This window comes from Brassica napus, chromosome C6 (genome assembly GCF_020379485.1).
Source record: "Brassica napus cultivar Da-Ae chromosome C6, Da-Ae, whole genome shotgun sequence".
NCBI lineage: Eukaryota > Viridiplantae > Streptophyta > Magnoliopsida > Brassicales > Brassicaceae > Brassica > Brassica napus.
Window position 1 is genome coordinate 42,883,941 of NC_063449.1, and position 70,464 is coordinate 42,954,404.

At 34.3% G+C, this 70,464-nt stretch overlaps 8 protein-coding genes and 1 long non-coding RNA gene across 12 annotated transcripts; 5 read left to right on the top strand and 4 right to left on the bottom strand.

The window, feature by feature from the left end:
* The first annotated feature begins 5,558 nt into the window (after positions 1-5,558).
* Positions 5,559-7,424, top strand: LOC125589087 (plasmodesmata-located protein 5-like). 2 transcript variants are annotated; one of them, XM_048761320.1, is made up of 3 exons: positions 5,559-6,424; positions 6,983-7,120; positions 7,198-7,424. In XM_048761320.1, exons 1-3 carry the CDS (start codon positions 5,653-5,655, stop codon positions 7,215-7,217), a joined length of 930 nt encoding a protein of 309 aa, XP_048617277.1. In that variant the 5' UTR covers positions 5,559-5,652; the 3' UTR covers positions 7,218-7,424. The 2 variants fall into 2 exon arrangements, with proteins under 2 accessions (XP_048617277.1, XP_048617276.1); XM_048761319.1 differs by having other exon boundaries at positions 5,566-6,448.
* A 295-nt stretch (positions 7,425-7,719) lies between these two features.
* Positions 7,720-10,603, top strand: LOC125589089. The gene is made up of 2 exons (XR_007325288.1): positions 7,720-8,643; positions 8,798-10,603. It is a non-coding gene; the product is annotated as an uncharacterized LOC125589089 (long non-coding RNA).
* A 7,792-nt stretch (positions 10,604-18,395) lies between these two features.
* On the top strand, positions 18,396-21,090 carry LOC125589090 (protein TIFY 7-like). The gene is made up of 7 exons (XM_048761321.1): positions 18,396-18,864; positions 19,108-19,193; positions 19,781-19,932; positions 20,077-20,161; positions 20,250-20,505; positions 20,602-20,656; positions 20,746-21,090. The coding sequence occupies exons 1-7, from the start codon at positions 18,777-18,779 to the stop codon at positions 20,822-20,824; spliced, it is 801 nt and encodes a 266-aa protein (XP_048617278.1). The 5' UTR covers positions 18,396-18,776; the 3' UTR covers positions 20,825-21,090.
* A 2,029-nt stretch (positions 21,091-23,119) lies between these two features.
* Positions 23,120-26,607, top strand: LOC106380897. Its single transcript, XM_048759948.1, has 7 exons — positions 23,120-24,451; positions 24,528-24,611; positions 24,701-25,370; positions 25,451-25,806; positions 25,969-26,201; positions 26,397-26,482; positions 26,596-26,607. The coding sequence occupies exons 5-7, from the start codon at positions 26,108-26,110 to the stop codon at positions 26,605-26,607; spliced, it is 192 nt and encodes a 63-aa protein (XP_048615905.1). The 5' UTR covers positions 23,120-24,451; positions 24,528-24,611; positions 24,701-25,370; positions 25,451-25,806; positions 25,969-26,107.
* Positions 26,608-32,518: 5,911 nt separating this feature from the next.
* On the bottom strand, positions 32,519-36,633 carry LOC125589091 (endoglucanase 8-like). The gene is made up of 7 exons (XM_048761322.1): positions 36,338-36,633; positions 35,853-36,260; positions 35,023-35,115; positions 34,760-34,921; positions 33,455-33,566; positions 33,141-33,304; positions 32,519-33,011 (listed from the first exon to the last, which is right to left on the bottom strand). Exons 1-7 carry the CDS (start codon positions 36,563-36,565, stop codon positions 32,679-32,681), a joined length of 1,500 nt encoding a protein of 499 aa, XP_048617279.1. The 5' UTR covers positions 36,566-36,633; the 3' UTR covers positions 32,519-32,678.
* Positions 36,634-42,809: 6,176 nt separating this feature from the next.
* Positions 42,810-44,955, bottom strand: LOC106406444 (cysteine-rich receptor-like protein kinase 43). The gene is made up of 6 exons (XM_013847117.3): positions 44,635-44,955; positions 44,420-44,553; positions 44,118-44,328; positions 43,799-44,033; positions 43,552-43,702; positions 42,810-43,476 (listed from the first exon to the last, which is right to left on the bottom strand). The coding sequence occupies exons 1-6, from the start codon at positions 44,732-44,734 to the stop codon at positions 43,021-43,023; spliced, it is 1,287 nt and encodes a 428-aa protein (XP_013702571.1). The 5' UTR covers positions 44,735-44,955; the 3' UTR covers positions 42,810-43,020.
* Positions 44,956-55,181: 10,226 nt separating this feature from the next.
* Positions 55,182-58,930, bottom strand: LOC106405930 (myosin-binding protein 2). Of its 3 annotated transcripts, none has more exons than XR_007325290.1 (3): positions 57,446-58,930; positions 55,953-57,338; positions 55,182-55,863 (listed from the first exon to the last, which is right to left on the bottom strand). XR_007325290.1 is itself a non-coding variant. In XM_048761323.1 (2 exons), the coding sequence occupies exons 1-2, from the start codon at positions 58,839-58,841 to the stop codon at positions 56,038-56,040; spliced, it is 2,697 nt and encodes an 898-aa protein (XP_048617280.1). In that variant the 5' UTR covers positions 58,842-58,930; the 3' UTR covers positions 55,952-56,037. The 3 variants fall into 3 exon arrangements, 1 of the variants encoding a protein (XP_048617280.1); XR_007325289.1 differs by having other exon boundaries at positions 55,182-55,868; XM_048761323.1 differs by lacking the exon at positions 55,182-55,863 and having other exon boundaries at positions 55,952-57,338.
* Positions 58,931-63,271: 4,341 nt separating this feature from the next.
* Positions 63,272-64,352, top strand: LOC106405916 (NAD(P)H-quinone oxidoreductase subunit L, chloroplastic). The gene is made up of 5 exons (XM_013846476.3): positions 63,272-63,485; positions 63,556-63,645; positions 63,710-63,817; positions 63,906-64,000; positions 64,074-64,352. Exons 1-5 carry the CDS (start codon positions 63,342-63,344, stop codon positions 64,222-64,224), a joined length of 588 nt encoding a protein of 195 aa, XP_013701930.1. The 5' UTR covers positions 63,272-63,341; the 3' UTR covers positions 64,225-64,352.
* LOC106405915 (transmembrane protein 214) lies at positions 64,291-67,097 on the bottom strand. Its single transcript, XM_013846475.3, has 9 exons — positions 66,530-67,097; positions 66,247-66,384; positions 65,977-66,171; positions 65,751-65,888; positions 65,555-65,673; positions 65,326-65,458; positions 65,094-65,223; positions 64,799-65,025; positions 64,291-64,722 (listed from the first exon to the last, which is right to left on the bottom strand). The coding sequence occupies exons 1-9, from the start codon at positions 66,998-67,000 to the stop codon at positions 64,465-64,467; spliced, it is 1,809 nt and encodes a 602-aa protein (XP_013701929.1). The 5' UTR covers positions 67,001-67,097; the 3' UTR covers positions 64,291-64,464.
* Positions 67,098-70,464: the final 3,367 nt, after the last annotated feature.

The window sequence follows — 70,464 nt, forward strand, 5'->3', positions numbered from 1 at the left end:
GTCACGCCATCGGGGAAGACAACCTTTCTCCGTTGGGCCAAATAAATGTTTAAAAGTCCATTAACATGTGAACAAACGAAACATAACTCGATTAAATGAAACGCAGAGTCTTACTTATCTGAACACGTGTCAGCTCCAGAACGCATGACTTTCTGACGTGGCATCCTAGGTGGCAGCACAGGGGAGAAGCAAACATATTTATATATATATAGATTTGAGAAGTAATTTTTTACGCTCTCATATTAATTATTAGAAAATCTAATTATAATGATATCATTAATGAATTATAAAAATTATAGCTAATATCATTATTAACATTTTCTTTTCTTTTTCTGATAATTTTTGTTATTTATTTTAGTTTCCTTTTCTTTATATTTGTTTTCAATTCACATATATAAAAAGGAAATATTTATAAAATTTTAGAATGTGGTCATCTTAATAGTTATTTTGAGGTAATTTTCCAAATTATTATAATTTTAAATTATTTTACTGTTAAATTGGTTTCCAAATCACATATATAAAAAAAATGTTAAAAACGTGATATTGTATATATAATTGATTTCATAAAAAGGAAAATCATCAAAAAAACATAATATTATAAATTAAAAATTACTAAAAATAAGTTTTCTATCAACCAATTTTTTAATAAACTAAAGACTAATTGCTTTAAAGAACTAAGACTATAATACATAATTACATAATTAAGATAACATAAGTTGAGATATTTTAATAACTAATAATACAAATACTATGTCATTATTAAAAATGATATCTTTTGCTTAATATTTTAGTTATTTTTTTAATTTTATGTTATATAGTTTTTATAAAATTGAATACATAACAAATAGTATTTACAAAATGTTGTATGTCGGTTTGATTATTCAACTCCCAACATATAAATTCTTCATCTTTTTTTCTATTTTTATTTTAAAAACAACAAATATTTGGTATACATAGATTTCAACCAACATTAATATAAGAAATTATAAAAAGATGTTAGTCTTAGTATAGTAATTAACAACACTAATCTTAGTATATTCTTAAAAACAATTGGGTTTAATTAAAAAAATCCTACAATCAAATGTTCACATAATAAAAGTAATCGAACTGACAAAATATTCTACATACAATAAATATCTAATTAAAAGTAAAATAATATAACTTAAAATATATATATATTAGAAAATAATTTAAATGTAGTTTAGGTAATTATTATAATTTATTTACTTCGTAAATATCTATACGAAAAATCACCTAGTGGCTATATTGTTTTATAAGACAGGCCCGATTCATAGATCAGTTTTTGTGGCCTGGGTACACTAAAGACATGGACAGAGACCAATGATTATGGGTTTTAGCCTGCTTTCCTGAATCCTGATAATATATCTTGTTTCCAACATGTTCATGTGAAAATAGGCAGGCTTTGAGAAGAAGAAAACTAGAAAAGTGAATTAAAAAGAAAAAAGAATGAAAACATATCGTCTTGTAATATAGCTTTTGAATTCTTGTTAATGAAATATCATTTTTGGCCCATACTATCTTTTGCATCTAGACTGAAACGAAGGTTATCCGTGCAAACAAGACGATTCTTTTTTCTTTTTCTTTTTTTTTTAAAACAAGACGATCCTAATTGTGATTATTCATGCAAACAAGACGATCCTAATTGTGATTTGTAAGCAAGGATCCTAATTGTCCTTTATGGGGTAGAGTTATATTGGATGTCTCCATTTAAATTTAATTTTAATTTTAACAGATTTCCACAAAAATTTCAAGAAACGTTTTCTTTTCTTCTTGGAATTGACGACGAGTCAACCACATTCGGTTGGTCTATATTCAAGAATTATCGACTCCACAATATAATTTTTTATTATTATTTTCAAGACCAACGACTTTTATATATATCAAGTCAAGCACGAAATTACTCACCAAAATCCCTTAATGTCTGCATCAATTTATTTTCTCCTTAATATATACCTTTTCTGTATCGAAAAGATAATGGATCTACACGCCAAGGAAAACAAAAACATTGTGTCACTGCTTTACCTCATTAGTGATTAGTAACATTCTGGTATCATAAACGTTTCCTTATATTATCTGTGTGAAACTACAACCATGTTGTATTTAATTGAAAACAACAAGGATTACAGTACTATATTACAATATAACAGTAAATTTTGTGTAGCGGGTCGTTGCAATTACTCCTGCCAATTTTTTTTTTGCGAAGCAACTATTTCAGATTCAAACACAGTGTTAAAGAGGTAAACAAAGATCTATACTATGTAATAAAAAAGAAACAATTTTAAAAAAGCAAATTTTCTCTCCTAGACACAATCTTCAAGGCACATCCCAGATCTTCTTTCTCCGGCGCCGGTGAAATGTTTTCTCGCCGGCGCTGGGCACTGTCACCGGAAACCTCAAGCTCTTTCATCTTCATGGTTTTTTCTCACTTTCTCTATTGTTTGTTACTGTATTACAACCTTTGTTCTATCGGAGGAGGGAGACCCCGACGATCGCAACGACGAAGCCGAGGACTCTTCGTCTCAGATCTACCGGCGGTCCTTTCTCCTCAGATGGTTTCTGCTCTAGCGACGAGTCGAGAGGATTCTCTCACCGCCGTTATGTTCTGGTTCTTAGGGAGAGTTCCCGATGAACCTCGCTCTAGTAGCTGTCGGACGGGTCAAGATATCGACTATGTCCTGTACTTTCACCAGCCCTTGGAGCATAGTTCTTATTTAACGAGCTCTTCCCTTCCGTCTCCGGTAAGGACTGAGCCTCTTATCATACTGTGTTTTGCTCTTTCCCAACTTTCAGGCATCAGATCTCAGATCTCCATGAGACCAGACCTTAATTTCTTAGATGTTTCTTCACTGTACTCGTCTCCTAAAGTGGTGCTCTCTGCCCTTGCGTGGATCCTCCTCAACGGTTGTACTGTTTCTCTCCGACGCATCTCCGGTGACCTCTCCTATGGCACCGTCAAACAGCCAAAATCCGACGCGTTTTGCTCCGAGCAGGTTAGGTGCAATGGGTTACCTTTCACTTATGATTGGGGTTGGCCCATTAGAGCTACACAACCTGTCAACTCAAATAGAAACAGCCCAAGTAGAAGCTTACCAAAGCCCAAACTCAAGAATGAAAAAGCGTTTCATATTATTACGGTCTTTGGTGATGGGGTTTCTTTATCAGAGATTTTCGGCGTGTTAACCTCGGTTCTCTCTCGACCATTCTCCTCTGCCGAGGAGACACTGTTACCACCTTACCTTTTTCCTATGGAAATAGGTATTTCCTCGGTCTTGGTGCCGAGTGTATGCTTCAGTTTCCTCATCGGTTTGCCATCTTGCGTAGCGGTCTCCACGGGGCCTGAAGATGCAATCGAGATTACTTTGGTAGTTCTCGTAAATGAGGTCTGGACCTCAACGTCACATTATGTGACTATTTTCCGGCTGTTCGACTTTGTCGTGAAGGCTCTCCCGACGCATTCAAGCACCGTCTCGAATTCGCTGTCATCTTCGGTTGAGGACTTATCTTACTTAGCTTATTTATGTGTTGTATGTTATGCTTATGGACAAAAAGGATGGCTAATTCCCTCTTTCTATTGTACTGAACAAGATTGATTATGAATGAAAGAAACTTTGTGTTCAAAAAAAAAAAAAAAAAAAAAATCTATATGTAACAAATATATAGCCAAAAAGAAAAGTTTTTACAATTAATTGATGGTGTTGTGTTTCCAAGAAGGCAAGAACCATACAACAGAAGGTCAACGAGTATTATTGTCTTCTCTATATGCATTAACCGGTCCCGTAACAATACTTTGACGTTGGAAGCTTTCGAAGTATTTGTTTATCTCTTTTCGTATTATATGCATGTGAAGTTGTTTTTGCGAAAGAAAGTTTAGTTAAAAAACTGATTTTTGGTGGTTAAAACATGCTTCATTTCCCTTGTCCCAAAAAAAAAAATCTCATTGCATAAAAAGAAGAAAAAGATGAAACAACCTAAGGGAAAATGCTCTATTCGCCTATGAACTAATTGTTCCCGGCTTTTTCATACACGAACTTTTAAACTATGCAAAAAACCACATGAACAATACGAAAATGGCTAATTCCCCTATGAACTAGCTTTTTTTGGTTTTTTCACACGCGAACTTTTAAATCATGCCAAAAAGCACATGAACAACTCTATTTTTAGAATTACATACACAAACTATCTATTTTAAACTAATTCCCCTAAAACTGTAATGGTGTAATTTAAACGTTAACTTGGTTTATGACATGTGGAAAACCGGTTTAATTTGGGTTGATAAAAAAAAATACTATGTCGTTCTATTATTTTTTTTTTATCAATTGCTCTTTTTTCAGAAATCGTTTTACTCTTCATAATCAGTTAGGGATACTGCGCCGATTTTATAGTTTCTTGTGGCAATACATGGAGATTGTAAGCTAGTAGTTGCTGCTTTTCTTTCTTTATGCATCATTTAAAACATTTTATTCTTCTGCGGAATAATAAATTTTATCTCTAATTGATGACGAAGAGTAAAACTATTTTCGAAAAAGAAGAACAGTTGACAAAAAAAGAGAAAAAGGATAAAACTACATAGTATTTATCAATCCAAATTAAATCGGCTCTCCACCTGTCACAAACCTAGTTAACATTTAAATAACAACATTTACTGTTTTAGGAGAACTAGTTTAAAAATCGATAGTTTGTGTATGTTATTCAAAAAATAGAGTTGTTCATGTGCTTTTTAGCATGGTTTAAAAGTTCGTGTGTCAAAAATCAGGAAAAGTAGTTCATAGGGGAATAAACCATTTTTTCGTTGTTCATGTGGTTTTTGGCATGGTTTAAAAATTCGTGTGTAAAAAAGCCGGGAATAATTAATTCACAGAGGAATATGCCATTTTCCCAACAGCATAAAGCCAGTATAACTAATTTTCATATTCTTAAATAACTTTCAGTTACCATTGTCTATCCAAATTCTATACGCTGTATATATAACTTTCGGTGTCATATTCTCATTCCGGTTTGTCTTTAACAAGATGATAGGAAGAAGCTTCCAGCATTGTGCTCTATAATCATATACTGTACATTGATATGATCATATGAATAATACCAAGTAATGAATACGTCATGAAAACGAGTTATGGTTAACCAAGTTGAGAGAGACAAATCCAAGTTGAATGCAATTTTAACAAAAAAATATATGTTAAGAAGTTAATATAAACGTATACAAACTCCACATCAGACCACCATACTATAAGAAACATCCTTAATTTATATGCCTCACCCGTTAGTAGCTTATAGTAAAGGGTAACTAATTATTTACCCCTTATTTATAACTAACAACAATATACATATATAGAAGCTAACGACTTCATTCACACAAATCATCACTACTTTCAAAGTCAATATATGAATCCAAATAATACAAATATTCTTGATTTAAAGAAAATTGTGATGGACATTAAAACAAACGCACATTGCAAAATTCCACAATGAAGCTCTAGTCAATTAAGTCTGAACGTCCACCAAAGTATAAAAAAAAAGCATGCAACATGGAAACTACGTACAAATATCCCCTTATTTACGGCAATCCACTTTAAAGGCAACCTCTTGGCTCCGCAACTTCTATTTTACTCTCCCTAAAAGACTTCACCGTTTATGTCACTATTCAGATCAAAAATGTTCAAAACAAAGATGACCATTTTCTGTTTCTTTCTCACCGCCCTCATCCTTATGGTCCCAACTTCATCCACCGCCACAGACAACCCAACTTACTCCGCCTCCACAGACACGTTCATATATGCAAATTGTTCGCAGGCCAGATTCTCTCCTGGCTCCGCATACGAGACCAACCTCAAGTCCCTTCTATCTTCCCTCGTCAACTCCACCGTCCTCAACCGCTACAACAACCTCACTGTTCCCTTCGGTAGTGGAGTAAAACCTGAACCGGACGTTACTGTATATGGTCTTTTCCAGTGCAGCGTTGACCTAGACCCAACTTCTTGCTCATCGTGCGTATCACGCGCCATCGCGCTGGTCGGAAACACGTGTCCCAACTCGTACTCCGTGTTCTTGCAGATGCAAAATTGTCTGGTCCGGTACGACAAGAGCTCCTTCTTTGGCGTTCAGGACAAAACGGTGATGCTTAAGACGTGTGGACAGCCGATGGGATTTTATGACCAGGATGCGTTGACCAGAGTCAATGACGTCATCGGTTCTTTAGGTTCTGGGAGTGAACCGGATAGGACTAGAGTGAACGGGGATGTTCGGGGTATGGCTCAGTGCACAGAGGATCTAAGTCCAGCACAGTGTCAGGATTGCTTGACCGATGCAATCGGACGGCTCAGATCTGATTGCTTAATGGCCCAGGGAGGGTACGTCTACTTGTCCAAGTGCTACGCGCGTTTCAGCTTCGGTGGTAGTCATGCACGTCAGACCCCAAACTCAAACTTTGGTCAGCTTTCTTTATTTTAATTTTAGGAAGCATTAATAAATAGTCGTAGTCACACACAACAAGAAGAATAATAAAATAACTTGTAATGTTAGCCATAGTCTATAGATGACCAGGGCCGGCTTATCACGGGGACAAGCGGTGCGATCGTCCCGGACCTAAGCTCGTGTCTTCCCGTATAATATTAATTAAGGAGTCTAATTTTTTTATAAATCTATATTTTTATATAAAAAAAATATAAATATAATAAATAAAATTGAAAAGGGTCTAAATTATTTGATATGTATATAGTTTTATTTTCATTACAAAATACTACTGATTAAATTTTAAACACTATCTACATATAAATTTTAAAGGGTAAAAAAAAAAAAAATTCCGCTCTAGGACCCTTAAGTGTTGAGCCTGCCCAGTAGATGACAACGTTTCTATAGAAGCGTTGAACTGTGAGAATTATTTGGATGATTGATTCTCCAATTAATAGTAGACTTTACGATGAAAATGTATAGTTTTTAGTGTACTATTTGGGTTATTTTGCAGGAGGAGAGAAATATGATAAGGATGATGACGACAATAATATCGGGAAAACATTGGTGATAATAATAGGAATCATCACGTTAGTCATCTTACTCGTTGTGTTACTCGCTTTTCTTGGAAAGAAACTCAGAAAATTACAAGGTATTTTCCTCTATTTAATTTAATTTTTTTTCCTTTTATTTATAAAAATCTAAATCACTATACGTATGAATTTGCAGATGATAAATGTTGTAGATGAAAGGAAATGTGAGAAATAGAACAATCAACAACTCGAGTCAAGCCACTAGCCACTAGCCACTGCTAGTTGTGTTTTTTAAATTTAAAGTTTTGTGACCTTGCATGCTTCATTAGATGTATAGATGTATTATTGTCTTAAATGAAAAATAATGGACAAAGCTTCCTCTTTTTTCTCTTTGTTAATCGAAACTTCCTTATCTTCTGTTTAGACATTACGTAGTATCTGATTTGGTATTTATAAATATCGTTTAAATCTTCTTTTATTAAGACACATTTGTGCAGTGTCTATAAACACACACACACACACATAGAGATGTGTTAAAAATAAATGTATGTGTCGAGAATAATGGAACATATATAGGAAACCGAAAATTAGGATGGCGATTTAAAACAAAATCATTTTGCTCGTAATTATATAAACTCATACTTTAACTGAAGATTTGGCCTTATGTGTGATCAGTGATTTAATCATTTAAAATGATATTAAAACTGTAAGCCGATTACCAAATGCTTAAGGAATTTGACAGATCAACTAATGTCTACGTATTTTCCATATATTTTTTAAATCTTCTAAAGTTATAGATTATTGTTTGAACAATAACAAGGTCATTGTCTTACACCTTACAAGATAACAATGTTCTCAAACAATATTTTTAGTATGATATTATTTATATAAATTTTAATTTATTATTAACAATACAATTTTGGTTTGTCAAAACTCGAAAACCTCACAAGCAAATATAACGGATCTACTGTAGTGGACAGTGTGCTTACTTATGTATGTTGGGCCTTTGATAAGCAAATGAAACTTATTACAGCCCGTTGAGAATCATCGTGGTTGCTATTGTAATCCAACGACACATCTATCTATCTATCTATAATAATAAAGTTGGTTTATCTGTCATCTCCTGCGTCCACGTCACTCTGGAGAGAGGAGCGTTTTGCGCCACGTGTCGCGACATCAGAGCTCCTGCGATTTTTGCTCCCCGGCACTCTTTGATCTATCGAATATTATCTGGGCTTTTATGACAATAGTTAGAGTAGGCACAGACATTGAGTCATATTAGAGACCCATCCAAAATTAGGTTTCGCATTCCTCTTCCTAATCCTCTTGCACGTGCAACCTCCACGATGGAATTCAGACTTTAAGCGCCGATCCGAATTTAGTAACGTCTCACTAATCCATAAATCATTTCTTTACTCCTTGAGTTTTTCGTTATTACTCCGCCCACTTGAAGCAATCAATCTATCTCTTCGTTTTCCACAGTAACCGTTGAAGCTTTGGCTATAAATATCGGTCCTTCATGTGATGATCAGTACAACTCAAACGATATCCAAAAGCGATTTTTTCGTAGCAACCCATCCGAGAATGGCTAATTCCTTCATCATTCTTGCGGAATTGAAAAACAGGGACCAGTCTCTCCAAGGTCACCCTCTCGATCACTCTCTAACTTTCGTTATCATCTCCTTGCTACTTTCGATTTCAAAATTTTAGTGTTTTGTTCTTTATTTTTTTGTTGTGGAATAGTGTTGGAGGATCAAAGGATTGATCTTTTGGTTTTAACAGGAAGTTCTGCGCAGGAAGATGACAGGCTTAGAGTATGTGATCAGTGATGCTACTGAGATTGTCCCGACAAGATTATATCGATGCTGACGTATAATATCGATGCAAACATATAACAAGTTTATATTGATGCTAACGTATAATATCGTGGACGGTACAATATACCAGGCTCCACAGCGTTGTAGTGTCGTTGCAGCTCGTGTTGTATGTTTCTTCATCCTTTCTATTTACGTTCATGTGTTGCTTGGAGGGCATAGACTAAGCGAAGGTTTTTTTGCTGCTAAAGTATTTTTTGTTTTCTTCTCTTTCTCCTTTAAGGTCGGGCTGTTATTAATATTTAGAAGGTTTCTCTGCAGCTGCATTAAAGTTGGGGACGATTAAGCAGGGTAAGATTTTGCTTTCTTTAATAAGTTGGTTCTGTCTCAGTTTCATGTGATGTAAATATTTTCTGCTACTAAGAGTTAGTTTCAAAGTTTGTTGCAAGCTCGACTAGCTATGTCCACAAAACCGGACTGAGAAGTATATGTTTTTTGTATGAACTGCATGTAGATGCAAATGTAAAAATACTTTTCATTAACTTAGGAAGCTCATATCTGAACAGATTTAATTTATCAAGTACTTTAGAATCTGTTGTTCTTTGTTGTGATTAACTTCATCGATCTTATGATATGATATCTATAGTTGTCAATTGATGCTAAAAACCAGAACAAGCCTTCTGAGACAAAGCCCCCAATGGTACATAATCTTTCACACCACTTCTCTTCCGGTAAATATCTCCAATAAAAAAAAAAAAAATTTCCTCAGTTAGGTTTTATGGGTGTGCTCTGTGACAGAGGAATTGAATTTGATGTTTTTAGATTCATCAAAGATGATGTCTTCGTAGAAATCAGGAGCAACACACCTTATATAAGAAAAAAAAAATGAATTGAACAGTATCTATGTCGAAGAAGTCAAGAGTTCTTTGAGCAACGCGTTTCTTCAGGTCGATATTGCTTTAGCAGAGGACCGCAACAGAGGCTCTTTTCTCAGGCTTTTCTTTCAGTACCTCGGCTCTTGCTGCCCTTATTTTTGGAAGGTATGTTTGTTAGCTTTGACCAAACCCATCTTCAGAATCACTAAGATTCAATTTTAAGTGAAGGTTTGTTTGCTCATGATTGTTGTTCTGTTTCTGCACCAGACACTTAATGGTTGCAAATTCAGCAGATGGCAGAGCCGTTCTCTGTAGGAATGGTGAAGCCATAGACTTGTCTCGAGACCACAAACCAATCTACTTACTGTAAAGAAGAAAGTCTAAGGAAGTGGCGGCTTCAATGATGCCAATTACTTAAATGGCATAGCGATTAGGACATGTAACTACCACGAGGGTCACGATCTCCACTCTTAGCAGAGCCAGGAGATCAAAAAGATACATTTAACAGAGGAAGACAAGTTTCTAATAATGGGATGCGACGAGATTTGGGACGTTTTGACAATTCAAAAGGTTTTTGTATCGTTAGGTGTGAATTACGTCGATCACGATGACCCAATAACGCTTGCTTTGAGGTCTTTAAGGCTAAATAAGTTTGATAACCTAACATTGGTTGTTTGATTCTTGTCGGCTGATGACATAAGAGCAATGGTCGCTCCTCCGGTGGAGGATCAATGGTGTTGTAGTTTTCTCAGAAGAGATTGAGGGCCTTATTTGATGGTTGAATGAAAAAATAATGACATTCCCTTTTGTGTTCTTGGCTGAGCTTTTTCTTGATTTTGTATATTTGGTGTCTGTATCTAACTTCGAGTGTCTATGTGCCCAAGTTTTGTGTAAGCGGTTATTTGTTCGTGCATGGATTGAAAGAATTTTTTATGTACATGCTACATTTAGTTTATATACATGGGTTCCAGTTTATGAAAACAAAATAGATTTGTATGCTTGGTTGCTAACTACATACATTTCCAATTTGTATGCTTGGTTAGTCGCTATTTTGTCCACTTTCTTAAGTAAGAAAATAGTTTTGTAATATGAACATTAACAATATACAATATTAAACACGCGAGAAACCAACACTTGTCCAACATGAAAATAGTTTTACAAATTTGTTCACTTTTTAGAAGATTATAACTACACTACATATTCCACAAATTAAAACTTTTAATTAAAACTATTTATAAATTAAAACTTTTTATCAATTTTAAGTTGAATCAATTCAAAATATGACACAAATCGATAAAATAATAAGATAATATCTTTTTAAAGATCTCATGCAAATTTATCGTCTCACTAGAGTCATATAATAATTTATATATATAAAGTTTATATAAGTATAAATAATATATTGTATTGTTTGATTTAGATTTACAATTGATTTTATTTTTATTATTATTTTATAATATCTAAAAATTTGTCTCTAAAACACATTTAAATTACATGATACATATCTCATAACACTAAAAATGAACTATAAGTTTCTGTCTATAAGTTTCTGTCTAACATGAAACGTTTCTATAAATTCCATAAAGCAATACTTTCACACTTTAAATATAATAACTGCATCCACATAAATCAGTGGAATGTCAAATTAAATAACAAATAACTACAATTATTAATATAGCTGTAACCCACCATCTAACAAAATATATATATTAGATCTTCAACAAAGAGAAAGATTCACATGAAAACATATTTTCCACTATATTCACAAAACAAAAGAAAAAACAAATAAGATGGAATCAAATATTTTCGTCAACAATTATAACTCAGACGAAAGCATTGACAACTATGACGAAAGCTCTTCAGGCACAAACACTCATGATGATAGAATCAACAAATTCAGTTAATGAAACAATGTTTGGATAATAACAATTCAGAGGCTCATTGAGGGGTTAAATCGGTATTTTTCCACCATAAACCTAGCAAATGACTCGACCATCTTCGTCATCCGCATATGAGAACTATGACAAAGGTGCATATCTTTATAGTATATTAATGTTATGTATAACCAATTTTGAAGAGGTAAATAGTTTTTGAAAAAGCTGTACTGGAAAAATAGTCAATTCAAATCCAACCAATGTGGAACATGATTAAGAATTCACCGAGGATTTGAAAACAAAGTATTTAACCAATAGAACCAAATACAAACATTTACATTTTTTCTTTATAATGCATCAATTTTACTTTATATCAAAAAATATCATTCTCTTTTAACATATATTCATCTTCATGTTTTTGAATTTCTTTTCTTTACTAAAATCATAAAATAAATTGTTAATTCATTTAAAAATAAAACATACAACTACGGAAGACCAGCAATGGCCTCTACGAAAGAGTCTTCGCCTCATTATGCATTATTGTTGTCGAATACTTTTCAAAGAGAAAAAGCAAAGTGATGTGATAAATATCAAACCGTTTCACAAGAAAAGCAACCACACATTTCACATGTGCGAGTTCACAAATAAATAGCCATGAATTCACCTCTGCTTCTTTTCTAATAAAAACAAAATGAATTAAAATCAGATCTGATGAATTTCAAATTTTCACTCCGAAACTAGGATTAAGATTTAGACTAAAATACTGAATTTTTTTTCTGAAAAATAAATAAATAAATTGATGATTTTGGTATGAAAAATTGTGTTATTGTTCTTATAAACTTATAAAATTATGATGAACGAGGGGTATAAACATACAAATGAATACGAGAGTAATTTGAGTATAGATTTTGATATTCCCCCTTTTTATAATTGTTAGGAGGAGAATCGTAATGGTGCTATGGTATCCCACAAGTAACAGCAGTTTTGAGTAGGCATGGAATTTATATCCGAGATCCGTTATCCGATCCGAGATTTATTCCGATCTGATCCGAAAAAATGGATATTCGGAAGATCCGGATCCAGATCTTGATTCTGCGGATTCGGCGGATCCGGATACGGATCCGGATAATAAAATTTTAAGCCCGGATATCCGGATTCGGATCCGAACTTACTATTACTTACTATTTATTTAAAATTTAATTATATTTATATATGTATACTATATGTAATTTCTATATAAAATAATGAATTTTTTTAATTTGATTCAATTTAAATAATTTTTCATTAAATAAATCATTTTAATTAGCTAGTTTTTAATTTATTTTTTTTTTAAAAGGGATATGAATCCGGATATCCACGGGAATTTGGATTTTAGTCCGGATATTAGAGATGTTAAGATGGTAAAACTCAACCCATTTAAACCCATCCTATTTAAGACCCACCGAATTTAGATCTCATATCCATTTACACCCATTTAAAAATAGGTTTATTAGCGGTACCCATTTAGAACCCGCGAAATTTACAGGTACTCATTTAAATTCATTTAGACCCATTTAAACTATTGTTGATTTAATTAGATTTTTTTTAACTTTATGCTCTCTTAGCAGAAATTATATGAAACAAATGAAAAAATAACTAATTTTTATTATATAAAGGGGAATTTGGAGACGTATACATAACATATTAGTAAATTAAGTTTATACTCATAACATAGTTTAGGCTATGATATTATACATATTGTTATGCAGTTTTCCAAAAATACCCTCTGATGCGCGTGCAAAATCGATATGTTGGGTTTTTTGTTCAACTTGGAAATTGAAAAGTCTTTTTTCACTTTACAAAAGAAAGAATGCGACAAAAAACATAGATTTGGAGAGTGAGAAGTTTTGTTTGTCTGCATTTGGGAAAGAAAAAAGATTACCCTGTCGTTAACGGCTGTAATGATCTTTGTAAGAGTCAAAAAAAAGTTAGGGTTACAGAAGTTGAACAAAATTGATGGCGGTGTGAGTGATTGCTGAACGCAAAGGGCATGAATCGAAGTAAGTCCGTGTGATTTATTAGCGGTATGAAAAAATATAATCTTGTTCGCAGCAGCCCCAATCTGGGTTTCCGGTAATTAAATCAGATCCGGCATATATTTTTCAGATCTGATGGAAGAGTTTAATGGTTTCTGAAGACAAAGATAATTTCTGGCGATTTTTTTAGTTAACCAGTAAGTGTGGCACTTGAGACATAAGGTTTATTGTTTCCTCCTCAAAATGGGAACTGGCCATGTATGTGTCGGTGTTTTTTGCTTTGTTTGTTGTCCCACGGACGTTTCTAAGTTTGGGTGTGAGTATAAACGTAGTAAATCTGTAAAGATATATGGTTATACTATATAAGAAACATAAATAGTATAGTAATTCAGTTGTACTTGTACTAATGAAACTGATTCAGTGTACTGTGAACTATATACATATTTACTTGCAATTATTTGATGTATGAGGTGAAGGCCATCGGTATAATATATGGAAACCTTTAGTTTTCTGACAACTGTTTGAGTTGCGGTAAAGACGTGAGTTTTAGATTTCATCAGAAAACCGGAAATTGTCGATGTTTATATTTGTGTGTTGGTTGGTATGTTGTCTTGTTTGGTCTGTTGGATTACATACAGTTCTGGATTTGGTTGGGGTGTGGAAACGTAAGTACGTGTGTTGCTGTAGGGATGATGCCAAATGTACCAGGCGAAAAATTTGGAAAATATGACTATACAACGTAAATAGTATATGATGTTATGTTGTATAGTTCACATGTTTTTGTACTATGCAACTAAATAGTATAGTGCCCCGTCTGTTTACAATTGTTTTTTATGTTTTTCTGAATAGCCCCCCCCCCTCCCCCCCCCCCTTGCATTTTGTTTTTTTTTGTTACTTGGTACAGCTTTATTTAGGTCCTGACATTGTTTATTTTCATTGGATGGGCGGACCAGGAAACACAATGTATGTGGCAGATGGCCAGCTTAATGGAGGCTTGCGACATCATGCACAACCAACGAGACAAAATTAGACAGCTCAAAGCAGTGAACAATGAATTCCTATGTGAGAGAAATTATGTTCACGAAGGCTCTAACGCTTCCGGTGACGCCCCGAGGGATTTTGATGATAATAAGAAGCTTCAATTCGAAGTTCTCAAGGCTGCTGAAAAAGAAATTTTGCTTCGACACTTTATTGCCATTTCCTGGGCATGGTTTTAATTTCTTTGCCACTGCTATCATTTTCTCCATGGTTTTGCAGTAACTCATCGAAGAATGGTCTTTCTCCGCACATGTCTTATACTCGTTTTCACTTCCTATTCGCGTAAAGTGTTTTGGCTTGCCGCAAAAACCTATTATGTTTTTCCTCTCTTATGTTTATTTTATTTGTGACTTAAATCCTCTAGCCGTGTTTGTTATAACTTTGCATTCCATTTCATTACATAGCAGTGTAGGCTTATGTATTGTATTATGATGTTTGCCTTCATGTCATCTTTAACATATTCTATCTTGCGACTAGTAGACAATGTGTGGTCCCGTTTTGCTTGCTTACCTTTAATAATTGCATTCTCTCCTGTGTGTCTATATCACCTCAATCCATGTCATAACATTAGGCCATTGCAACTTGTCTGAACGCATGTATTGAGGATCTGACTTCCTTGCCTAAACTAGAACATATATCATATAGTATAGCTTTGTTTGGGTTACTTCCTACACATGTATTGGAACATTATTCAACATCACATAGAAACGTGGAAACAAAGCGAACTTGGACGTATATGTTTTTTACCAAAATGTGGGCATACTACATTGAATATAGGGTAGTCTCGTTCCCGTGCATGGGTATATTGTATATTTTTGGTCCCCTTATGAATACACAGTTACCAATTGTTGTGACTTTGTGTATGGCAGAACTTAACTAGACTACATAGACTATAGTATAGTATTGCCTCTGCGTTTTTTCATAACCCAACATGCGGACACAAATTAAGCACATATGTTTTTAACTTCACTCCTCTCCCCACGCACACGCGCTTGCAGGGTTATTCATGGCAATATTGAGTGTAACTAGTCCCATCAGAGGCTTTCTACTGTAGAATGACTATAAGCTTAATATTAGGGTCCAATATGAATATTCACCAAATTCACCCTTATATAAACGTAAATCAAATTATCTTAGTAAAATCAACTTTTCCCGCCAACCGTAAAACCAAGTTTTTCCGCCAACCGTAAAACCGAGTTTTCCCTCCAAAACTGTAAAATCAAATTTTTTCGCAAAACCGAAAATCAAGTTTTCCGCCAAAAACGCAAAACCGAGTTTTCCCGCCAAAAATGCAAAATCGAGTTTTCCCGCCAAAATCGAAAAATCGAATTTTTCCGCCAAAACCATAAAATCGAGTTTTCTCGCCAAAATCACAAAATCGAGTTTTCCCGTCAAAACTGAAAATCAAGTTTTCCGTCAAAACCGTAAAACCGAATCTTCCCGCCAAAATCACAAAATCGAGTTTTCCCGCCAAAATTGAAAATCGAGTTTTTCCGCCAAAATCGTAAAATCGAGCTTTCTAGCCAAAACCGAAAACCGAGTTTTCCAGCCAAAACCGTAAAATCGAGTCTTTCCGCAAAAAAATCACAAAATCGAGTTTTCCCGCCAAAATCGTAAAATCGAGTTTTTCCGCCAAAACCGAAAATTGAGTTTTTCCGCCAAAACCGTAAAACCGAGTCTTTCTGCCAAAATCAGGGGTGGGCATATCGGTTTAGTTTCGGGTTCGGTTTGGGTTCGGTTTGGTTTGGTTTATTTGGGTTTTATAAAACTCAACCCAATTAAAACCAAAGTAGCTTTGGTTTGGGTTCGGTTTGGGTTTAGTTTGATTCGGTTTAGTTCGGTTTGGTTTAGATTTAGTTTGGTTTTCTTTAAAAATCTATGAAACAAAAAACAATTTCAAGCTCGATGACAAAACTCTTAACCACGTCAAAGTAAGAAATACATAATAAGCAAATAGCAGACTATTTGTAATCTAATTAACGTAACAAAGACTTGTAAGCATTTCAAAACCTATTAACTAAAAGACTATTTGCATCTACCTTTTTTGTTTTTATTGATCCTATAATAACTTTGTTACATAATTTAGAGAATGAAAATTGGAGAAGATGAACGAAACGAGATGGCTACGATTTAGATGTTTATAGTTTTTAGGTTTTGTTTTCAGTACAATCTTTAGGTATTAGGATTATTTGAATCATATTTAGATTTTTTTTAAATATATGGAAGTTAAGAAAAAATGGATAATGAAACTTTAACTAAAATTTATAATATATTAACATATATATATATATATATATTGGATTACTGGTTTGGTTCGGTTTGAACTCAAACCAAACCAAACCATTCGGGTTGAGTAAAACATGAATCAATTGGGTTATGCAAAGAGCACGGGTTGGTTTGGATCGGTTTAACTTTGGATCGGTTCGGTTTGAGTTTTTTGCCCACCCCTAGCCAAAATCACAAAATCGAGTTTTTCCGCCAAAACCATAAAATGAATTTTCCCGCCAAAACCGAAAATCGAGTTTTCCCGTCAAAAACGCAAAATGTGTGTTTCCGTATAAACCGTAAAATCGAGTTTTTCGTCAAAAACACATAATCACTTTTTTCACAAAAATAATAATTAATTAATTATATTAAGTTAAACGGGTTAAAAGGGTTTCTATTAATTTTTAGTAGAACTCATTTAATAAATGGGTCTTAAAAGGGTTACCCATTTAAAACCCAAATAGCTAATTGGGTCTAAATGAGCAATTGTTTTTTTTTTCAAAACCCATTTAGGCATGTGGGTTTCAAACCCATTTTAACATCCCTACCGGATATCCTAACTCCGGATATCCGGATCCGGATAGCAATTTTACGGATCCGGCAAATCCGGATCCGGATCCAGGTATCTCAAAATACCCCGAATATCCGATCCGTCCTAGTGCTAGTTTTGAGGACTAATGTTTTAGTTTTCTTTACGTTTTGGGTTAACAAAATCAGATCGGCAATAATTTTCTCTGAACTCGAGATATACTTCCTTTATCTGTGGACCTATTGTTTTCTTTCGACCTATTGAGCAGGATTGTTTAGGGGTGGGCGCAAGGAAGGCGTGTATTTTCTTTTTTACGTATACTTGATATTTGGCTTGCCTTGAACGAGTAATGAATTTTCCGACTTGTACTTGACTTGTCAGAAACAAGTACTTGTTATTTCGAGTACTTATCCAAAAATATGTTACTTGCAAGTTACTTGACTTGTTCGATTACCTGCTACTTACAAATATTTATTAATTATTTGAATATATTTCCAAGTTTCTAAAAATTATTTGATAGATAATATTTTACGAGAGAAAGTTATGAAAGTTTGTTTTATTTACTCGGCCTGGTAAAAACATAAGAATTATTATAAATAAAATATTTACACCTAACATAAAAAAGAAGAAGATGGAATTTGATAAAAAAATATTGTTTATTTCTTACAACAAAGAAATATTTGTTATTTTTTCCTACTCATCTATCAAGTGAAGAGCAGACGAGCCGCAAATAAATATTTGTTTAGGGCTTTGGTTTTTATGGTTTAGTTATCAATTTTTAGTCGTAAAACAAGTAATGACTAATATCAAGACGAGTCCTAATTTTTTTTGTGATACTTGTTACTTGCCTTGTACTTGCAAGTAGAAAAACTCAACAACTTGATACTTGATTTGGCAACGACGAGTACTTGAAAAAACGAAGCGAATACGGATCAAATAGGTGATATAAAGCAAGTAACGAGTATTCGTGTGCCCAGCCGTGGGATTCTTATATTCTGTTTGGATCGGGGTGAAACTAACCTCTAAAAAAATAGGTCGATAAATATGAATAATCTCGAAAAAGCAAAAAAAAATAAATCAATAGAAAAACATAAAAAAAACACGTGGGAATTAACCGGTCTAGGCGGTAGAACCAACCGCTAAAATAGCCCCACATGGTTTAATCAGGCGAGGAGCTGTTTATAAAGCAAGAAAGAATAGCGATTTTAATAAGTAGTCCTTTCCAAAAGTGTGTCTGCAACATTACCAAAACTAAGCCTTCCCCTTTGGTTTCCCATTTACTTTGCGTTCTGTCTTGTTTTTGATAATATGCTTGTGCAGAAACAGAGAAAAAACTTGTGTTAGTATTCTTGGATTTGGTTTGAGATGGAACGAGATTTTCTGGGTTTGAGCGACAAGCTGTATCTGAATAACGTTAAGCCCGACGTTGACGATGATCGTGTCGGAGAACGAGGTTTGTGTTCTTGTATCTACTCTCCAAAATAAAATACTCCTAGTAAAAGTTAGGAGATCCATTCAATACACATATAGCGTTATAGAGCTGTTTATAAATATCGTCAAAAAGTTTTTGTTGTATAATTGATTTAGATTCCAAGGCTTCTTTTAATAATTATATTTCGTCAAACCATGCGTATTAGAAGTGAGAATTGGATCTTCAATGATGAGTAGTTTGATGTGATAAAAATGGATTTTTCAGGACTGAGCAAGAAGATAGCTAAACAATGGGGAAAGGCAAAGCTCTTACCTAATTCAAGTTTCATGCCTGCTGCTGCAGATCTTCAGGTTGGTTCAAGCTTAAAATTTTCAATTTCAACTTCTTTCAGTTACTAGTTTTTGGAAGAAAAAACCAATGATTATTATAGTTGAGCTAATTGTTAGAGCTACTTTCCGAGTCAATTGTCAGCGGAAAGCTGCCCCAAAATAGTCGAAAAAACTGCCGGAATATTATTTTTATTTCTCGAAGTTTCTTGAGTTTATTTATCTAAACAAAAATGTATGGCCAATCATTAACCGATAAATATAAGAAAATCGTATAACTTGTGTTGGATAAGTGTGGCGACTGGCGTTTGAACTTAGGATAATGCTTATATGTTAGGCACTTTTTTTTTATCAAAACACATTAGAGCATTTTCATGGACAGATAATGGAATTACAACCACTAAAATAACTAAAAATAGGAATTTAATTTTTATGTGAAACTATCATAACACATGTCTATATTTAATAACTGGTTCATTAAATCGTTGTCAAGAAAGAAAAAAAGCCTGATTCATTAATTTTCTTTATTAAATTAAATTTATATTAATTTTACCCATTTGGATGCTCCTATAAAAGATGTTGACGTCTCATCGTTTCCTGTCTAATACCAGTGCTGCCCAGTTTCTGCGGCCAGTATCCACCGCAGAAGCCAATTTGGCGGTGGTGCGTTTCAGAACGCGAATCAGCTTTTACTTGGCGGATCAGTTCCCTTGACAAATTATTCTGCTTTTCGTCCTGCTTTTAACTCGTCCAAGGATCCACGGTACGTCGTATTATATGGAATTAAGTATCGTGTAAATATATATAAAAACCTTTACTCATATTTTAAGGGACATAATCGAATATTTAGCATTTTTTTCTTAATTTATAACGACACTTAACGTTGGTTATTTGACTTGTGGAACAGAGTGGCTTCCTCAGGATCATCTCCTCAGCTCACAATCTTCTATGCCGGAACTGTTACCGTCTTTAATGACATATCACCTGATAAGGTATAATCCATATTAATACAATTTTTAATTTTTTTTAATACAATTTAAACTTTACACAACATGTTCTGATAATGAGCTGTGTGATTAGGCTCGAGCCATTATGTTATGTGCTGGGAACGGTTTGCAAGGAGAAACTGGAGAGAGCAGTTTGAAGAAACCTCTTCTAGAAACTGAGAGAGTATTCTATGGAAAACAAATCCATAAAGCTACTGCTGCTGCATCTTCAAGCTCTGCCACTAGCGCTGATAGTTTCTCTAGGTGTAAAGACAAACACGTTGGTGCGATAAATGCAATGACCATGATTGAATCATTCAATGCAGGTCCTAGCAATATGATTCCTTCAGGTATATATATATATATATATATATATCTGTATTATGAAAACCAAATCTTGATATATATTCAACGTTTGAAACTAATGAAAATGCTTGTTTTTTCAGTTCCTCAAGCTCGTAAAGCCTCGCTGGCTCGGTTCTTGGAGAAGCGCAAAGAGAGGTTTGATTCTTCTTCTCGTTTATAGAATCTTGAGTTCTTGGTTCTAGTGACTAGACGTTGGATCTAAAAAAAATTGATGTTGGGTGCAGGATCATGAGTGCAATGCCATACAAGAAGATGCTTCTTGATTTGTCGACGGGAGAATCAAGTGCTGCTTCTCATACCTAAAACCTTCTTCTTCTTGGTGGTTTTATAAACCTCTCTGAGATTTTTTTCACGATGGTAATTTGAAAAATAATCAGTAGATTATTACTGTTATAGCTACCATTGATAATGTTACGAGCAGAAGAAGGCGTTAGGCGTATGTGTACTATTTGATCATTGTTGTAATGGTTGTTGTAGGATTATTTTACTACCTCAAATACTAACAGATGTATGTTTGTCATGTCTGTCAAGAATACAAGACCGAATAAAAATCACTATTATTAATATTATCTATACTATTATTTACGAAGTGATTTTTCGCTTTCGAGCTTTAACTTTTAACGTGAGAGTGGTTAATATCGTTTATCCTCTTAATAAATAAAATATCTAAATTACCTACAAAATAGAAAACGAATTTTAATTTTTCTTGATTAGATAAGTGATTAACATTAATTATAACAAAAATTATACAAAATCTAGAAATATATTTTAAAATAAAAGGTAATTATTTTAATATAAAAGATAATTTCTATATATATTGGATTGTCATCCTAAAATATATTTTGATAAAAAAGCTTATATTAATCAATATAAATCCGTAATTTATATAATTGAAAAGATAATACTGAATGATTTCTAAGATCTATCTATTAGTGTTAAATATAGTATACAAAAAAATCAAAAAATTAGAATAAGTAAGAATTAAAATTTTTTTTATCATTATAGATAGTTATTTGGCAATGGATGTATTAATAAATATTTATAAAATAGCTATGCCCGCAAGCGTGAGCGAAACACCTAGTTTTATTATTATTTTCGGTAGCACAATTGCATCACGATCATCACCAAAATGCTAATACAATAAAAAAACTAGTGTTTTTTTTTTGTTAGCTGCCCAATGAACTAGATCAAGTGGCGGGCAGACGAGCTGATTCTCCTGGGAGCATCTCCGTCTGTCCGGGTCTGATCTATATGGGAAAAAATATAGCCTCTGATTCTAACTTTCTTTGCCAGTGCCTCCGCTCGACCATTCATACTCCGAGGAATATGAGTCAGACTCACATCCTCGAAGTGAATATGTAGTTGCTGAAGCAATTCGATCTCCGTCACGAAGATTGGCCAATCCTCCGGATTTATAGTCATGTCCACTAGGTCCGAACAGTCCGTCTTGAACCGTATGGAAGTAACCCTATGTCTCTCATAAAAAACTAGTGTTTATGTCTCAAGTTTTTCTTGCTACTAATTTCGCTATTCTTGTCTTGAGCTTGATGGTTAGCAACAGAAAACTCATTACAAAGAAAACAAAAATTATGAGCATCTTAAAGAGAAGCTTGGACAAATCATCCACTCTTGTTATTTGCTAATTCTGCAAAAAGAAAAAAACCTAAAATAATACTTTTTGACAAAATTTATTCTAGATAATTTTAGATCTTTAATATAGCGTAAAGAGGCCATTATTGAACAAGGCAAACAAAAATAAAAAATATAGCAACAAGAAATATGTAGTTTTAAATAGCGTATATGGTTTTATTGGTGTATCAGGGTTTCTTCTAAATGAATGCGCTTTTGAAATCATAAATTTAAATGAAAGTTCAAAAAAAGCTCATAAATTTAAATGTAGATCTTAATATGACAGTTATTTGCGTATTTTTAGGTCAGAAGATATGTTTTTTTCTTCATATACAGAGTAGCTCCGAGGTTGATTATGATGTATTGATTCTCTTTGCAAAGCAAAGATCTTTTTGATATTTTTATTTATTGGGGCAGAAGAAATCTCGTAGGAAAGTAAAACTGGGCAAGAAGAAAAGTAGGTAAGCAGAAGGAAAAAAAGAGCTTAACATGTACATTGGTCACAAGAAAAACGTTCTTGTTCATAATATCATATTAAGTGGATAAGGACGACTCTCGTCTTATCATTTTACACCTCTCTCTGTCGCATTCTTTTAAAATCTTCTCATCCTTTCATGCCCCCACCAAGTTGCGCAATTTGAACTACCACTTTTATTGTTCACACGTTTATTGTCTAGGCTGTTATTAGTATTTTTGTGTGTTTTAGACTGTTTCATGGATTCAGAGATTTATGATCACTAACACGTTAGTATTTTATACCTAATTCAGTCTCCTTTACTAAAAATCTACTCTAGCTTGTCTGTTTAACTCTTGTTGATTTCGCCCTCCACTTTACAATCATAAAAACCATTTATGAAAATATATAAATTTGTAATAATATAGTGAATTGAAACCTTGTGGGGGTTCTGAAGAGATATTTTGAGTTTTTATATAAGTTATTTTTATAAACTTAGAATTTTTTCTGAATATTTTCACAAGTCATACGCCAGATATTGTTTGTGTTAGTTACAAAAAGAGTTTTGATTTCATTTTCGAATATCTTATCATCTGTCGCAGTCGTATTTTATGATCAAGTATGTGCTAATTAAAGGTTTTTTGAAATGATTTCTTTTTAGTTTTTGGTTAATTTTTTTCAAAATATACATTTGATTTGTATCTGATATGATCCAATGGTTCGGATTCGAGAATTTTTTTTATACGAGCAATCTTCTCTTATATTTTTATATAAGCGAAGAAATAATTTTAGTCAAGTGGTTAAAAAATTATCTTTGCGGTCTCCATTAAGTCGTGTTCATGTATACATGGGTTTCTTCACATTTATTTTAGACAATGAAAGATAACTTTATTATACTATTTTAGCAACTTAATTTCCAAACTTATATTAGTAGGCCTATTATATAATATATTAATAGATTAGATATGGATTCGTTTATCAAATTATAAATTCTCTAACTAATATTATCTATTAATATATTAGATGTAGCTTCAGTGCATTACACATTGATATATATATATATACATATATACCAAAATGGATTTATATTAGTTAAACTGTATGAAACATAAAATTAGAGTTTCACCATTATAACAATCTATCGTATACTAAAAGGGATATATGAGGAGTAGGGAGACTGTCCACGTCCTCAATTAAAATCAGCCAATAGGGTGAGTTTATTTGTCCACGTCACACTCCGTTTGGGCTTTGGTTTTTTTTTTATCCGTAATGTGAGGTATTTGCCCACAAGCCTGATCCAATAGAAGCCCTAAAATATGTGGGCTCCACGTTCTGTCCAGTTTATTTTGGTCGTAAAGGTTTTGTGTTTGATCTGATTTGGGTTTTCCACATTTGGTTCCATAATTAAGTCAAAATCTGCGTTTTATGCTTGAATGAATTAGGGCTTCATCATTATCTTTCTTCTTCCTCATTCAACCTCGCCGTCTACACTTATCTTAATCTGCAAACCTAATGATTGCAAACGTAAAGGTTGACATCACTGTCTCCGTACCCAACATCCATTCCTCTCTTTACCACCTCTTCCGGTTCCCGATGTCGTCCCTGAATCCACCGCTCTGTTTCGGCCGGCGAGACCACAAAACGATCCATGGAGGATGCCCCTGACATATCATGGGGCTGCAATATAGATTCAGTCGAAAACGCCACTTCTCTTCAGAGATGGCTAACCAATTCAGGCTTCCCGCCGAAGAAAATGGCTGTCGACAGAGTCGACATCAGAGAGAGGGAGGTGGGAGTCTCGGAATGAAATATCAACGAACAAACACTTGCTTAAGTTAAATTCAAAGGTATTAGAGCCAAACTCAACATAATGGTTTTGAAACCCGTGTAGAAACTTCTTATTGTTATTGTTTTTTGTTACAGGAATGTGCTCAACTTAACTTCTCAGTGCGCTCATCTACAAGACCGAACTATGGCTCTTGCCAAGGAGCTGGCATCGCTTAAATTGTGAGATTACTTTTTGTTATTTGGTCTTTTGGCGTTCTCTAAAACTAAATTTTCAATCTTTCTGAGTCTATCTATTTTTTTTTATCCAGGGTTTCCGACATAAGCTTGGAGGAAGTTGATGTGCTGAAAAAAAAAAAAAGTTGATGTACTGAAGCTTGCCTTTTTTGAGAATAACGCAAAAGACAAAAGATACAATAGACACACCGGGTTTGTTTCCTGTGATATTGTGGTTTCGGCCTATATTGGTTTGTGGTTTCGGCCTATATTGGTTTGTGGTTTCCTCAAGTCTCTGTTCTGTTCGTATGGTCTCAGCCCGTGCTTATTCAGGTTCTTTGGGAACTTGCGTTCGATTGTCGTCTGTGTGGAGCTGGTTTTTTGGTTCTGATAAGAAACACTTTCCCTCTTTTTAATTATTGTGCCTCAGTGTTGATTTCTTTCTTTTGGTGATTCAAAAGGTTGTCCAGTAGTGTGGAAAGGTTGTTTGTGTTTTTATGGTCTGTAATAATCGTACTTCAAATTACGTTAATGCAATTCAAAGATGAACAAAAAAAACAAAATAGACACACCTGTCAAGTCCTTGGTTACTCGAAACAGGTAGGCACATAGCTTATGTTTTGTTACAGCTTCCCTTCTCTCATTTTATCATGTAGGTACTATTGATGAGGTCCCCACGACTATTACTGTGACCAACCTCCAGAAATTCATGCTTCTGAAGTTCAACCATCTTCAAGCTCTTGCAAACTTTCTTTGAACTCCCCGGTATTGTTTTAAATTTCCTTTTGCATATTAGAATTCAACCACCATTGACTTATGTTACCTATTGATTCATCCACTTTCAGATATAGTTGGCCAAATCCGTTCAAGACTCTTAACATAAACAACTCTGTTCAAGGCTCTGACATAAACAACTCTGCTGCAACAACCCGATTATGCATGAAAGTTGGTGTCTCAATCATGCTGCCGCGCAACCTAAACCAAGAAGAAGGCTTGAGAAAGAGTTATCGAAGCAGAAGTGTGTGTGCTGATACCAAGAAACAAACTATCACCGACCTAAACCAAACATCTATTCATTCTAAGAAGCCGCCAGTTTCCAGTACATATATCCTGGGGATTTTAACATTACCAGGGTCACGTGACTAACGACATTGCCAACATCGTTTACAGAAAAGCCTTCAATGGCCTCCCACAATCACTGGTATGTTAACTGCCTTTTTTATTAAAAGTCATAGCATACACCATCGCCAGTGTTCTTCTGTTGGACCTTAAATACGACTGCATACACCATCACTGCCTCTCTTCTCTATCAACCAAATTAAATACGATAAAACGGTCTCCTTTACAAAACATACTTTTTCAGGTTTAGAAGAAGTAGTTCCATTTGTAGGGAACAAACATAAACAACTACATCAGTGAACTACTTTCAGTTTAAGTCTCGCCAACATGCTTTCCTCTGTTTCTTTCTCTGTTCTGTCTGTATCTGTCCAAAGAATCATCAAATGGGATCCACTGAACTACAAGACACAGATTTGTTTAGCTCTTTTTCTGAGAACTTACACTCAACGTTCTTCACTCCAACCACAAGCTCACTCTGATCTGACTCGGACAAGGATTCACCAAAGCCATAAAACGAGGATGAAAATCGTAGAGTTGACTTGGCAGATGAGTAACTATATGAGCATCAGAAGGTACAATTTGATGATTCTTTGGCAAGATTCGATTATTTTCTCTTTTATTCAATCTCATATTCCTTATTAAATTTTCTTTTTTTTTTTCTTTTTGATTCAGTCTTGTGGTGGAGACAACCTATTATGATTCCTTTTCAATCAAAAGAAGCTTTAATCGATGAGCAGATCCGATATGTTCAGGCAAACGTGAGTTCACGTTTTTTTAGTTGATAATTATTTAGAATCTTTCTTTTTATTTGTCGGTTATAATACGATCGTTTATAAAATAAAAAGTTTGATTGTTCATTTTGTGTCTATAGTTCCAAAACTAGGAGGAGAAAGACGAGCAGCGAAATGATGATGCATTTAAACATAAAGCAAGGAGCTACCACAACCAACAGAGAGACCAAAGTCCGCTGTGAAGGTGGAGTTTGTTGACGGGACATTCAAGAACCAGGTCAGGTGGAACTGAGTGTTCTTGCCAGGCAGGCATGGTACTGCTGGGGAGTCATGCAAGAAAGTAGTTTCATATTAATTTAGCATTGTTACTTCTTCTTTTTTAAGTCACGCAAGAACTCCATTATAAGTTTTTGTTTTGTTTTCTATTAACGAGATGTGGTTTTAAAGAAGGCTACATATTATATATAATGGACAACAGATAAAAGAAAGAGAGAAATGACGTCTTCTATATACTTTGAGTTTCGTACTTTGTTTTATAGAGGTTGACATATAGGAATCTTGCGTCAATATTAGACTTAGTAATTTCATAAAATTGTAAGTAAACAACACAAATTATCTCCTTAGTGTAACAAATAAACCACTGAAAACATAATTAAAAAAAACATTACAGATTTTTAGCTTAAATGTTATCTTTAAATTTAGAGTGCTTAAAATTTTTTCATGTGGTTTACTATCTCTTGCTTAGATCTCAATAATTTAAGACCTAGATATAATAAGAATCTTTATCTTACGTTGTTATATTGTTTGACTTAATAGATTCCAAAGATTCCTTCCCACCATTAATCTCACTATCACTTCCTCTCTCTCTATCAACCAACCTAATCTATATACGATAAATCCGATCTCTACAAAACATATTTTTGCAGGTTTAGAAGAAGACCATGAGAGATTCGCCAACAATTCATAATCTCCGTCAATACCAACCACCAAAGTCAGCAATTCATTGCAATATAATTATCACTTTTCTCAATTGATAAATTACTCAGTAGACAGATCAAATTCTACAATAGAAATGGTGATGAAATCTCAGCTGGACAACTCAAAACTCGAAGAAAAGAACAACTATTCAATTTCCCTCATCAACGAACAACGAACATGGCCTAATTCCATAACTCCAATTCAATTTCAAACTCTGCATTTAACTTTAACTTATGTTTACCGTAAAACCCGTTACCGCCAAACAATATGTGAAACTTTAATTTATCCATTAAAACCACTACGACTAAACAAAAACAAAACATCTTAATCCACTATCTATTACATTTTTAAGTATTACAACACCTTTAATTATCAATAACCCCGCGCTTGGGTGTTTACGACTCAACGCAAACACACATTAAAATGAGACATCATATTTGAATATATTTAAATATATAATTTTAAATATATTATATTCTTAATAATTTTTAAATTACTTAAAAAGAAACTAAATTATTAAAAAATTAATATACAACTAAAACTAAAGCAATATTTTGTAACATCAAAATAATAAATGAATAAAAAATATATTATGTTAATAAAATAGATTTTAGATTTTAAAGACTTCTAATTCATGTAATATTACAAAATTCAAAATTTGTTTATTACAATTAATATTTTACCATTAGATATATTAAAATAATATTCTAGATCAATATTCAGTCGTCAATTTTTAACTATTACGCATAAAAAAATATTATTAAGTATGTTTTTTTTTTTGAAAATGAGGTTTTATATTTTAAGTAGGTTATTGGAGTACTTTTTCTTTTCGTGAATATATTCGAGATGAGATTCCGATCTTTTAAAAAAAGATAATTTATGTTCTATACATAATTTTTTTTTCACATAACTCTAAAATCTCGGACTTGATTGTTCATATTTTATTAGTTAATTGTGTTACATGTAATAGAAATACTTATTTCAAACTGAAAATATTTAAAAAAAAATCAAATTTAAAATTAGTTATATATAATTTAATATACAAAAATGTACATACAAATAAAAATGATAAATGTAACAAATTTAAATATATTATCCGCGCGTAGCGCGGAAAAAGGATCTAGTTGATATAATATGTTCTTAAAATATGCTCCTATATATTGTTTTAATAGATTAGATTTGGTGGTTTTAAAAAGTACATATACATTTATATAAACAAACAACTAAAGGAATTGAAATTTTTAAACAATAATGAAACAACATATAAACAATTAAAATGTTATGTGTACACATGTTAATTAATTGTTATACATCTATAGTAGTATAATATATATTACATCTTTATTTTCTTGAAGCAAAATAACATTTGTGCGGATGCACAGATCCAAAATCTAGGATATATTAATATAAACATCTATTAGATAAGAGTTCTTACTCATGTGGCTATATAATAATGTGTATCCTATTATAGCAAAAAATTGAAACTATTGATCACAAAACTTTATATGAGACTTTTAACATTTTAGTAATTTATACTCGTTTAAAAAAATTCAAAATACAACATAAACGAAAAAATTAAATTTTTATTATATGATAATGTAATTTTATAATTTATTTTAATAAAAAATATTTAAACAAATATGATAGAGGACATACAAATAGTTAGCAAATCTTTATTATTGAAAACCACTAATTTTCATATATATTTTAATCACATTAGGTAATTACGTTGTTTTTATTTAAGAAAATGAAGGAGAATATTTTTTTTTTTAGATTAATAAGAAATTTTATGGTTAGTTTAATGCAAACTATAGTTTATATTTAGATGAATGTACTTATTTTTTAAGAATTCTCAAGAATAATTCTCATGATAACACTCATACCTCAAATGTTGTAATGCGTATCTTTTAATATATATAATTAGAATTTGATCTGCGCCTCCGTGCAGGTGTTTGATTTAATTTGTGTTCAACGTAAACTCATAAACAACTGGTTTTATAAAACAATTCCATGTATATTTTTTATGTTATTGTAATTTACATGTAGAATAGAGTATATTATTTTATAATATAGATGTTTAATAATATTTTTTTATTTGTACATAATATTATATTAAAAATTTATAACTTTGCAGTTTGATGTAATTGTACTATTCATATACTAACCCGTTTTTTGTTAAAAATTTTAGGTTTTTGCATTAGTTTTCTATGAATTATTATTAATTTTATGATATTTTGTTTTCTTGAAAGTTGAACGATCGATTTTTTTTATATTTGACTAAACTAAATAAGGTAATACTGTATTTAAAAATTATTTTATATAATATATACTATTTATATGTCAGTTTGTGTTTTTATTTTCACCATAAAAACACAACAACCATTGTAATTAATTAATTTAAATTGATATTAAAATACAGTGGTAAAATCTGTAAATAAAAAGAAATACAAAAATGAAGTACTTAATTTATTGTAAATGCAACGGCTAAAAATGTAGATAAAAATGAGTATTTAATCTGATATCCATGTTTCCAAACAATTATTATTTATTATGTTTTCATTGTTTCCAAACAGTACACAAATGTACTTTAATTTTAATAATATAGATGGATCATAACTCATAAGTATTTATATTTCTGTATATCTTACATATATTTAATCAATTAGTATTCATTTAATCTTTTTAATTTACGTAAGACTACATAAATTGGTTAGTGTATATGTAGCCAAAACATCACAGAACATCAACGGAGGTAGTATATGTTAGTAGTGAAAGATTTTATCGTGACTAGAAGACCACTTTATAATATCACAAACTAAAACTCGTCGAAAACATGTTTATTTCTTAATTAGATATGTCATTTGTCACTTGAATATTTTTCTCCTTTAAATATGTAAAACCCTCTATCGACGGAGGGTTATCACCCAACACACAAGACAATTCTGTAACACACAAAGCACAATTAAAAAACAAAACAAAAAAGAAAAACAGAAACACCATGAAAGCTGCAATCATCTTCACCATCCTCGCGGTCATAGCAGCACCTGTTGCTGTTCTCGGCGAGTACGAAGAAGTGAAGGATGTCAATGGAAACCCGGTTATAGCCGAAAAGCCATATTATATCATATTCAGCAATGAATGGGTTTCCTATTACGGACAAGATGATAGTACTCCATGTCCCCAGTTCGCTGTAGTGTCAATAGATCCGTTGAAAGCACCACGCCAACCCGTTCTTATCTATTTGGAGTCACCGCCATCTTTATCATCAGGACAAGATCATGTATTGGAGCACACCGAAGTCAGATTTAAGTTCCAAAAGATGGACGATTCATGTCCTGGTCAGACCGGGATTTGGAAACCAACAACATGGCCTAGTATTCTCTTGAATGGTACGATGGAGAGCCAGGAAGGCACGTTCAAGCTCAGCAGAGCCAACATGGGTTACTGGATTGAACTCAGTTATGATGAGGACAAAGTAGTTATGAATGAATACGAGTTAGATGAGTTCGGCATTGAAATAGAACTTCTGGGAGCAAACTGGGGCTATGGTCCCCAGTTCAGATTCGAGCCGGTGAAGATGTGAGGCTCTTTTTTATTGCATCGAATAATTGGTTGGAAAAAATACCAAACACATTTAAAACTGTGATACATAACACACAGTACTTTTTATTTTGTTGGTTGTAATGTTACGCTAATCAAATCAAATAAAATTTCATTTTCTGTTAATAAATGCTTTAAAAGAATTTTTGGTGGTGGGCTGCACACGCCCATCGCTCCGGCTCGGTTCTAGAGAAACCCCACTCTTGCATGAAACCCATTGAAGAATCGGCCGAAAGCGACGTGACGAGCTCGCAACCCATACCGTCACTAGGCGTGCCGATCGGTCAAAGATTCACTTTAAATGCCTTGAGACAAGGTAAGCTGAACCCGCGTCGTATAGCATATTTCTATGTAACATCATTTTAACACAACAAATATATAACCTCATCATCAAGAACGACGAGCTGTCTTTTATTAGATTCGAATAGCTTTTCGCCTATAAAGGAAGACATTTGTTAACCATACAAATGACTGACTTTTCTCTGAGCGAACCATATAGAATTTACTTAACCATCTAGTTATTTTCAAAGAGCGAGCTCGATTGGAATATCGACTTCACCCCTTATTTGTAATCTCTTCTTTTCACTTTGAATTATTTCTAATACAAACGAGATTTCCAACCTACTTTATTCCTAAATCATCTTTAATCAAACACCCGAGCTCACACTTTCAACAAGAATGAAATCATGTTAGCATAGATATGCATAAAGCAGAATTTTCTACGACATGAACAATTACTCTTTCTAAGTTGGCTGCACGAGACTTTCGAACCAGATGGTTATGTTGAATCTTTTTTTGTAAGACAACTTATGTTATGGTCACCAGAGTGCTTTTGTGAAAGTAACTTCTCGTAAATGGTTTTATTGGCGACATTACTCGGTCAAAAACTATCACAAAGACTCATTTGCGTTTCACAATACCATCAAACTTAATTTTTTTTTTTTTTTTTTTTTTTTTTTTTTCCTGCATTCCACATCGTAACAGTACAAAATTAATCCATTTTTTTAGGTTATTATATCACCGATGTCTGGTCAGAATCTCATTCCTGACGTTTGAGCCAAGCTAGAGATCCATCTTGAGGAGAATTATATTAAGAAGAAAGCTTTGTATCTCATTCCTGACGTTCTCAAAACAAGAACGTAAGCCATGTCCATCTGAAAGTATAAGAAGTCACCAAGAGAATGTCTAACATATGAGCCAAAGCTGGTTCCAATGATGCGGTGCCATGCCGGGCCATAGGCAGAGTCGAAGTCCTGACTGATCCAAAGATCTCAGGGTTTTTAAGATCTTCAAATCACCAGTCAACTTATGGAGCTAGCCAATCGTAAAAAGAAGCTGATTTGTTTCTTGCCAGATTACAAAATTCAAAAAGTTGTATATTGTTACAAGTATACCCTAAGCAAAATAAATTCTACCATTTCAGGTCTTAAACATGTTATTATCTTGTTCCATCGTATTTCACTCAAAGATAAGTAGAATTTCACATAGGCACAAGTCTTTTATCTTCTTCACCAATTACGGGCTTACAATACAATTTGGTTAAAAAGAGTGGCAATAACATAATTATAATAATTAAAGGGTTTAGGGTGGCCTAAAGTTTCCAGCACACCTCTAAGGAGAGAACATAACTAATAAGAGCCCATCTTCATCGCCAAGAAGAATGAGTCGAGAAGTAACCGAGAAGCCCAACGAGTGGTGCGTTGATGTAAGTTGTGGGCTCAGACTGCACGAAGTAAGGTCTCGAGTCAGGAAAAGCATCAGTGACATTGGGTCCACCAACTACAGCACCAACGAGAAGGTTTGGGTTTGGATTTGGGCTGAGGAAATAGCGAGAGCCTTCTTTGCAGGCTATACGGGCTGGATGGGCCGAGACGGAAGGAACGGAGCTGCCGCGGTGGTGAATCCTACGTGGAAAACGTTGACCGTACCCAACCATGTAAGACATTCCCAACGGATTGTCACCCAGAATGTAATCCACCTGTTCATGTGTCACAGCAAAATCAAACACAAAAACGGCTATATCTAAAGCTTGGTCCCAAAGCAAAACAACGGCTATGTGTTTTGTTTTTGGTCCAAAATGGTGAGAAGTTTTGGGACCATATCTTACCTGACGCTTGGCGACTTGACGGAGGAGAGATGGGGAGGCAGTTAATTCGCCACAAGGCACAACCTTTCTGGCATGGCTCAGATAATTAGAGTAGGCCAATAGGAGGAAAGATAGTGATGTTACATGTTGCATGTTACTCCCTCCAGTTTTCACAAGCAGTCCTCCTATGTAAGACAAAAAGAAAAAAATAGATTAATATTACTGATTAATCCTATACATTTTACTTTTGGGAGGAAAAGACAAAAGTAAATCACGTGAAGTGGGGAAAAAAGTATGGTATGCTTTGATATTGGCAAAATAAGGTTTTATATTACCTCGAGAGTATTGGACTTGAGGGTGAGAAATTCCAGGCAATACAGAACAGATAAATTCATCTGCGTTTTGCTTGAAAGACTCAAAATACTCTGCTTTTCCCATTAGCACTTCCTGTAACCCAAACAAAACAACAACACTTTTATTAAATTCATGCATATTATCTACATATATGAAGGTTTTAGGATATGGACATGCGTCAAGGAATGGGCAGTGAATAATGAAAAAAATACAACAACAGAGTGTGCCCATGTGAAACTAAAGATAATGAGAGACCGTTGAGAAATGACAAAACGAAAACCCCACGAAGGCTTTTGCAGCAGAATAACGACATGACACTTTATTTTCATTTTCCTCAGCCTTTGTGCCACATGCTTTGTGGCAGTTGCCATAGACTTATTTACCCTTTCCTCTTTTAGTGTCCCCACTAGAACCCTATAGGCCTGAAGCCTGTATACTACTAATAATAATGTTGGTGTAACTATATGCATGTATTAAGAAGACCTTAGTTTTTTAAAAAACTTTATCCAAAACCACAAATAGGAGTATACTCATGTGATGCACCACATGCAAACTCCTTCCAACGGGAAATGGCACAAAGTCATATACTGTATACATTTCACCTAACCATACAATGGATTGTCAAGTGTCTATTATTATATCTCCACTTTTTATCCATTCACTAGTAGTCATGGCTCATGGGAGCCATGTGAGGCTCTGGCTTCCATTTGGTAACGTTATAATATAAATTTTTTATATGATTCCAAATCTAGGAGCACATACTGGACAAAAAGGAGGAGAATGTCCAATGAGGTATGTCTTACCTTAAGATTTAGCTCCCACATCACATGACCATTTCTAATTGGTTAAATTCCATATTTCATCATGTGCAAGGTTCAATCATCCATCTCATATTTTATCTTCTACTTCTATAGTTTAATATTCTATATTTATCTACCTCTCTCATAAACAAAAAACTCGATGTTGGTTCACATATCTAAGCCGGTTTTACTTAATGAAACACATATTTGAATACCAAAATAACTAGTTAGTATCATAGGATCCATGATTGTAATATGAACCCACTTCCAATTATATGATCAAAAGTCGTGTCACCACATGATGACCAGACACACACCATCCATCTCACAACCTATGTTAACTTAATTCTTAGTACTCCCACCACAAGCATACAAAAAACACTCTAGTTTTAATAACCAAATCTTGGATTCTTGATCTACAATTTACGGTAACATAATAATAAATAAATGAATAGTGTAGCTGTTAATTAAAAAGTGGTTGGTTACCTTGGAGATCAAGACATTAATCCCAGCATGCTTGTTATCCCAACCAAACTCATTAATGGTATCTCCAGCCCTGAGAACCACCTCGTTCTTCACAATGAATTCTCTGTACACTCGTTTCCTCGAGGCTTTGTGCAGCCACGCCGCACCCCACAGTAACTCGTCCTTTATAGCCAATGCCATCCACGTCAAATCAACAGTATTCATCATCCAACGGTGGATACTAAAGTAGTAAAATACAAGGTTAACTGTTTCTTTTCTTTTACCTGGTAACCGTTGAAATCACAGTAAAAAGGACACACCACGTGGTATAGACTGCTACTGTACGCGCCGCGATACCTATTAGCAAATGCGAATACCTGCGCCACGTTACGTGTGTTGTCAATTTTCTTTCTTTTTTTCTCGATATAAAACATAGTTTTCATATCCGTGATTTCGATATATCTTCTCTAACGTCAGAAAATTATTCATTTAACCGTACATATACGTAAGAAAAATACTCTAAAAGTCAACATTATATTTTTTTTGGTGAATATCTTTTTTTTTTTTAAATGAATCACAAAAATGGGCCAAGCGAAAAAAGCACCGAAGAAAATTATTAGGAAGCATATGGAGAGAATCTCTTATCTCACAGGCAAAGAATTCATTGATTAATTGAAAACTTTTGACTATTTTAACCATTTATTATTATTATAAACAAGAAATACATAAATTATAATAAATGTGGACACTTACAAAATTGATTTAATATTCACTTATAAGAAAATCCGAATATTATCATAAACTAAACAAAAGAAAATCGGAATATTATTACTCTCTCTGTTTTCATATTAATAGGTGTTGTTTTAAATTTTAAATTTTGCTTTATTATATTTTCTATGCATGATAAACTTTCCTATTTTATTTTCCTTTTTGGTTGATTAAATAAAGGCTGAAATAAAATGTTTTACTAATTAAATATATAATCACAAATTAATATTTTGTGAAAAAATATAAAAGACAGTCGATAAAAAATCATGTTAACTAACAAACAGAGGAAACGGACACGCGCGTAAGTAATAAACCAAAAGAAAGCAGTTTGGTGGAAGTAAGGTACCTTTGTGGCACGGTCAAGCAGCAATCTGGAGTAAGCAGGATCGCGTTTCCTGAAAACTATCGACGCCGCGGCCAACGCGGCGGCGGTTTCTCCGGCGACGTCGGATCCGGGGTGAGCTCTGTCGATTTTGTAGACACTGCGAAGCGTGTCCATGTCCTCGGGCCGTTCCCAGCAGTTATGGTCGGAGTAAGCGTCTCCGACCTGGACGAAAACGACGCCGGGGATCGCCGTCGCTTTGAGGAGGTAGTCAGTCCCCCACCTCACGGCTCCCACGGCGTTTTTGAGCTCGGGTCCCATGGTTCTCCCGAAATCGATTACGCTCCACGACAGCATTGTCGTCGTGAACGCCATCGGGAAACCAAACTTGACGTTGTCTCCGGCGTCGTAGTAACCGCCCGATAAGTCCACCTGAAAATTTAGTAAAAAGCGAAGTCAGAGTGGCGAAATGTCGCCGGAAAAGAGAGGAGGAGATAGTGTAGACTCACGCCGGCGGAGGAACCGTCGCGCAATGCTGAGTCGCGGCGCCATCTGAGGCGTTGGTCGGGAGGAAGCTTGCCGGAGCGTTGGCCTTCGAAGAACATGATGCTTTTGCGGAGAGCGTCGCGGTAGTCGTGTCCGGCGTGAATCGCTGATGAGGAGAGGAGCACGACGAGTAAAACCAGTGAGAGAGTCGCCGGCGAGATTTCCGGCGAAATTAGGGATTTTCGCGCCATCTCTCTCTCTCTCTCTCTCTGATTTGTTCTGTTACTGTGAGGGAGAGTGTTGTGTTGATAGGACCAAGGCAGGCAGAGAGGGGCTCTTTATACTAAAAAAGCTCGTCTTGGATTCCAGACACAGAGCCAATGAAAATTCACCACGTGGGAATTTCTGATTGGAGCTCATTTTGGTATTGGGGTTTGGGATTCCGTGACTAAAATTCCCTTAACCAGTTGAGAACCGCAATTTACCGGACCGGGTTTAGGGTTTGAGCGTTAGTTAATGCAGACGGTGTGTACGCCTTCGGTACGGTGAGAGAGAATCCAAAAAAGTGGAAATCTGTGAAATGAAATAATGATGATAAAAGACAAAAAAAAAGTTTGCTTTTTTTTTTCTAGCATGTGACCCACCGCCTTATTGTCAAGCGACACGTGTTGTAATCCCAATTGGATGTTTTGGAGTTTTGTGATTAATTTTGTTCTCTTTTTCACCAAGACATAATAATCAGTAAATCACTATTGTTTTAAGTTCATTTTCCCATTGATTTCGGCTTTTTTAGACCTACAAATGGAAGAAAGATTCTCCCATCCATGAATTTATTAATAGCAATGTTGAAGAAATGTGGTTGTGTGATTACGAAGGTCTTTAAACTCGATGCATATAGTAACGTAATAAGTTTTAGCTAGCATTCAACCTTCCTCGATTTGCATTCTGTAATCCACTTTAGTCATGTGGTGTGTATTTAGACAAGACAACTAGCATTTAGTAGATTCCAGGGTGAGATTATTATATAATACCTCCGTTCCCGAAAGTAAGATGTTTTAGATTTTTTTCTTGTTCCACAAAGATAGATTTTCTATATTATTAAAGTACTTTTTTATACTTTTGATGAATATTAATTGAGAATATTTGAATTGATTAAATTTTATTGGTGGAAAGTTATTGGAAAGTGTATACAAAAAGTAAAATATAAATTAAATTATAAACATTTATTAAATTATTAATAAGCGTGCATACTCTAGAAAATCTTAATTTCAGGAACAGAGGGAGTAGCATTTTTGTATAGATTACTTTAATATATTCTTCTTCGTTTTCAGTTTTGTTCTCTGGCTATTTTACAACTCTTAAGAATACCTTGCAATTCGTTGATTATTGTACAGTACATTGCAGCATTGGTGCTTTAGGATGCAAACAAGATCCCACCAATGCTAACAAAGGAGTTTGCTACGGGCATAAAGAAAAACAAGAACATTATCAAATCTTGACCAAAAAGAAGAACATTATCAAATCATATAAGCACAATTGTAATTCTATAGTAACTTTTATAATAGTGTGTTTATACATGTTGGCTCGCAGTATATATTATGTTGCTTATATCGGTTTGCCTCACAGATCTCAAAGATTAAGAGATCAATTGTGGATTTGGTGACATCTTTTTTTTTTCTTTTAACCGATGAGAGAATTCCCTAGAAAGTATATTTTCTTTGAAAAATTCTGATGAAAATTATATAGAAACAAAATAAAACAGCCTCGTGCATGGCACATGAAACTGCTAATCATTATATAGTATACAATTGCTAACAACTCCAAATTAATTGTCCTGGCAATTAACGAGATAGCTGGACATTTATAATTATTAACATGAATTATCAACGACTGAAAAAACATTTGGTTGGAAGTAATAGCAATGCGACATATGTCCGCACATATATCTTTATCCAATTTAGATGTCCGCATAGAACCCTTAAACATGGCACGCTGTTCAAATGAAATTATGTTTGCAAACAAACAACAAACACGCGAGGCCATAACCCTTATCCGACGCCGGCTATAAGTAACTGACGACAAGAAAACTCAAATGATCGCCCTCTCCTGATAATTAGAAGTTGGTTCAGATTTTATGAGATAAAGTTTTCCCAAAACTCTTTATAAAATTATAGTAATTTTAGATTTAAACGTCCTCAAAAGTTTAAACCTAGTTCTCAATAAGACTGTTCTACGTTACAACATCTAGTATATATATCAAAAAGTTGTATGTTTTAATTAAAATTCCAGCAATTATCTTGACCCCAAACAAGAACCCCAATAATTAAAATAAAGCGAATAATGGGCACGAACAATTAATGGGTTGACTAATATACCCGAAAGGATTGTTGTATTGAGCTTGACGCATGTGATCATCTTCGCTGTTTATCGACTCGTAGTTTTGAAGCAAAATCATTTCGTTTATGCAGAGAAAATGAACGACCAAAAATAAAATAAAATAAAAGAAAAGAAAAAGTAACAAGGAGATCATGTTACGGGGTGATGTCTATAAATCCGCCACGAATTTAGGCCGATTGATTAGCATCATTTACCGTAGACAATCAATGCGTTGATTAATGTAACCATACCATTTCTACATGCATCAACACAATCGAAGTCTGATTCATGTGGCAGCGTATTCCTAACGTCCTATGGATAACGTAACCTTTGGGTTAATTAAACAAAGTATCTCAAATAATTTTTTTTTTTTTTTGGTCGAATCTCAAATAATACTATTATGTAAGCATTTGAAGTATATTTGTTTGGGACAAACTGATTCAACAAGTTAATGTAATATCCAAAGAACATCAGTTATTTTACATCCAAAAACAGTATGCTATGAGAACTCTTTTTGTTTTTCAAGTGTTTGATAACATACGAAGAACAAGTGTTTAAATGACTAAGTTATCGTAGCTGTTATCGTAGCTTCAATAAATTGTAAGCTTTCTTTGAAATTGGCATAGGCCTCAACCCTCTTTGCTTATTAATAATGCAAGTTCTTTGAAATGCAGTATTAGAATTTGGTGGCGACTCAAAATGTCTACAATTAGTTAGGAATCAATCTAGTTAGTTCTCGTTTAGGTTATGGAGTTGCTAAGCAATTGCTGGCTTGTGTCTTCAGGATTCGAGTATCATCTAAATCGTTTATCTTTTTGTTCATGTAAGTAAAAGAAATTTACACTGAACTTTTCTAATTTAGTTAATAATTTAAGATTATTTCCTTAACATTAATTTTATTGCATTAATGAATAATAATCCTTAGATATGTTCTAATACAATTTAAACATAACATTAATGCAAAAAATAATAGTCTAACATATAAAAGTACTAAAACGTAATTCACAAAAAGACCAACCAACTCTTAACCATCATATCGTATCAGCAGCTAGAACTCAGCTCCCAATAAGATGTATTTTATACCGAGATAGATGTTTAAAAGTATAATTCTGTAAGGTAACAGATGATTCCAGTAATTAACAAGAAAGATCAAAACCCAAGTACTGAAATTGAAATAAAGAGTAGAGTATTGGAGACAGAATCGTCTGAAAGTTGTTGTCTTATGTAATAACGGTCGGTCGGGGATGATAGGCTAGTGAAACCACTCCTCGAGTTCATTTGCAGAGTGTACTTGCATGGACAAGGAAATAATTCAAGGAACTTCAAAATTTGCTGAGTGATATGTACCTCAAAGAACAAATTCAAGTTTTTGGCAACAAGATCAAGAGCAGCAGAGGTTGGCATGCTCCTGAATAAAAATCTGCTCGGCATGCTCTTGAAATAAGAATGTGAACATGGAAAATTAACAACCAAATTTGAACTATGATAACAGAAATGTATGTTGCCTAGTCCAATTTTTTTCAATCTGACCAGAGACAAGTAAACAGCTGCATGCCGAGGCACTCCTCGAGTACAAGCACGTAAATTTTGGAGTCGAAAGCAGTTTCTTGATAGATTCAAATTTTAAATACTGACCTCAAGAGGCAAGAAAATCTTCTAGACCACTGAGAACGCAGATTCTGAAACCACTCCTCGAGTACATAGACCGGAGAGGACTAGATTCTGGAAATACTTACTTCATTAGTTTAACATAGTCGTCTGCAGAATCAAATACTTACTTCATTAGTCTAACACCATTGGCTCCTGTCAACTTAATTATTATCTGTCCAAGAGAAAAAAAATGTATAAACAGCTGGAAAGTATGATATATGTGGTGTGAAAAGAAGTGGGTAGAAGGTGAATCAATGTTTGCCAACAGAACTTGGCAGTACGTAGTGAAACAGAGCTATAGACAAGTAATACAATGCAGAGAGCATGTTCAAAGGCAATGGAAACAAGTTCCTCATAAAAAGGTTGTGGAGGTAATAAACATGTAAGCAATGTAATAATAGCAGGCTACATTAAACACACACTTATTAGTGACAAGAATGTTCCACTTGCTAACAGATTTGGTAACTCAAAACGTTGTTCCTTTACCTAAATAGCCTCCTCCGGATAATAGATAACATATACTTTTTTGCTTAGGAGGAATCTGAAGATTTTTTTTTTTTAACACTGATAAATTCCATTCAACATAAAGGGCAAGAGCAAAGCCAAAGCACAAACGTACGGCATTAGTGTACAAGCACCATTATAGACAAAAGAAGCAAAAATTCAAATGAAAAAACCAAACCCAATATGGATAAGAGACAAGCGCACACGGCAAAAAGGACAGAACAACCACTAGAAGATGAAAATCTCAGATAAAGTGGGTAAGAGTAGCAGGATGGAGACAGTATTTAAGCCTCTCCTGCTATCGCCTGATGAAGCCAAGAAGGTCCATTCCTTGCGACATAAGATCGGTACCGATGTCACACTTAGAGCGATTCTCGAAGCTATGGAGTTTCTTTCAGGAAGAACATGGTCTAGACTCCAAGCCGATATAAGCTGTAGCTTTGAGTTGATGATGCTTGAGATTCGAGAGGATTCAAGAGCACATACCTGACCATCCCAACGATATAAGCAGCAACGCGCATGAGTAAAGGAAGACTCAAAGATGATGTTATCAAGCTTTAAGGATTGCATACTTTCTACTGCCCATAAGATAGCATATAGTTCCGCCTCCTTTAGCGAATGAACCGCTGAATATGATCTTCGACTATGCATGAGGACTTTCCCTTTTGTATCACGAGTAATCCAGGAGACAAAAGCATCTACCTGAATAACAATCAAGAGGGGGTAAAGAGAGATTTTTACCTCTGACTTTCGCAGGAGTAAGAGCATTGAACGTTGCCTGCTAGATACTTTTCATTTATTTTGCTGTCCCAAATAAGGGTGTTCAATCTGGATATTGGTTCGGTTTCGGTTCGGTTTTTTCGGTTTTTCGGTATTTCGGTTAGTAAAATATAACTACCATTCTAAATCCATATTTACTTCGGTTCGGTTCGGTTTATATACCGTCGGTTTTCGGTTTATTCGGTTTTATACCAAAACATAATTATTTAGTTTGGGATCATATTATATAAATTTTAGAGTCATATTGTCATCGCAGTCATTTATTAAAAATGTATTATATTTTCAAATAAAAGAACAAAAAAATAAAAACGCTTATATAATCAAATCTAGAATTAAAATCAAAGCTCGAATTGAAAATAAAAATAAAAAACAAAAGAGAAGTATGAAAGAAAATGTTTCCACTCTTCCATATTCAGTGTTCATCAAAGTCATGTTTCGTTGAGTGAAACTCTGTTCGTTTATAAATAAGAAAAAAATTGTGAATAATTTCTTATAGTTATTATCCATCAAATTTATAACCTTCACTTCAATTTAATCAATGCTAAAATAAAACAAAATGATTAAAAGAAGAAGACTAAGAAAATAAAAAGCCTCAGTTACGATGAATTGTTATTTAATTATATTTTAAGTGTTTTTCAAATTATGATTCTTTATTACTATAAAATATGGTAATAATTATTAACAAAAGAATAACTTATATAACAAATATATTTTTCATGTGACATTATAAAATATGTACATATGTACATATTTACATGTTTTTACTTTTGATCGGTTTTGTTCGGTTTATTTGGTTTAATCGGTTATAAACCAAACCATATCCAAATCCTACGGTTTTTATAAAATCATATCCATTCGGTTTTTATGGTATATACCAAAACCATACCATATTGTCTATTTCGGTTCGGTATGGTTCGGTTTTACCATATTGGATGGCCTAGTCCCAAATACTTTTTTTTTGTATATTTTACAATAACATTTAGAGTCGATGCATTTAAAATCTGCATTTAATTAAATAGTTCGTTAAAAACATATAAAAACAACGGTTTTTTACAAATCATGTAACACAAATATTTCGAATAACTGTCATTGTCAGAGAGAGTTGAAAATTGATATTCAACTAGATAATATGTTTTTTTTAAATAAGTATGAGGCCAGCCAACGCCAATCGTGGGGACCTCAAAATGTGACGAGGGATTTTATTTTTAATAATACATTAACAATGTACAAATGAATGAACTTTTCTTTTTCTTTATCTTTCTTTTTCTCACATACGACTAGACCCTCTCCTATAATCACTACCAGAACCAATAACAACAATAAATTTACTTTTCAAACCAAAAATAAAAACCTCTCTATATACAATCAAACATGTAACAAAGATATTTATCTACTTTCAATAACTCGTCATAGGCCGTTTACCATGAGGATCCGAGCTAGAGCTGGCACCTGCACTTCTAGTGGCGTGACCCCGTGTCGGTGTCCTAGAGGAAACTGGAGTAGCTCTACCTGTTCCAGTTCCACTGTTCGTGTTCAAGTTCGAGCCAAACGAATCTGTACTCGACCCTGTCGTCGACAATGTACCAACCGAGGATGTTCCTGAAGGACGATGATGCGTTCTGCGTCGGTATCTAGACCCCGGGACGCCAGGACGCTCTGGTTCTTCTAGATGTCCTGGCTTTCTCGAAAGAAGCAAAGACACTCGTCTCATAGCTGGTCTCTGGTGAGGGTCGCCTTGTACACATAGGAGTCCAATCTGAACGCAGAGTCTGACTTGTTCTGGATCAGCCGAAGCTGCTATGTCTGGGTCTACCATCTCCATGGTCCTGCCTTTCTTGTACAACCTATATGCCTGTGTCATAGATAAGCAAGTCAGGGACTAGAGCGTAGACAAACGAGTGAACAGGATCAGAGAGTAGAGGCTTACCCATTCGAGAAGAGTTTGGTCAGCGTGTTTCAGACTAAAACTAGAGTTCTTCTGACCACTGATGAGCTCAAGAACCACAACACCAAAGCTGAATACGTCTGCTTTTACCGATAAAGCACCGTGCATTACATACTCTGGTGCCATGTAGCCACTACGCATTAGAGAAAAGTAAAAAAAAACAGTGAGCAATCATACCGATGCTTATTGAGCTTTTGAGGGGTTAGTAGTGATAGAGAGCAGTGCTTACTTGGTTCCTGCGACGCGAGTGTTGACGTGTGTTGCGTCCTCCTGAAAGAGCCTAGCCATCCCAAAATCAGCAATCTTGGGAACCCATTTCTCATCGAGCAAAATGTTGCCAGCCTTGATGTCTCTGTGGATAATGCAGTTAGGCGCGTCTTCGTGGAGATAGAGCAGTCCTCGAGCAACGCCTGTTATGATCTCAAACCTCTGCTTCCAGTCTATCTCCGATCTTCTGTTGGATTCTGCAAACCACCACGTGTTAAAAAAACGTTTCTCATAGTTAAAGATAAGAACACACAAGTGGTTTGAGGTGTGAGATAACTTACTGAAGAGGACTTTGTCGAGGCTCTCTTTAGCGACGTACTCGTAAACCAAGAGCTTATCCTCACCGTGAGTGCAATAGCCCCAGAGGTTAACGACATTACGATGCTGGACTTTAGCTAACAGCTTGGCCTCGTTGACAAACTCCCTCTTCCCTTGCCTTGAGGCCTGAGATAGCTTCTTCACTGCTATGTCTCTCCCGTCAGGTAACCTTCCCTATTGCACAGAGGGTTTGACCTCATCAGCTAAACTAACAAAGGAGCACACACAAAAACAAAGAAAAGGAAGCTTTGATCTGTGAGCGTACCTTGAAGACGGGTCCGAACCCACCTTCGCCGAGCTTGTGGGTCGGGTTGAAATCCTTGGTAGCGGAGACTAGGACTTGAAAGGGGAAGACTTTCTGCTCGAGAGCAGCGATTTTCTCGATATCGTCTTCAATACCTTTTGAAGAAGAAGAAGAAGTGAGTCGATTTAGAAAAACCCTAATCTCATTTTGCCCAAAAAATGAATGAGAATTATTACCTCGATTGGAGCTGCGTTTGAAGGGTTTGATGATGTTCTGAAAGAAATTCATGGACTTGGTCATGCCCAGATCACTCTTTTGAGAGTTCCTTGTGACCATCCCATGGAAAGCTATTATCAACTGAGTAAGAAAGATCGAAGAAGAAGACAAGAGGATGTTGAATCGGATCTTCAGGAGGATTCGATTGGGTTTTTCGCCGGCTGTAGTCTCGGAAGATCGGATTGTGATTGAAGAGGAAGAGAAAGAAGAAGAAAGCGTGTTTAGATTTGTCTCTGTAAATTTTGGTTTTATGTGAGGAAGAGTGCGCGGAAGGGAAGATAGAGACAAAAGTCAAAGATGTTTTCGTGTTTTTTTAATAGTCTGTGTTTCAACCACATTTTCATTTCTTTATTTTTAAACGCGGTCATATCATGTAAATTAGTCTTATACAGTATAAGTTTCAGGAGTTGAAATACATTTTAAAAAATTTAACTGGTTAAATTATCCACTGAAATGTTATATGTCATTTCATTTGTACTAATATTATTATTAGTGATTTGTAATAGTGATGTCGCCGTGTGACTACTATATCCGAATTCAGAAAATAATATGCACCATTTCCCTGACGAAAATAAAATTTTCGCTTTGATTTTCTTCTTTCTATTTGTCTAATATTTGTCAAGGGTCTAAACTTTGAAGGCGTCTGCAACCGATGGGAAAACTGAGTGAAAAGTTCTGTTTCAAACGGTTGGTAGACATTAGTAGAATAATCAGCGAGTTGAGATAGGATATGAGCGAAAAATGATAGTTTTCTGTAGCTAGTGACGTTATTAATTATAACTTTTTGGACGTCACGCAGCGCAATTTCCCTTAATATAATCACAAGATAGGAGTAAATCGTAAGGTCCACGAAGGTGTCACCTCTGCCTTTATAAAGCCACTTACCTTGACCAAAACCTTCATAAACCAAAGCTGTCGGCATATTCAACTCTCAAACTCTTTTCCTTTAGACGAAACTTTAAACATAACCCTAATCTTATGACAAATCAGATCAAGGCCACTTAATCTAATTACTTAATCAAAGATTCATTAATACACCAAAAAATATGCCTGTCAAATCTCAGCAAAGATGAATTATGCAGGTCATTTTTTGCATGAGATAAGAGCTGATTCTGATATAAACAAAAGAATCATTTTTACCAAAAATAAAATAAAATTTTACCAAAAAAACAAAAGATCATGGAACTAGTCTTGCAAATTTTTATTTATTTTAGGGACCAAAAATATAACTGAAAACTTTGGTAACTATTCTGATACTGTTTTGAATGAATCATGGGCCTAGAATTTTTTAGGAGCATGCATGTTCTAGTCCTTCACCCAAGTACAGTACAAGCCAGTGTGTTTTTTTCTTTATGTCACAGCTAGTGTTCGGTTTCTGATTTGCGTGCAATTGGATTACTAATTTTGAAATAAAATTTTATAGAATGATTTATTCTTATAGATCTTAAAAAAAAATTATCATTTAAATATAATTAAAAAACAAATCTTATTCCAATAATTTTTTTGTCGAATATATGGAATAAAAAAGAATGTAGTTATAAAACATTCATAACTAAAAAAGCTCACGAATAATAGAATAAGATAAAATGAAATTATATTTTATGTCATAATTTCTTTTATCCCATTTATTTGCATTCTATTTATTTAGTTGAATTTATTCATATTATTTAAAAAAATTAATTACCGGTTACAGCCTTTGTGTTTTACAGTGGCCAGAAATAAAATATTTACTATATGACATCATTGACGATGACGCTAGAAAGTAAAGATAGATCATCAGTTGGCATAAACAAACATGACCCAAGACGCGTTTCTCTTGACTTTATCGTTCGGTCAAGTCTAATGTGTACCCTTTATTTTATTTTGTTTGCTCCTTGTCACTTGGTACCATCTTTTTGTTAATTTAGATTCTGAGTAATAAGACTCCCTTTTGGGTAACGAATAATAGCCATTCACTGATTCACATGTTATACTCTCTATGTTTCTAAACAAGTATCACTTTCACACTTTTCACACTTTTCACACAGATTAAGAAAATAGCGGAAATATATATAAGTTGTTATCAATTATATATTTCTGACCAATAATATTTGAGATAAATAAAATTATTTATAAAACCACTGCAATTTGTAATTAATTTTCAGCTGATATTTTTTGTATAACAAAAAAAAAATTAAAATGACACTTATTATAAAACAGAGAGAGTATATTTCTTATAAAACTATATTCTGAGCAGACAAATTCTCTAGATGATTCTTTTTTTGACAACGGCTATTTTCTCTATCTGGTCATAGTGATTAGATACATTGTATATCCTATTTTCAAAGGTAATCATTAATTATAGTGGGAAGTAGACAAGTGATAGGCCCTAGCAAGTAAAATGCTCAGCTATCGTACAATCCCATAAAAATCTAGGTTCGAAAGCTGTGTGTTATAGTACAGTAAATAAATACTTTTAGGTCGTGAAAAAGTTATGATGCACGCATCCACCAAAGGAAGATGCAACAATTGTCAAGGAGATCATTAAATATAACTTGAACATTAAGCGGCATTTATGTTAGATGTCTTTGTCACATCTGTACGCTAAAACATAAAATAAAACTAACTAGATCCTCACCGGCGCGCCAGTGCGGATATCAATTTTTAGTTTTTAATTATTTATTTTATTAAATAATGTATTTGTAAAATTCATTCATGTTATATTCATTAAGTAAATATTTTGTTTTTTTGCATCTTAAACTATCTATTTTTTCACGAATGTGTGATATCATATAAACAAATATAAAAAGATGAGTATACGTAGTTAATTAGATAATTGTAAAAACATAAATTTTTCTTTCGTTTGCGATATCATATAAATAATGATCCGCCCAGTTAACAAAAATCATGATTTTTTTTATGTGTAATTTTTTTTGACCATTTCCTTAAAACTATATTAAATTTTACATATTTTAATTAGAATTTTTTAATATCTTTACTTTTTTATTTGAAATGCAACTCAATATTTTTTTTAAAGTTATAACAAAATTTTTAAAAAATATTTTTAGAATTTGTTTGAAAAATATGAAAATTACATTTTAAATTAAAATTATCCTAAAATATGATAAGTTTTGATGTAAACGAAAACTCAAATTATGTCAAAAATAATTATATTCAATGATAATAACAATTTAAATTGATTATTTTAAAAAAAAATACATTTACAAAAATATTGTTTGAAAAAAAATTCATTTCTCTTTCAAATATAAAATGAAAATATTATAATTAAATAATAAAAAATATAAATAAAAACCATAAATTTAGCAAATGACAACTGAATTATATTATGCTAAAATTTTATTTTTAACAATTTAGCAAATGACAAATGAGTTATGAGCAAATAATACCATATAATTTTTAAAAACATAGCCATTATTAAATATTTTTTAATTTAATCAACTGAAAATAATATCCGTTCAATTGTGTGAGTCAAATTCTAGTTTTATTGATGCATGTTATATATTAGTGATGTATGTTTTAGGTAACATTTTAATGATACACGTTTTTTAAAATCTCCATTATTAAAATTATGCACGTAAGGATAACTCATGAGTTTTTTTTGTTGATTAAATGACATTATGTCCAAATTTATTTAAGGATATTTCATTAAGGTAACTGAAAAAGACAAACAATAAAATAGGAAGTTTAAATTCATTTAAGCATATTTCATTAATGTAACTGAAAAGACAAGTAATAAATTAGACAGTTTTATTCGTTTTAAGATATTTCATAAATGCAACTGAAAAAGATAATCAAAAAAATAGGGAGTTTAATTAATGAAGTAAGAACATTTTCAAATGGGTACTTCTCTTTTAATAATATAAATGTATTGTATCCATAACTAGTAATAAGAGTATATTCAAATGTACCTCACATGTATCTATTAAAACTTATATCCGCAAGTCGTAACTTATCACAGAACTATACACATAATCTTTTTTTTTGGTAAAAAATGTTAAAATTTCATTACCAATTTTAAATTTTTTACAGACATTGACAGAGAATACTAATAGCAGATCAACCTAAAAAAACTAACACACACTCAAACCTAAGGAAACAAATGAAATGACATCAAGCACAATTGCAGTACACAAAAAATACAACAGAGATGAACATCCGCTTGCCGCAGAATTGACCCGTAGTTATAGCGAGAGCTATACACATAATCTTGATCACTTCAGCCATATAAATTTGGAGTTACAAGTTTTTAGCTTTGTCATTATTTGTCCCCAAAATGTTCCGTTTACAAGTTGGATTAATGCCATTAGTTAGAAGCATCTTTCGACCAATTAACCTTAATGGCCAGGACTGTCAGAAGGATGTCAAGATCTAAGTGAACATCAATAGAAACTTTTGAAAACTCTTACAGACTAGTCTAGGTCAGAGATTTCTTTTTAATTCAGTTTTACTGTATATGATGTCCGATACATTTTGTTATTCCGTTCGAGATTCATGTTTTACCAATCAAAAACTTATATAGAAATGTTATTTTCATTTGTGACATACCGTTAGAAAAATGTTAGTTTATTGTTTACATATTGGTCGAGTAAATTGATAAATTTGGGGGTGAAGTCAATACGATTCTTCGTTAGGGACCTTAGGGTAGACCTCTCTGAACCAAAACTCAAAACTAATAAAAGCTCAATCGCTTCGAGGACTTTGCCACTAACCAAAAACTCACTTGATCGGCATTCTATTGTCATTTCACATACTGTTTCGCATTTCTTATAACTACATAGTATTTTTGCTAAAACCATATTCGGTTTAAAAGGAAATCGCAGGGGGCATTCTATTTTTTTGTTAATATAATTGTAGGGGAGTCTTCGAAAGAGTCGAAGTGTACAATATATCAAACCAAGTCATGCACACGCTCATTTGATTCTTTTTGGGTGTATATATGTGTTTTCAACTAATTTAAAGTGTTTTGGTTCTTTCCAGTTCTCATCATGTTCTTTTTATCGACTTTTATTTATTTCTAAATATAAACCATAACGCGGTTCAAAAAAACTTGTAGGATAGTCTTTGAAAGAGTCGTAAGGTAAAATACAATATCACACCAAATCAAGCACACGCTATTTGTTATTTTGTGCGTTTTCAACGCACATGGCATGCTTATCTGTCTAATTATATGATGGTAGAAGAAAAGAGTAGCCTTCAAGTAATACTGACCAAACGTAATAGTGCCGTGTGGAGAGTTTCAGGAGCCTGAAGCAAGTTTTAAAAATAAACTTACAATTTTCTAATATGATGTATCTTTTTCACCAAATACATAAGTCTAACACCGTAAAAGAATAAGTTTATTATGTAAATATGCTATATTATGTCATATAGGAAAAAAAACATGAATTCAGAAGTTGAATTAGTCAATTTTCGTAGAAATAGTTTTTATTTAAATAAATGTAAACCAATAGACTAGAATTTTTTTTAAATTTTACGGCCCTAAAGAAAGACATATTAAACGGAGACCTGAGGCGAGGGACTTTTTCAATACAGCACGCATCTACGTAATGTTTTCAGATATTTTTCACGTGAACAGTAATATTTCTGACATCTCTTAAAGTTCGAGTCGAGTTTATCCGCTAAAGCCCATTTAAACAGGCCGATATACAAACAAGTACATCTGTTGTGTGACTTGGGTGAATTACTTGATAGGTATACAATCCGAAATCCAGGTGGTAACATGGATCATAATCAGGTTCTCTTTCAAAATATGTACAGCACCTAGGCCGGGGCACGGATCGGATATCCGGATTTTTGAAGGTATTTGTGATTTGTTTCGTATGCTATAGATATCTAATTTTTCGATTTGATTTGCTTCGGAAAAATACGGATATTCGAAAAAACGGATATCCGGAAAATAAATAGATATTTGTGGACATTTACGAATACTTACGGATATCTCATATGTTTTGATTAATACAAATAATCTTAAAATTTTGATACAAATTTGTTTTGTATATTTTTTTTTCATGATATATAAGATAAAAATGAAAAAAAATAGTGAATCTACATATTTTATAATTTTTTTAAACTTAGTTAACAATTATAATAAGACAAAAAATTTTAAAAAATTATAATTGTCATAAATTTATTCATTTCCTTTTATGTAATATGTTTATATAAGTAATAATGTGAATATAATTTGTCAAATCATATGTTAGAAGAACAATTATATAATTTTATACATTTATACATTTAAAATTTTAAATATAATCAAGATATACATGTATTTATATATTACCGGATCGGATCGGATATCCGCTTCCCAAAATTTTAATATTTGTGATTTGCTTCGATTTTAACGGATATTGATTTTTAGTATTTGCTTTGTTTCGAAGGTTTACGGATATCCGAAATTTTTGAATCGAATCGAAACGAATAACGAATCAAATCAAATTTAACGAATAAAATGACCAGCCCTAATAGCACCAAACAAGTTATGGAATGCACCGTAGTCAAAATTTCTGGTTGTTTCTACTTTTTCTTTAAATATAGCTAACAAGGAAAGGAAGCAGGGAAATGGTTTTCAGTATACATACAATACAGCCAATCAAAGTCTGATTAGTGTCGTCAAGGCTAGCAACATTAACTAAACAAATACAGATAAATCAACATTTTAATATATGCTCACAAAGTAAAAAGAAAAGTATAAATATGTAAGATTACGTTATTATTTCAATTTTGATAGACAATCTTCTTATATTATTTAGACCTTCTATAGAGTGGATCCTATAGAAAGGACGCTGAAAACGAAGACGATCAGTGAGATAATTAATCATATAGAAAGGTGAATAGGTAGCGTACGTGAGCAAGGGAGAAGGCGTGGGAAGGAAGCGGACGAAGGTGTGAAGCCCAGGAAGGAGGAGTGTAGGGGCTTTTCGTGAGAAAATCGGCCATGGCTGTTGCAGACTCGAGTGATTTCATCCGTCGGGAGAGATAGAGATGAGAGAGAGAATGTCTCATAAGCGACTTCTCTTGCAACTCCTAATCAAGACGGTCTAAGTGAACATCAATAGAAACTTTTGAAAACTCGTACAGACTAGTCTAGATCAGAGATTTCTTTTTAATTCAGTTTTACTGCATATGATGTCCGATATATTCTGTTATTCCGTTCGAGATTCATGTTTTACCAATCAAAAACGTATAGAGAAATGTGATTTTCATTTGTAACATACCGTTAGAAAAATGTTAGTTTATTGTATTTTTTTTTTTGCTAAAAACAATGTTATTGTTTACATATTGGTTGAGTAAACTGATATATTTGGGGTGAAGTCAATACGATTCTTCGTTAGGGACCTTAGGGTAGACCTCTCTGAACCAAAACTCAAAACTAATAAAAGCTCAATGCCTTCGAGGACTTTGCCACTAACCAAAAACTCGCTTGATCGACAGTCTATTGTTATTTCACATTTTCTTTATCATTTCTTATAACTACATAGTATTTTTGCTAAAACCATATTCGATTAAAAAGGAAATCGTAGGGGGCACTCTATTTTTTTGTTAATATAATTGTAGGGGAATCTTCGAAAGAGTCGAAGGGATACAATATATCAAACCAAGTTATGCACACGCTCATTTGATTCTTTTTGGGTGTATGTATGTGTTTTCAACTCATTTAAATTGTTTTGGTTCTTTCCAGTTTCCATCATGTTCTTTTTATCGACTTGTATTTATTTCTAAGTATAAACCATAACGCGGTTCAAAAAAACTTGTAGGATAGTCTTTGAAAGAGTCGTAAGGTACAGTATCACACCAAATCAAGCATACGCTTTTTGTTATTTTGTGTGTTTTCAACGTACATGGCATGCTGATCAGTCAAATTATATGATGGTAGAAGAAAAGAGTAGCCTTCAAGTAAAACTGACCAAACGTAATATTCTCAATTATTTTTCACGTGAACAAGAATGTGCCTGGTTTCTCAGAAATTTCGAGTCGAGTTTATCCGCTAAAGCCCATTTAAACAGGCCGATATACTAGTACACCTGTTGTGTGGCTTGGGTCAATTATTTGATAGGTACACAATCCAGGTGGGAACATGGGTCATAATCAGGTTCCCTTTCAAAATATGTTTCAACACCAAACAAGTTATGGAATGCACCGTAGTCAAAATTTCTGGTTGTTTCTACTTTTTCTGTAAATATAGCTAACAAGGAGAGGAAGCAGAGAAATGGTTTTCAGTATACATACAATACAGCCAATCAAAGTCTGATTAGTTTCGTTAAGGCTAGCTACATTAACTAAGCAAATACAGATAAATCAACATTTTAACATATGCTCACAAAGTAAAAAAAAAAGAAACAAATATGTAAGATTACGTTATTATTCAATTTTGATATACAATCTTCTTATATTATTTAGACCTTCTATAGAGTGGATCCTTTTATATATCTCAAAAGGGATGCACTTTTTACATCTTTTTGAATCATGGGGTGAATCATTGTGGCTCGTTGGTTCATTAGAACATGCATTTTAATTATGCAACCAATATATTATGAAAAAAAGATAAAAATAGCACTAAATCAAGTTTTTGTTCCCAGACTATCACTCAAGGTCAAAAGTCACAAAAATAGCACTTAATGTTATCAAAAGTCACAAACTTAGGATTTAGAATTAAAGGGTGAGGTTTAGGATTTAGGGTTTAGGGTTTAGGGTTTAGAGTTTAGGGCTTAGGGTTTAGGGTTTAGGGTTTAGAGTTTAGGGTTTAGGGTTTAGAGTTTAGAGATGAGGTTTTGGGGATAAGATTTCAAATTTTGAAAAATAAAAAAATTAAAATTTTCAAAGGATAAACTTAGAAATATTATATTTTGGTCATTTTAGTTTTTGAGTGCTATTTTTGTGATATAAACTTAGAAATGTGCTATTTTGGAGATTTGCCCATATATTATGTAACCAATAATGTGATGGAACATATAATAAAGGGCAAATCTCCAAAATAGCACCTTTCTAATTTTATATCACAAAAATAGCACTCAAAAACTAAAATGACCAAAATAGCACCTTTCTAAGTTTATCCTTTGAAAATTTTAATTTTTTTATTTTTCAAAATTTGAAATCTTATCCCCAAAACCTCATTTCTCAACTCTAAACCCTAAACTCTAAACCCAAAATCCTAAACTCTAAACCCTAAACCCTAAACCATAAACCATAAACCCTAAACCCTAAACTCTAAACCCTAAACCCTAAACCCTAAACCCTAAACCCTATAATTTAAACCCTAAACCCTAAACTCTAAACCCTAAACCCTAAACCCTAAGCCCTAAACCCTACCCTTTAACTCTAAACGCTAAGTTTGTGACTTTTGATAAAACATTAAGTGCTATTTTTGTGACTTTTGACCTTGAGTGATAGTTTGGGAACAAAAAATTGATTTAGTGCTATTTTTATCTTTTTCTCTATAATAAATATATGTGGAAATAAAATCTAGGCATGTAAGTATAATAAATAGACAATGTGTAGAGGAGAAGGTTGTGCGCATAATTAAGTGCACATGAGCGTTTGAGCTTTAAGAGGATCAATCGCCGAAAGTCACACATTTCGATCTCTCACTTATCTTAGAAGTTAAAGTACAAACCATACTTTCTTCTTCATCCACTCTAAAGGCTCTCGCTTTAGAAACTTATTTATACATTTATATTACGGTCATAAATTGGTGCGACTCTAAATGATCTAAAATTCAAAGCAACCAATCTTTTTGGTGATTTCAGCAGACGTTTGCGAATCTCTTAACTGTCACATTATTTGGGTTAGCTGGATAGCTAGTTGTCATATAAAATCATATATTTAAAGATTTTATGTTATTTATACAGTTCAAGAATGTTTAGAGTATTATCTATGAAGAGATATATAAATAATATAATCCGTTGTTTTGTAATGGAAGTGACAAAATAAACAATCATATACAGCGCTAACAGTAGGAAACACGTATGGAGCTAGTTATTATCAATAGCGACCAGATACATGTATTGTTGTTTGCGTTTGAAGTTTCTAGTGGCCAGCAACACTATCTTAAATCTTATAACGTTACTTCAACTTATGGACGATAAGTTTCGGACTCTAGCGACTAAAAATTCTATATCATTTAATTATTCGAGTGGTTTGAAATTTCAAAGTGAATAGTAGTGACCAGTGACTACAAATCAAAGATAGTTTAGTCGCTGAAACTTACCGTTGGAATTTGTTAGTGTCCATACAGCTCCAACCTGAGAGAAGTTAACTTTTGATAGAGACCCAAGGCGAAAAAAATCAATGAACTCCGGTGTATGAAATGCACCATAGACTGATGAGACCTAAGGTGGTTGTCCAAGCTTTTCTTTACACGTATTCCGATCACTAAATTCAGAATGTGTGTGAATTAGTTAAAGAAAGACGTTCTTGTTTTTTGTTTAAAGCCAACGTCTTATTTATATGTAGTTTGTTGATTTTCTACCAACCAAATTAACATATTGCTTAGAACCCAATCCATGCCAAATCGATCCTAGAACAACTTGCATTACAATTTACAACCACTTGTCTAAACATAATCAGTTTTGAAAATACACAAATAAAAACAATACAAAAGGTAATACGAACAAAGGACTCGTCTTTGCAAAGCGAGTTACATGAGTAAGTGCTACCAAGTTACAATCCAAAAGAAAACAAATGAAGAGGTTACTTACCCCACTTATAAAACAGTGATTCAAAACTCACCCGGAAAGTTCCTAAATGTTCTGAAAAGTCCAATAAAACAAAACCATTATGTACATTGGAGCTGGCATCTTTGTTGAAATCATTCCAAGCTCTGCCACAAACATCCAAGAATTTGACAGCTTGCCCTTTGGCTTTTTGTAATAGCAATATCTCGCCTTACTACTCACTACACTACACACACATACACTCATCATTCTAACTTTTTTTCTATTACCACTCATAAAGACAAATAAAAAAGTGAAAACTTATGCTCACACTCCTCTCTTTTTATATAGTAAATCTTCACTTTTTATAATAAAAACCAAAAAATAGAATTAAAACAAATGAAAAGACGGACATTCTCATCTGACACAACATAAGAGAATCAGATTGATATTTTATCCGAGACTTTTGTGCCATTTTCTTCTTCTCCATCTAAGACCTCTTCTTCTTGTTCCTTGCCTCCCACGCAACAAAGTCACTCCCTAACCTTATTACAAACAAGAAAATTAACATTTTTCCGATCAACTAGTTTAAGAAGGGTTAGAGGAAAAGAAAACCAGAGATTAAGTACCTGTATGATTTGTTCTCTTCATGCCACCACATGCATATATATATAAAGAGTGAACTCAAACTCAAACTCAAACCCAAACCCAAACTCAAAAACTCATGTCTTCATTTTCTCTTACACGAATTAGATCAATATTCTTGAGATCACGTAGATGTTGTAGAATCTCATGGAGGAGATGAACACCCTTGTCCCCTTTTTTCAATGAGCCAACACAATGTCTCAAGAACTCTCTATCCGCCTCCAAAGCTTCTAGTCTTTCGTATAGCTCATCAACTTCTCCCTCCACGTTAACAATCTCACCTTTCTCCGATTCATCAACACCGTTCTCATAGTGGTCTCCGTTCCCAATCTCTCCATCAACTGCATCAAAGAGAGGAAGTAGTCTCTTTGACTTGAGGACTCTATGCTTCCCATTGGTCTCCTTATCATGAACATGCCCGTTTCCATTGATGCTACCATTACTCTCAAACGTTTTAGCTTCTTCTTCATTGTCCTCTTCATCATTAAGAGCTGTGAGTTTCTCTTCAAGAAACTTCAACCTCCCAAGAATAGAAAGCCTCTCTCCTTCGTAATCATCTAAACACTCATCGAGACGAAGCACAACATCAACGGGAGTGTTCTCCATCTCACTCTCTCCTTCAACGCTCTTATGCCCTAACTCTCCGTTGTTCTCATCTGAACCCTCATTGTTTCTATACGAATCAACGGAGGAGTCTCTCATTCTCCTCATCATCATCCCCATCCTCTCTTTAGCCTCATACTCTTCCAATCTCTTTCTACAGACCTCTAGCTCCTTCTCCAGCTCTGCAATCTCCTTCTCTCGCTTCACGATGACCTCGTTCAACAGCTGCAAGGCTTCTTGGTCGAACTCGGATTGCTCCTCCATCATCCTCTGGTACTGCAGCGCCTCCATCTGCATCGCGGCTTTCTCCTCGTGTAATCGATTGATCATCGCCATTGTTTCGTTGGCTGCGGTGGCGGACGCGCTCCTCTCTTCCTCCAGCTCCTCGTATAGAGCGTTGAGAGCCTTTCTCTCTTCTTCCAACTCCGACTTCAGCTTGGCCACGGTGAGTGATCCTTCAAGGTTGGCTTCTGGTTCTGTTCGATCTAGTTGAAACATAGCGTTGTGTAGACAGTTTGAAGTTTCGAGAAGCCGCTCTTTGTTGGCGTGTAAGACAGGTCTTCTGGTCTCAATATCAACTGTTCTGAACTCCAATGTATGATTACAATGATCATTGTCATCGTCGTTGTCTTGAGGAATGATGAGTTGGTGGGATTGGTCACCTCCGATTTGGTCGTGATCAGGAATCTCTGTGCCTATTGAAACGTCTGCGTCTGTTTCATCGTCGTCGGTCTGCGTTTGCAATGACTCATCATCTGTCGGAGAATCTGCGATATAAATTAGTATTAAAAAAAAAACATTAAACTCAAAAAAGACTCATTAGGACAAGAAGAAGAGTTGCAAGTGTTTTGTAATAATTTTAAACAAAGCACACCTTGTTTCGTCTCAGCCTCGTCCTGTTTTAATTCTCCCGGCAAGGGAGCCGCGGATGTCTCGTCTGATGATAATCCCACGTCTTCCTCCGCCGTCGTCGCCGCCGCGGAGTCCGGTTCGGATTGTTGTTGATCAGGACAAATGAATATTAACAAATCACCTTGAGTCGTCTTAGCGTTCTCCGGTTCCGATTCCTCCGGCGAGGGAAACGTGGAAGATAACCCCACGTCTTCCACCTCCCCTTCCGCCGCCGCGAAGTCAGGTTCAGGTTGTTGTTGTTGATCAGGACAAACAGACATTAACAAAGCACCTTGATTCGTTACAGCCTCTTCGCGTTTCGGTTCTCCCGGCGAGGAAAGCGCGGAGATCTCGTCGGAAGGTAACATCACGCCTTCCTCCGCCGCCGCCGCGAAATCAGGTTCAGCGCCGAAATCGAGGATAAAGTCACCGTTAACGTCGGAGATCTCTCGGACTTCCTCGCTAGGTTTGTAGAATTCTTCGACAGGAATCAAATGGCAGTCCTCGTCGTCAATGTAGAACTCCAGGTTTGTCGCCGGCGCAGGTTTATCAACCGTTTCATCAGCTAGATCCACTCTGTTTTCTTCTTCTTCCTTCTCCGTTACAACAACTTCTCTGTTACAGTCGAAACTCGATACAAAGCAAGAGAACTCTTCATCATCATCAATAACCTTCTCCTCTGTTTCTTCTTCATCATCAACATCCTTCTCCTCTGTTTCTTCTTCATCTTCATCATCATCATCAACCTTCTCCTCTGTTTCTTCTTCATCAACAACCTTCTCCTCTGTTTCTTCTTCTTCTACATCAACATCTTCGTTCTCCTCTGTTTCTTGTTCATCCTTTGTGAAGCTTCGTTCCTGAGAATCAATCAGAGGCGCGGATCCTACGTGTTCTTCCAGGACGAAGATAGATCGGGACCGTTCGGTGAAAAGCCGACCATTGTGAACCTGAACATCATCTCCGATCAGATTCGTGTCAATAAAGCTATAACCTTTATCATCCCTCAGATCAGGCTCGATCGGAGCACAAGAGACCAACTCCTTTGGGAATTCAACACGACCTTGTACGGAACCTTTGGATTCAAGAAGAGGTTTCGAGGGAACTGTAGAAATCTCGAGGGCGTGAACGTGATCGTCGCAGAGGAGATCTTTGTGGGAAGGAGATTTCCCTGAGGGGTCGAAGAACCGATCGAGTCTACAGCAGAGGAGGCAAGGTCGCTTGAGGCCGAAGTAATCAGCGAATCTGAGGATGAAATAAGAGAATAGAGAGTTGAGGAGGATGAAAGAGATGAGAGTCCATTCGAGGAAAGCGTAGACGAGGACGAGAGTGATCCGGTTGGTTTTGCGGTGGATCAAAGTCGCGAATCTGTTGGCCGCCATAGACGAAGGTTCGAAGAGTAAATGAGAGATTTTGAGCAAATATTTACAGAGAGAGAGAATGCGTGTGGGACGGTGTTGTAGGAAGAACAGAGAAAGACTTGTCAGCTTTAAGTAAGTCTTAGTCCGAGGCTCGGACCGACCGTAGACGTTTTTTTAGAAAAAAATATTTTTTTAGTTGAATTTTAATTTGACAAGCAAAAAAAAAATGCGTATATTTCCAACAAAAAATGGAAAATATATATAAAGAAGTCAAGGATAATTAAAGTTTAGGTTAGGCAAAGATATTAACATCATGTTTATTAAACACTAAAAACAAAGTTTATTGAAGTGTGAAATAGTATTTAGTTTTATAATATGCTAAAAACCAAATTATTCGTTAAAATGTTGTTAATTTATGGTTGACTAGGACATTAGGAAATTTTTTTTACACCTTGTTTTGGATTTTAGTTTTTACAAAATTTATTTTCCAAAATGCGGTCACAATTTCTTTTTCTTTTTTTTTTCAATCCATGTCTATTTTGATACTGTAGGTCATTTTCAGTACTTATTTCTCTTAAATAGTGTATTAAACTATACAATAGTTTTCAAAAGATTGTATCAGAATTATTATTTTCAGACATTTTTGTTAATAAATACAGATAAATATATTTGACATATTTAAATTCTCAATAATTGATCCAGACAATATATTTTGAAAAAACTATAAGAAGCGAGCGGGTTGTTTAGCGTAGCGGAAAGCTATTGATTTACGATTTTTTTTGTCGTCAAGCTACTGATTTTATAATTAAACATTGATCGTGGCGCAATCATACTGTTGAAAATTTATTTTAGTTTTGTTAAACTTTGTAAGCAAAAGAAATATAATTAAGTAAAAATATTTAAAAGAAATAAACAGGTTTGCCACGTGGTTTGTATGACCCCGCCACTATTTTCTTTCGCTTTGGCGGAAAAAAGCAGACCCATACCCGTGACCCACATGCGCGGAGAGGACCCATGCTTTTAAAACTTCGGATTTCACATTTTCAATTGGATGGGCACTTCGGTTTACTTTCAAAAATTGGTTTATTTGGTTATTAAACCATCCGGTTTGACAAAAACTCTAATCCATTGGATTACAAGAGTATGCATATGCTTGGTTTGGTTTGATTCAGTTCTGTCAAAATATTTTACCCACTTAATTCAAATAATCAAATTCTTGAAGCCACGAATTATGAGATCATTCATATCTTTCTTATATTCATTCTGTAGAGACATAGCATGTAATTTTCACAGTAGAATTTAGAAAACGTATGATGCATTATTGTAGACATTTTTACTCAATTCGCTCGTTCTATATGTATATAATGATGGTTTGAAAGTAAAAAAAACAAACAAACATTTTTGTTAGAATAATATTTGCTTTACTTTCCTTTTATTTAACATCACTTTACTTTTTTTCATTTTTTTGACCAGTATTAATAGGCCCCTCACCGTGAGGAAAAAAATCAAAAGGAGGACAAGACATGAAAGCCCAAGGCACTGTTACAACTACGACCAAAAGGCCACCACGATATTTTTTACTAAATCGGACGTTTTATTTTGTTGATCGAATAGTATGATGTCGAGTTATTCACCTGCTTAAATCTATACTAATACTATTGAGGTATTGATACAGGTTCCGATAAGCTATAACAATCAGTGTATCTCTAAAACATAATTGAACTGCAGCGGTTTAGCTATAGAAATCTAAAAAAACATCGTCAAGGAAAAAAAAATAAAAAAATGAAAAAAACAAAAATCTAAAAAACATGCATGTTTATCCAAACAATTTTTCAAAAAATTGTAGACATTTTGATACAATTTATTTTTATTGATTATTAAAGTCATATTATATTTGGTAATTTTGTAGAGAGATTCAATAATAATGCTCGAAGTGACAAAAAGGGAAATAAATAAACAAGAGACAAAAAACTAAAACGCCTTTTCCCATACAGCATGGTTAGTAAAGAAATTGGCGTTAACAAGTTCCAAAAATTGGTGTTACAAAAAATTAAAGTAGACATTATTTATAGCCAGTAGCCAGAAATGCATAAACAATTACATTTGTAATGTGTGTCAAGTGTCAACAATGTAATTAAAATTAGAAATGGAAGGAGAAAAAAAATAGTACATGGACCGGTCTAACATTATGTGCCACTGTTTTTTAATAAAAATCCACATCAAACAAACCTAATTAATTTGGGTTAGAGCGTGTCCATTTTATATACAATATTGAAGGGACATTTCAACTTTGTGATGTATGTTATTTTATTATTATTCTGTTAGTTAGCCGAATGGTTCATATTGACATACAAATTCTGACTTTTTCGAAACACATTCTAAATATATAAATCTTTGATTTGAGCTTGTGACCTTGCCAAATATATTCGCGTGTTAACGAAGAGATAATCATCACCAAATGTATGATAAGTATCCAACTCATTAATATTTAACGGTCCAGTATATCTACTTAAGTTGTTATGTCGGAATTAAATTAAATCTAAAAGAGTGTTATCAAGCAGAAATCAGTGATGAAAATATATATTCTACTAATACTGGAAATATATACGTTAGGATAATTTTGTGATTTCAATTTCATAATGCAACAAAATAATTTCATGAATGGAAGGTGCCATGTGGTGTGGGTGTGGCTCATACAAAGTCTAATGACAGGTCACTCCAACCTTACTGTTTTTCTTTTTCCTAATATTTTTAAACGTTACACATTAAATTTTCATTTTTAATCAATCTCTATAATTTCCAGATTCTAAGCTAACTATGTATATAGATTAATTTCATTTTACATTTAATTAATCTTACATTTTTAAAGGTACATGCGTTCATACTTTCACATCATCTCTTGGTCTTTTGGTTGATTGATGTATATAGATTAATTTCAGGGTGTTCTTATGAAGATGTGAACCGCTCCTAGGAAAATATGTAATTAATGGTAATCAACTTATGAACTCGACCAATTAAAGACAAATATTGAACTATTACTAACAAATGTTTTTATGCTGCATATTTATTTTAGTTTATCATTAAAAAGAAGAAACGACCACAATGATTAACATTCGTCGGCTGAATCAATATCGTGATTATAAATAAATTTAATATGGTGGCGGGGTTTTGCAGCCTAAGCTTTTAGGTTAAGGCTTTTGACATGTGATTAACTTTCTGCAACAGTTATGGCACTCACTAATCCCACAAAAAAGGAGAAAAACTATTTCGACACTCACTTAGGATTCTGAAAGATGTGAAAACTTAGAAAACTCACTTGTCGCTTCCATGAAAAAGTGTGCTGTCGTAACACTATTTGAGAAAGGGATCAAATGTAATTGTAAGGATCAACGTTTATTGGCTGCCAAAAATGAAAGGTAGTTTTTCTTTCTTTTGATGATCATAGTACTATTGATCTATATTAATAGATAGATCTTAGACAAATGGTATGGGAGTAGATATAGAGGTACCATACTACGACAAAGTAAAAATATAAAAAGGAAATAACTAAAAACATAAACAATACATATGATATTTATAAAGAAATAGTGGAAAGAGTAAAAATGGTGAGAGCAATGATGTTGAATTATAAGAGCTGTTGGAGAGAGGTGGGGGATCCAGTGGCCTCTCTTTCAATACTATCAAAAAGCATTCTCTAATAATTCTTATTAATGTTGCAACCATAAATAGAAAAAGTCTTTAGAAAAACATCGCACTGAATAAAAACACTCACTTTATTAAATTTGGGGATTTCCAATTTGAAATCTTGAAATTTAAGTTTCAAAGATGTTATTTTCCGCTTCTAACTAGCTTTTAGGGTTCAAACACAACAAGTAAAACTCTTTTATGTACAGAGGAATAGAATCATGCAAATCCAAAAACTAAACAAAAATAATGCAATAGTGGAAACAGAGCATGTTGTTCCTAATGGGAGATTCATGTCTTGTTAGCCGACTTCAACATCCCGGTAACATGGAAACATTCAAATGTCTCAGTCTGTGATTCCGTGTCTATCCTGTGAAGAACATAAAGGGTCCATGAGTTTTGTAACATAAGTCGCCAGCTTCACTCTCAATCTCTGCATTTGTAACATACCACACATACACTCTGACACTCATCAGGACACCCTTTATGTAATAAAAATGAGCATTTGTCATTGCTTATAAGAAAAACTAATTATTCTCCAGAAAATCATTAAACATGTGACATCTTCAGGATCAAGGAATTAATTCTTGATAACAGAACTTGGAATACATGTGGGATTTGGAATGAGTTTTGTTGTTTTTATTTCATTTTCTGGATATAATATACAACTACATATGCTAAAAGCCTAAAACAAAAACGTGGGACCCTCTTTTGACACGTGGAATTTATGGGATTCAAAAGAAAATAATCCAAAGCTGTTGGAAGCTGCTAACAACTCTCTGCCATTAGAAACAATCCCAAGAGATAAGGAAACTTAACAAGACAGAACACATAGAGATGAGCCGTTGCTGCTCTCTTGGGCTCTGTGCCCCTAATCCTTTGTACTCTCTATCTTCCAGGCCTCGCATTCGTAGCGTCAGAGCTCCTCTCTGTATTACATCTCACACCAAACCCAACTCTAACACCAACTCTCTTCTTCATGTAAGACCTCCTTCCAACTTATGTTTGATTACTAGAGGACTCTGGGAAGTGACTTTTATTGTTAACACAGTATGTTGCCAAGATGAAAGCAAAGGCCGATGACTTCTTTGGAGCAAAGAAGACAATCTTTGCAACTCAACTCGGTGCAGTTCTTGCCACGGTAAGAACAAATGAGACTACAAGAAAGAAATGATGGTAATAGAAAACTTCTTAGTTCTTTGCAGATTGATCATCCGGCCTTGGCAATAACAGGAGTCAACCACGAGCAGGAACTAAGCAGCGTTGTGCTCGATATCGGGATCATATCGGTCTGGTACTTCCTCGTAATGCATGTAAGTTTGGGACAGAGACCATTGTAGTGTTACCAAAGATTTAAACGATTCATGTTAATGGGCTTATATACTATGATTGTTTAGCCAGCCAATCATCATGAACTGGCTGAGAGTAAGATGGTACAGAAGGAAGTTCTTTGAGATGTATTTACAGTTCATGTTCGTCTTCATGTTCTTCCCCGGGTAAGTTTCACTACTGCCACTGTTTGCACTGATGATGCTTAATGTCTCTAGTCCTTATTATATAACCTTGCAGGCTACTGTTATGGGCACCATTTCTTAACTTCAGAAAGTTCCCAAGAGATCCATCTATGAAGTATCCTTGGGACAAACCAAAAGACCCTTCCACTATCAAGAACGGTTACCTCAAGTACCCATTTGCAAAGCCAGAAGACTACGACTATTAAGATGCTTGTGGCTCATGAACACAATGTAATGACTTGTGCAGAGGCTCTTTTACTCGAGGCATATAATAAAACAGAAATAACTTTATTGTCATTATGGAAAAATAAAAAGATGGAAAGAAACAAAATTATCTTTTTGATCAAAAGAAAAACAAAATTATCTTTTGACTCGAATTTAAACAGTCTACAATCAGAGTTAACCTCTGGCTATCATCCTCAGGTTGTTTTTGTTTCTCTCCTCTCTTAATTTTTAAAAGCTGTAATGATTGGGTTATAGTATTGGTGCAGCTCCAATGAGTCCACCAGGCTCTTCAGCTCGGATGTAGCCTCAGGGTTGGAAGACAGAAATGCTGCGGCAGCTGCTAAAACCACAACAGTAATGGCTGTTCCTTTGAGGCAGGCACTTCCACGGGAGAGTCTCCCTGATATCACTTTGCAGGACTTGTCAGCTTCTTTGTATAGAGAACCGTTGCCTTTTCCTTCAGTGATTGCTTCCTCGTTCTAAAAACATCAAAGGCAAGGTCAGATATGATATTACATACAAATGGAGGGTGACATTAGCTAGAGGCAGTAATACCTTAAGCCTGAAGCTCTTCATAGTTCGATTGAGAGCAGCAGTATCACTCGGTGATGATGATAGCTTGAGGGAATGCTCCTTCCATTCCTCTACAAGCCTTTTAAGAAGAGCAACACTAGCTTCAAGATTCTCCTTATAGAGACTGTCCCAGAGCTTGCAGCAATCAACGTTTTGGGTCAAGGCCCATATAGCGATTGCTGTAGCTTCCTTGGCTAAAACAGGATTACCTGTAACAACAGGTAACACATTAGAGAGAGTGAAGCAAGGACTCAAGACTTGGTATGGTTATTAATACCTTCTCCAGCTAATTTCAGAGCAAAAGTGAATATCTGTTGTGTGACTTGTTTCATCGCCTTGCTCCCTGGTGCACCGGCAAGAGCCACTTCCTTCAGCAAGGGATACACTGCCTCAAACCTCTCTGTAGCCTGTGTACATCAGAGTTCAGACCATGCTTTGTGATCAGAATCAACAAACGCAATCAAGCTTTCTTTCCTTTTTTTTATAAATTTTCAATTACTACAACTTACCTTGACTCTTGCGGATGAAGCAGGGAAGGTAAGCCGGACCAAGATCTCAAATGAAGGTGGTGGAATCAATCGGTCTCCCTTCCTAACAGCTCCGCTTACAAGTATGGTCCTAGCCTTTGGATTCGACAAAATTCTAATTCCAAAAATTACATAAAAAAAAGATAAGATTAAGATGATGATTTGTCAAACATAATGCAAAGGGAGACCACAAGAAGACTTTTAGACTCACTTCTCAACCAACTGCAAGATGAGATCTCTAGACTGAGGATTGCAGTTCTTACTACCAGCTACAGGTAACAAGTTGTGTGCCCATGAAAGCAACCCTACGGATAAATCACCCAGAGAAGCCTGTCCACATTTTACAAAATCTCAGAACAAAGATCATTCCGACACTTTTGGTCCTAAGGAGACAAATAAACACAAACCTGAGCCATCATCCAAACCATGACCGGAAGCTTGTCCTGTCCTTGATACTTAGGATTCTCTCTCAGAGTAGGCAATACATTAGTCAAAGCATCAGGTTTCCTACGCAACACCATCGCTAATGCAACAAATATCGCCACCTAACCATCAAACGAACAGAACAAAGGAAGATCAGAGAGATCCATCAATCATCAAATCAAGTGATCAGGAAAAAGTTTTAACATTTACCTGAGACTTGGAAGAAGTATGCTGCTGAGCACCTTTCTTCCCACCTTTAGCACCTCCTACTTGATGTGCTGCCAAATCCGTGAGAATACAATCAAACGCCCACAAGACAAAAGATCCAAGAGCTTCAATAGGACGTTGGTTGATCCAATCAACTGATGTTTTGTAAACCGGTTCAGGAACATGAGACAACGGAACCTGTTGGCATAAAAGGTATCAGCTCCTAGACATCGATCAGAATATACAAAAAAAAAAACACGTAAAGCTTATTACATCGATGAGTTTGGACAAAGGAGACTCCTTGAACATCTTCACCCATGGAAACAGCACAGAAGAGACTCCGGAGAGCGCTCTCCCAAAGTAATCAGCAAATCTCATCAGCTGAATCTCCGGCTGACTCGCATACGATTCCTATCACCCAAACCAAACCAAACCAAACAATATAAAGTTTGAATTTTGATTTGTGGGTTTTCGATTTCAGATCATAATTCAACTAAAAGTTCGAGTTTTGATTATCGATTTCCAGATCAGAAACACTGCATGATGATGAACTTACCGATGCTTCGATGAGGAAAGCTTCGAGATTCGACGGATCGATCTTCGCCGCAGCTTCGGGCAACGACACTTTCGGCTTCTTCTCCTTCTTCGCCTTCGCCTTCTTCTTCTTAGCCTCCTCCGCCGCCTTCACATTCTCCTCCTCCGCCTCCTTCCTCGCCGCGATCTCGTCCTCGCTGTCGTCGAAACCGTAACCGTTGGATCGGCGTTTAGATCTCGACTCGTCCTCATCCGAATCTGAAACAGCCATCTTCGCCGCGAGGATCCGTCTCCTCCGATCCTCGGCTTGCTCCTCCAGCGAACGGAACACGTTATCGCCGTTAGCTGCATTTTTGCCGCCGTTAGTCGCCGTTTGATCGGCGGGTTTCTGCTTGCGGTTGCGTTTCGGGTAGACGACTTTCTTCCAGCCGTGGTCGACGTGGCCGTTGGAGATCTCGAAGCCGTTGTACTCCACAGATTCGATCTGATCCATTTTTAAAAGTTGTTCGCTTTTTCTTAAGATGATTCTGTTCTGTCTCTCGGGCTTGAAAAACAGAGACTACAGTAGACGAGGAGATATGTTTGACCCCAAGGGGAAGAAAATGGTTTATATATATGGAGTATAAGTTAAACTGATTCTGAACCAATCATTTTGGGATTTGGTTTTTGTTTTTGTCCCCTTAATCACGTATTTTTAGTTTAATTGTTTAAGGATTATTGATTTCTTTTCTCCAAAAATCTAGAAAAGGGTAAAACGAAATATTTGTAAAAAGTATGTCAGCCTCTGTTTTTATTTAATATTTTAAAATGTTTTGTTTAATATAAACAAGGTGTAGATAGTATTATTATATAAAAAATATCTATACCATTAAAAGTAATTATTTTATACTTTTACTTACACAAAGTTATTACACATATTTATTAACTAATTATTATTTTTGATTTTTCCTTAAATTTTTCTAATTATAAAATATCAATACTATTAAAAGAGAAATTTTTTTTATCTACTTGCAAATAGTATAGATTGAACCAGTACATTTATTTTAATTCGTATTATTTCTCATACAACTAAATTACTTAAATATATATCATATTTAACTATTTTAATATTTTCAAAATAATGTATCTAAAAATATATTTTTTTTAAGAATCTTTTCTAAGATTATATTTTAATAATATATTTTAATACCTTTTTATTTAAAATGTAAATATACATTTTTTAAAAATATTTACTTTTAAATAATAAAATTCATATTTAATATTAACTATAACTATAAAAGAATATTAAATATTTTTTTATTTATAGAATAAGAAATAATGTTCTTATAATATTTATATTCATAATTAAATAACTACACCAATTAATAAATATAGAGTAACTTAATCAATTTATTAACTATTTTATACATTATAAATTTAAATAAGAGAAATTGCACTCCATGTACAAAGATAACTGCATAATTTGCAGATATGGAAAAACCACTTTCTCGCTGATGTGTCTTTCTTTAAAGGTTGTTGTACCCCTATGTTGAGCGAAAACACAACCTATACCATATTCGGAACCTCTGTATTACACATGTTTATATTTGTCAAGAGAGAGAGTTACTTCCTCATCCACCATAATCGATATACTCTTTGGTTTTCCTCAATAATTTCATCGCCTATTACTACAAAATTACCTCGTCTTCTCTGTTGGACATGGACTTTGTCTCCAACAAGGCCTATAAGATAATGAGCTCAACCCATTTGAAAGGGGGTCACTAGGAAACCCTAGACCTCTTCTTTCTATAAATAAGGAGTCAACCTCCTTTGAGAAGGGATTCTTGGCTCTTCGACTCTCTTTTGGTCTCTCATTCATCTCTCTCTACTTCTAGAGAGAGAAACATCTCTCTCTACTTCTAGAGAGAGAAACATCTCTCTCTACTTCTAGAGAGAGAAACATCTCTCCACATGCTTTCACCTAAGCACTTGTGATTCTTTGTTGTAGAACTACGATTGGCTTGATCCCCTTTCGGGGTACGTAGGCAACCCTTCACCGGGTCCAGCTATAATCATAAACACCTTTTTCTTATTCTCTTCGAGTCCTCGTCTCGTTCATTCAAGCGCAGATCGTTCTCTCGTCACTTGACCGACAAGTCGTCATTCGATCGACGAGTCCTCACTCGACCGTTCTGTCGTCACTTCGATCGACGAGTCATCACTCGACCGACGAGTCCTCACTCGACCGACGAGTCCTCACTCGACCGACGAGTCCTCACTCGACCGACGAGTCCTCACTCGACCGTTCTGTCGTCACTTCGACCGAAGAGTCGTCGTCTCCATCCGGTTCAAGCTCAGCATGAGACCTTCCCTTAACCCCACTGACGAGTCCTCGTCTCGTTTATTCACTAGTTTGTTGACAGTTCTCGGTTCAAACATTCTCCGTCATAATTGATACACTTTTGATATCTCCTCTCTTCTTATCTTCAGATTTATCACCTTTTTTCTTTTCTATCGCCGTCACACCGTCGCATCGTCACTCCATCGCACCATTACCTCTGCTCAAGCTCGCCATCACACAGTTACCTCACCTCTGCTCAAGCTCACCGTCATGACGTCACCTCACGTATGTTACAGCTCTCCGTCACCTCACCCTTGCTATAGCTTGCCTTCATTTCAGTTAATGGAGAGAAGAAAGATCCATGATGCTATAGAGGAGGAAGAAGAACAAGAGGAGAGAGAGGAATAAAAAGATGAGAGAGGATGCCGAATAAGAAGATAAGAACATAGGCTCCCGGATACGACGATGGAGAACAGCCGTAGAAGCTGACGGAAGAGTGGCCCATCTGTTTAGTGATGGCATCTTGGATTACTAGTTGCATGAGTCTCTGTTGATTCACACGCAAAAAGAATCGTTGTTGCAAATAATATAATATGTATGAATCGCAGGTCTTGAATATCATCTTCCTTGTTAATTACGTGTTTTATGTTTTGATTTCATGCAAAGAAACAAATGCAATATTACAATTCAAGATACAATATTAGTAAAACATAAATAATTTGCTATGAGTTATCCCAAACCAGCTAACAATAAGCATAACCATATAAAGAATATAAAATATTTTAATAGGAAATCTTATGTTTACTTGAATATAATATATTATATACGGCTAACAATCTTTTAAATCATATATATTGTGATTTAATAGATGAATTTTATGTTTAACCGTAAAAGTAAATTTAGTCATATGTTTTGCCGTTTATTAGAGAGTTAATTTTATATTTAGCCGTACATGTAAATTTATTGCAATTTGTTTGAGAGTTAATTTTATGTTTAGCCGATAAAAAAAATTAATACTATGTATTGTGATTTGTTAGAGAGTTAATTTTCTGTTTAGCCGAACACATAATTTTTTTTTACATTTACTAGTCCAAACACCATATATAAGTCTATTAACGTGTTCGTTTTCGTAGCCGGCCAACTATAACAAAAAAAAGGCAAACAAAATATGTTAACCGGTTATTTCACAAATTACGACATTATTAAATAAAAATGAAAAACATTTCCAAGAACTGTGGTAACAATTAAGAAAAAGTACACTACTTGGGTATTTTACTCTTAGTCGGTTCTTGTCTTCTCAACTGATCCACCAGAGATGATACTTGATGATGGTAAAGTGGCGGAGGTGATGAGACTAGTTCACGCGCCACCGTACAAAGAGACGAAGAGAAAAAAATGTTTTTTGTATTTCGTATATGATTGGATAGACAAAACTTTTAAATCGAAATGAAAATAGTTTATGATTTACAAAATTGAGATTTGGATTTGTCAAGAAAGTAAAAAGAGACGATGATGATTCTGAAAACAATTAAAGAATAGAAAGAGAAAGAGAGAACTTGAAAGAATAGACAAAATAATGTTTTTAACTTATCAGATTTCTCATTTTTACATAGATATTAAATGCAATATTTATTTGT

Coding starts and splice junctions, on each gene's coding strand:
- LOC125589090 (XM_048761321.1), top strand. CDS start 18,777: ATGGAACGAGATTTTCTGGGTTTGAGCGACAAGCTGTATCTGAATAAC. Junction 19,194..19,780: donor CTGCTGCTGCAGATCTTCAG/GTTGGTTCAAGC, acceptor GTCTAATACCAG/TGCTGCCCAGTTTCTGCGGC. Junction 20,506..20,601: donor TAGCAATATGATTCCTTCAG/GTATATATATAT, acceptor TTGTTTTTTCAG/TTCCTCAAGCTCGTAAAGCC.
- LOC106405916 (XM_013846476.3), top strand. CDS start 63,342: ATGAGCCGTTGCTGCTCTCTTGGGCTCTGTGCCCCTAATCCTTTGTAC. Junction 63,486..63,555: donor ACACCAACTCTCTTCTTCAT/GTAAGACCTCCT, acceptor TTGTTAACACAG/TATGTTGCCAAGATGAAAGC. Junction 63,818..63,905: donor GGTACTTCCTCGTAATGCAT/GTAAGTTTGGGA, acceptor TTGTTTAGCCAG/CCAATCATCATGAACTGGCT.
- LOC125589087 (XM_048761319.1), top strand. CDS start 5,653: ATGTCACTATTCAGATCAAAAATGTTCAAAACAAAGATGACCATTTTC. Junction 6,449..6,982: donor GACCCCAAACTCAAACTTTG/GTCAGCTTTCTT, acceptor GTTATTTTGCAG/GAGGAGAGAAATATGATAAG. Junction 7,121..7,197: donor GAAACTCAGAAAATTACAAG/GTATTTTCCTCT, acceptor ATGAATTTGCAG/ATGATAAATGTTGTAGATGA.
- LOC106405915 (XM_013846475.3), bottom strand. CDS start 67,000: ATGGATCAGATCGAATCTGTGGAGTACAACGGCTTCGAGATCTCCAAC. Junction 66,172..66,246: donor CTTTGTCCAAACTCATCGAT/GTAATAAGCTTT, acceptor TTATGCCAACAG/GTTCCGTTGTCTCATGTTCC. Junction 65,674..65,750: donor TGGTTTGGATGATGGCTCAG/GTTTGTGTTTAT, acceptor AAATGTGGACAG/GCTTCTCTGGGTGATTTATC.
- LOC106405930 (XM_048761323.1), bottom strand. CDS start 58,841: ATGGCGGCCAACAGATTCGCGACTTTGATCCACCGCAAAACCAACCGG. Junction 57,339..57,445: donor CGAGGCTGAGACGAAACAAG/GTGTGCTTTGTT, acceptor TTTATATCGCAG/ATTCTCCGACAGATGATGAG.
- LOC106406444 (XM_013847117.3), bottom strand. CDS start 44,734: ATGGTCACAAGGAACTCTCAAAAGAGTGATCTGGGCATGACCAAGTCC. Junction 44,034..44,117: donor CCTCGACAAAGTCCTCTTCA/GTAAGTTATCTC, acceptor GGTGGTTTGCAG/AATCCAACAGAAGATCGGAG. Junction 43,477..43,551: donor ACCAAACTCTTCTCGAATGG/GTAAGCCTCTAC, acceptor TCTATGACACAG/GCATATAGGTTGTACAAGAA.
- LOC125589091 (XM_048761322.1), bottom strand. CDS start 36,565: ATGGCGCGAAAATCCCTAATTTCGCCGGAAATCTCGCCGGCGACTCTC. Junction 36,261..36,337: donor GCGACGGTTCCTCCGCCGGC/GTGAGTCTACAC, acceptor CTAAATTTTCAG/GTGGACTTATCGGGCGGTTA. Junction 34,922..35,022: donor GTGATTTCAACGGTTACCAG/GTAAAAGAAAAG, acceptor TTGGCTATAAAG/GACGAGTTACTGTGGGGTGC.
- LOC106380897 (XM_048759948.1), top strand. CDS start 26,108: ATGGGATCCACTGAACTACAAGACACAGATTTGTTTAGCTCTTTTTCT. Junction 26,202..26,396: donor TCCAACCACAAGCTCACTCT/GATCTGACTCGG, acceptor TTTTTGATTCAG/TCTTGTGGTGGAGACAACCT.